The sequence below is a fragment of the Juglans microcarpa x Juglans regia genome, chromosome 1S (genome assembly GCF_004785595.1).
Source record: "Juglans microcarpa x Juglans regia isolate MS1-56 chromosome 1S, Jm3101_v1.0, whole genome shotgun sequence".
Taxonomy (NCBI): domain Eukaryota; kingdom Viridiplantae; phylum Streptophyta; class Magnoliopsida; order Fagales; family Juglandaceae; genus Juglans; species Juglans microcarpa x Juglans regia.
Genome location: NC_054595.1, coordinates 14437018 through 14509106, shown reverse-complemented (window position 1 = coordinate 14509106; position 72089 = coordinate 14437018). Strand labels below are relative to the sequence as shown.

At 34.4% G+C, this 72089-nt stretch overlaps 3 protein-coding genes across 3 annotated transcripts; 2 read left to right on the top strand and 1 right to left on the bottom strand.

Moving 5' to 3' along the window:
* Positions 1-42418: 42418 nt before the first annotated feature.
* LOC121244545 (oil body-associated protein 1A-like) lies at positions 42419-43635 on the bottom strand. The gene is made up of 3 exons (XM_041142664.1): positions 43319-43635; positions 42825-43228; positions 42419-42701 (listed from the first exon to the last, which is right to left on the bottom strand). Exons 1-3 carry the CDS (start codon positions 43441-43443, stop codon positions 42526-42528), a joined length of 705 nt encoding a protein of 234 aa, XP_040998598.1. The 5' UTR covers positions 43444-43635; the 3' UTR covers positions 42419-42525.
* Positions 43636-60522: 16887 nt separating this feature from the next.
* Positions 60523-64922, top strand: LOC121247332. The gene is made up of 4 exons (XM_041145699.1): positions 60523-60690; positions 60982-61074; positions 61174-61359; positions 64734-64922. Exons 1-4 carry the CDS (start codon positions 60523-60525, stop codon positions 64920-64922), a joined length of 636 nt encoding a protein of 211 aa, XP_041001633.1.
* A 4063-nt stretch (positions 64923-68985) lies between these two features.
* Positions 68986-70615, top strand: LOC121247135 (60S ribosomal protein L21-2-like). The gene is made up of 2 exons (XM_041145474.1): positions 68986-69317; positions 70232-70615. Exons 1-2 carry the CDS (start codon positions 69081-69083, stop codon positions 70490-70492), a joined length of 498 nt encoding a protein of 165 aa, XP_041001408.1. The 5' UTR covers positions 68986-69080; the 3' UTR covers positions 70493-70615.
* Positions 70616-72089: the final 1474 nt, after the last annotated feature.

The window sequence follows — 72089 nt, the reverse complement described above, 5'->3', positions numbered from 1 at the left end:
ACTAACTTGATGATATTCATTGCTGTTGTTCTTGATCCAAGATGCAAATTTAGTCTTTTATATTTTTGGTTCAAAAACAGATTTGGTGGTAATTTAGTTGAAGAAATGATTATAAAAATAAAAGAATTGATGATTGACATGTACGGGAGTATAATATTATGTATTGGAGTTCAAGTGGAGTTTTATATTCTGAGCCTCCTTCCTCAGTTGATCCTAGTATGATTGATTCTGATTCTCAACAAAGTTTTTGGGTTGAGTATGAGTAAGAAATTATTTAATGTAATTTGAAGAACAAATTAGAGATTGATCAATACTTGGAACATGTTGTGAGGCACGAGTTCCAAATTTTGATATTTTGGATTGGTGAAAGATCAATGAAATAAAGTATCCTATTTTGGCAAGAGTTGCACGTGATGTGATGGTCATTCCTATTTCTACTGTTTCTTCTAAGTCAGCCTTCAGTGCATGGGGTCATGTGCTTGACCCATCTCGTTGTTCATTATCTCCAAAAACAGTTGAGGCACTCGTTTGTACTCATAATTGTTTACAAGATCCAGTACCTATTGATCTTCAGGCCTCCTTGGACAATGTTGAAAGTTTTGAGGCAGAATCAGGTAATGAACATATTTCTTACTTGTATATTTATTAAACTTTTTCACAATATTTATTTTTATATCATTTAATATTTTTTTTTCGGGAGTTTGATCCCAAATCACGCTTTGTTTATGTTGATGAGGCCGAGTGACTCAAGGCTTATGTTTTGCACATTCTATATTTGTTGTTAAAGATTCATGTTTGAGGACTTTTTTGGGTTGTACTCCTTTAAATTATTTTGTTTATTGTACTCCTTTATGTAGCAAAAAGAAAAAAAAAAAAAAATCTGTTATGATGCGTTAGGGGTTTACAATAATATAGATTGAGCGATTATATTATAATATGTACAAATGCTAGATAAAGGAAAAAAAAAAAAAACCTTGTTATATTTGGATGCGTTAGGGGTTTACAAATAATAGAGACTGGGCATCTATAATAATCTGTACCAAAAAAAAAAAAAAAATTCCCCCAACCCGAATGGTCCGGGTCGGGTCGGGTCGGGTTATTTTTTACTGGCCATGGTGCGGGCTATGACCGGTCGGGCCGAAAACTCTCTTGGGCGGGCAATTGCACTGGCCTATATATGTAGTTGAATTCTTTTTTCTTTTTGTCAGTAAAAAAATATGATGATCAATATTTGGATAAATGAGAAATAAAATAAAATAATTAGTATATGTCATGCAATGTAAAATTGATCTAGACGTACGTATATTAAAGTACTGATGTCTATTAGAAATAAATATATCATCACATCTCTAGAGAACAAGTTCCCTATTTTAGACGCCACGCATAAACGAAGAACAGCAGAATTTACATGCATATATCTTGCATGCATAAGCAAACGTTATATAAGCTATATGTATAGAGCTGGCAAAACACTGTGCCAAAAGGTATATTGGGACGAAAATCGTCCCAAGCTCATGCCAACAACACTGTGCCAAAAGGTATATTGGACGAAAATCACAATTTCATCCCAAAAAATATCTTTTGAGACGAAATTGAAGGAAACTGTTCGAACACGTTCGAACGGGAATTTCTTTCATCATGGTTGAAATTCGTCCCAGATTATCGTTCGAACGGAAATAATTTTACGTTCGAACAGTAGTAACGTATTTGAACGATAACAAAATATGTTCGAATAAACATGAATTCGTTCGAACGGCATGAATGTAGCTTTGCGTTCGAATGTTAAAGGGTCAGATCGAACGGTATATTGGTTCGAACGGTATAAGTTATGTTTGAACACTACAGAGATAAATGACGTTCGAACATTATGTGATCGCTCGAACTCGACGAAAATAAATTGCGTTCGAACATTATGTTCGTTCGAATGGTATTTGTTCATTCGAATGATAACTATTTTATTTAAAGTCAATAATAGAAACCCAAATAGACATTCATAATATTTGAAAAAATACATTAGAAACTGTTTAACACTCACAAAAGTTTTATAATAAGTGCGAACTAAATAAATAACCGCGAGACAGGTATTGTTCGTACATAAATAGATAATCCCAAAATCTGTACACAAAAACCATCAATTGCTTGGAGGCATGTACTGTTGCATAAGCTGCTGCATTTGGAGTTGCATCTGTCTTCTGAACTCTTCTTGTTGTTTTTCTTGTTGTTTGAGGCGCATCTTCATATCTGCTTGTTTTTCCAGTTGAGTCTCTAACTCATGCTGCCTTGCAGTCAATTTTTCGATTCTAGAATTCGCATTCTCTAACGCTATAGAAGTCATAGATGCATTCCCAGAAGAAAAGGAAGAGGGAGAAGGCTTTACACAACGACCCAAACCCCTCAAATATCCTGAACGTTGACCCAAGACTTGTGTAAAAATATCAATATCACTTGTTCAGGAATTTTGATCTGACGCAGATTCAGCACATAGGGCAACCATTTTATCCTATACATATATAAGATAAAGAATTAATATCGTCATAAATATTCTAATATATTTAATGAAAACAAGTTATAATACTTACATAATTTTCACGGGCATCAGGATGAGTCCACTCTCCATTATGATCAGTGTGCGATGTAGCATATAATTTTGTCAGATCATAATTGGTATCTGAATCTTGCTACAATAAATGTGTTAAGAAATAAAGTCATTATGATTCATCCAAATAATTAACTATAGAATTTAAATAATATTCTAAATTTAAGTAAAATATAGAAATTTATTCTACTAAATCAATGTTTTAAACATCACCAAACAACGCTTCTTGTTAAGCTCTTTAACATCTTGGGAGACTTTCTTCCATGAAGTCGTTGTCAAAGGTGTGTAAGTTCGTGTAAGAGCACTCACATACGATGCAAGCCAAGCTGCTGGTTGTCCTTCGCCCCCAGTATGTTCGTCAAGAATGTTAACCTTGATCTTACCTACCTTCCGATATTTTTCCAACGTCACTCCTCTAGTGGTGCCTCGACCTTGATGAGATTGTACTGTAGACTCTATAAAATATAACATTGTAATCAATTTCATTTATATGTCTATTATAGGACCTTAATTAATAACTTTTATGAGTATTAGATTTTTACCTTGTTCTGTAGAGTCAATCTCTAATGGTGAGTTTGAAGGAGAGCTAGGAACAGGTGGATATGGGTTGCAAACTTCCTTCCTCTTTGGCGGCATAATTTCAAACTACTGATACATTCAATAAGTAAAATATTTGTCATCAAGTGTAATGTTAACACATAATTGGTCAATCATAATCTGTATCAGTTTCATTTGACAATTCGCTCTCATCATCTGTAGATATTTCAGATGATTCATCATTTTCCTCAACTGTCGCATCAACAATTTCAGCCTCAATATCTTCTCTATTTAATGGAATCATCTCATACTGGCTCAAATCCACAAACAAATTTAAGGCAGGTTGACTCTCTTGGTATGCTTCTTGAGTAGAGGGTCATCTTCTTCTTCATCTTGTCCTTCCGCCTGAGGGATAACATCATATATATTTCTTGGAGAATATTTTTGTACTACTTGCCATTAATTTCCTAACTTTGGGTCATCTAAGTAGAATACTTGAGAGGCTTGGAAGCCAAAATAAAATGATCATCTTCATACCATTTTTTTGATGTATTAACACTCAAAATATTCATCATCATGGACTCCAGTACGAGGATTGCTTAAATCCCACCAATCACACTTGAACAAATACACCGCAAGCTCTCCCAAATATTTCATTCCAATTATATCGACAATAACCCATAGAAATCAATATTTTATTCATCATGACTTCCTTCGACTAGTACACCACTATTTTGGGTTTTCCTATAACAATCTCGATCCATTGTATGATACCTACTTCCTCGAGAAATATATGCAGAATATCGAGCAGCGTGTCTCGATGGGCCAAGCGCCAATGCATACAGTTCATCCGATATATCATTTGGATTATTCGCATGCATTTGTACAACCTCCATATTGAGTAAAGCATATATTATATCAAAATTTAAATCAATATTTTTTCATTGGTTATTGAGTAAAGCATGTGTAATGTCATTACCCTTTCTTCAAATCATCTCGGGAACTCCTCTTCATATTTCTGAATTATATCATTTACTCCCAGTTCCTTGAGCACGTTAATATGATCACTGAAACTGATGATTACCACAAATCTTTTATATTCTTGGACTTTTTTTAAAGTAAATGAGCGAATTTAAATTAAGAAAACGTTATAACTTACTTCAAGTAGTTCTCTATCTTAGGGCAATTGTTCAGCACGTACCACTGAGCTTTCTCGAACTCTCTTCCACACAAGTCATAACCACGCACTGCACCAATTGGATGAACTTGTTGGGAAAACACAGAAAACACATGTCGTTGCCTTGCTCAGTCAACGTCAAAGTTTCTTTTCGGCTGATCAAACCGAGTGTCAACTCCGTGGAAATATTTGGAACAGAAGGTATGCCACTCATCGTCAATATATGCTTCTGCAATTGATCCTTCTGGGCGGGGCTTGTTACCCACTGTACATTTCAACTTTCCAAGAAATCGTTCAATGGGATACATCCATCTATATTGAATGGTCCTGCAAGTTGAGCCTAACGTGACAAATGAACAGCTAGGTGAACCATGACGTCGAAGAATGATGGTAGGTAAATACTTTCTATCTTACACAATATTATGGCAATTTCTCGTTCCATTCGATCCAAAACTTCTACATTCAACGTCCTAGCACATAAGTCTTTAAAAAATGCACCCAACTCAATCAAAGCCACGCCCATATCTCTCATCAAGTACCCATGGATACCAATAGGCAAGATACACTGTAAGAAGACATGACAATCATGACTTTTTAATCCAGTTATTTTTCAATTATTTGTTCTCACACACCTTGTTAAATTCGAGCCATAACCGTCTGGTAATTTTATCTTCATTAGCCACTCACAAAATGTAACCTTTCGTTTCTTGACAATGTATACCACCCAATCGGCATGTAGATAGACGAACCATTTTCTTACAATTGCATTTCCCGTCTTATTCCCAACCGCTTCAAATCCTTCCTTGAGTTTATTGTATCCTTTGTTTTTCCTTCAATTGACATCAATGTTCCCAATACGGATTCGCATATATTTTTTTCAATATACATAACATCAAGACTATGCTGCAATTTTAACTTCGACCAGTACGAAAGTTTGAAAAATATACTCTTCTTTGTCCAATTCAACTCATTCGTAGCTCGTTTTCTCTTTTGTCGTTTTTTACCAAATTCATTACAACCAACATCTACAAATTGTGCAAGTACATCTTCGCCAGACAAACATGGTGGAGGTTGGCCCCATTCAACAGTTCCATCAAACATTCTAGAATTTTCACGCCATCTATAGTTAGCAGGTAAAAATCAACGATGACCCATGAAATATAATTTCCTCCCGTACGTAAGCCATTCAGATTTGGTATGTTTGTTACAAGTTGGACATGCTATTTTCCACTTAGTACTCCAACCTGACAAATTTCCATAAGCAAAAAAATCATTTATTGTCCACAACACCGCAACATGCATCTTGAATGACTTGCCTGTTGATGAATCAAATGTGACAACCCTATTCTCCTACAAATCTTTCAATTCTGCAATCAATGGCTGTAAGTGTATGTCTATATCATTTTCCCGTGACCTCGGACCTGGAATGAGCAAACTCATCATGAAATATGGATCTTTCATACACTTCCATAGTGGTAGATTATACGGCATAAGTACAACTGGCCAAGTACTATGACTAGTACTCATGTTCCCAAACGGATTAAATCCATCTGTTGCCAACCCAAGTCTTACATTACGCGGTTCTTCAGCAAACCATGGGTGTTCCTGATCAAATTCCTTCCACACCTGGGAGTCAGTAGGATGTGACAAAATATTATCGTTCCTTACTTTGTCTGATGAGTGCCATGTCATGTCTACAGCCGTTGCGCGTGACATAAATAATCGTTGTAATTTAGGTATCAATAGAAAGTGGCGTATGACCTTTTGTGGAACATTTTCCTTCTCCGATGTCCATCTTGACTCGTGGCATATGGGACACTCGTTCAACTGCTCATTCTCTCGCCAAAATAATATGCAGTCATTCTTACATGCATGTATTATGTTGTAATCAAATATGAGTCCTCGTTTCAACTTTTTTGCTTCATAGAAGTTACGAGGTAAAGTATTGTCTGTCAGCAGTGCCTCTTTAAACAGCTCAAGTAACATATTGACTGCCTTAATAGATAATCGACACATTGATTTGATATGAAGCAATCTTACAATATATGACAACTTACTGTGTCTTCTGCATCTTGGATATAGCTCACACTGTGAGTCATTCCACAATCGTGCAAAAGTGTTATGGCCCCCATCATTTGAGCTTGATGTGTCCGTGTCACCTTCATCCATAAACATTTCAGCACTGATCTCACCTAACATGTGCTCCATATCCTCATCGTATTCATCTTCAACAACCTCTGGTTGTACATCTTCATCGATCTCTTCTTCTTCATGTGGAGCCTCAAATGAAGTTAGATATGGTTCACCGTGTAAGACCCAATCAATACAACCCTTATCAATACATTTGACAAACATATGCTCTCTCACCACGTCTATCTTATGAGAACACAAATTCCTGCATTCTCTGCATGGGCATCTGATACGCCCATCACTATCGCATGTACCCAATGCGAACTCCAAGAATTTCTTAATACCTTCAACATATACATTGTAATTTTGACCCAATCGATCGCTAACTCTCATCCAACTCTTATCCATGCCGACTATATTCATTACAAACAATCACGTGTGCATCAGCAAACAAGCATGTATCATGTATCAATCAAGGAGTATGCCACCTTTCACAGGGTAGTTGGTCCTATCCTGTTTGGGATTGTAAGATCATAGTCGCCAACCTATGATCTATTATCTGTCACGTTCAACAAAATTTCGGCAGCATCTCTCCATAGTTCTCCAAATATACTCGTTTGGTTGTGTGCACTGATGATTAACACGTCATTGCACCATCACGGAAACTGCATATCCGGAGAACAAGGGATGAATCTACCAAAATCATAATATTGGACGACAACAGATATAGTTCGATAGTTTGCGAGAATGATCTTACAATCCCAAACTGTCCACTCTGGACAATTCAAGAGTTATCAATCAAGCATTCATCCGAATTGATAACTCTCGAATGGGTCTAAGGTTTATTTTGATGAACAAATAATGTAAGATATGCTAACATATGTCAAATAATAACAACATATTATTTATACAACAATACAACAAAAACATAATTAGTAGGTATTATTTAAAAAATTAATAGTATTTTAATTTAAATATTAATTTTATTAATTTAGAATTAACTATTTAAGTGTTATTAAATCCTAACTATATTTGTATTTTAATTTGAAGATTTAATAGTACATATAATTTAAATATTAATTTTATTAATTTAGAATTAAGTATTTAAGTATTATTAAATCTTAAAGATTTAATAGTATTTTAATTTAAATATTAATTTTATTAATTTAGAATTAACTATTTAAGTGTTATTAAATCCTAACTATATTTTTATTTTAATTTAAAGATTTAATAGTATTTTAATTTAAATATTAATTTAGAATTAAGTATTTAAGTATTATTAAATCTTAACTATTTTATTTTAATTTAAAGATTTAGTAGTACATATAATTTACAACTATATTAACTATATTTGTATTCTAATTGTAAATACATTGATATATAGTTTACATTCGAACGGTGATACACTATGTTCGAACATAATATACACGTTCGAACGGTAATCCTAACCCGTTCAAACGTGTTCATTCCAGATTTCAGTCGTCTTCAACAACCGAAGACTCCATTAATCCGAGAATACAAATTTCTCACAGTAACACAAACAACAATATCAATAGAATACAAATTTCTAACATTGGAAAATATTATATTCAAACCAAAATAAGAATATAAAAGACATACCTGAATTTTTGGAAATGAAAATGCAACGAGATTAGATTAGATGTTGTGCGAAGGAGCTCCCCAACAAGTAGTAATCCGAGAGTAATTGAGTGAGATGTTAATATTTTGAGTTTGGGGGCTAGTTTGAGGAAGAATGGCTCTGGTTCACGAAGGGACTAATCTGTTTCGTAAGAGACTGACAGTTGTGTGCGGGAGGAGAGCGAGATTGTGAGGTTCTGAAGTGTATTTGCAGAACATTTCCTGTTCGAATAAATAACCGTTCGAACGTGAAAATATTTAGCGAGAATAAATTCCCTCCTAACTTTTCACGTTAGAATGTACAAATAGTATGTTCGAACGTTAATGGATGCTTTCCCGCTCGATCATTAACCGTTCGAACGTTATTGTTAACAATTTGAACGGTTTGGTAAATGTTTATTAATATTTTTTTTAACACTATACCCTTCAAATAAAAGAACAACATTAATATATGTAGACATATTAGATGATACTATAGTTTAGTAACATAGTAATATCATATTATAATATATAATCGATAGTGTTATCTAATTAAACCATGACTAAAATATAATATGTTAATATATTAGACTATATAGATAACATATATATAGTGTCATCTAATTAGATTATAACTAAAATATATTATGTTAATATATATAGTATAATATTATGTTAATATTATCATGTTAACATGTTAATATTATGTTATATATATAGTATCATATATAATGTCATTTATAGTACTAGCATAGATAGTGTCATCTAATTAGACTATAAATACTTAATTAATATCTTAATATATTAGACTATAGATAACATATATATAGTATCATATATAGTGTCATCTAATTAGACTATAACTAAAATAATAATACATTAGTATATTAGTATAATATTTAAATGTATTGAAGTAGACCGTTCGAACGTATTTACTAACCGTTCGAACGGTATTGCATAAATAAGTTCTCGCGGACAGTCGTTTTCACGGACGTTCGAACAATTAACAAAACTTCGTTTTCTCCGAGTGAACCATCCATCTCCGCCGTCGCCACCACGAATAGTGCCCAATTGAAGCCACTTTCTCTAAACATCGGTATGCTATTTTTCTAACTATTTTACTGTTTAAATTTAGGTTTTTGATGGATTATTTGTTTAAATTAGGATAAAACAATTTATCCATCAATACTCACCATATATTTATTTAAATCCATTGTAGGAAGGTTTATTTAAGTCTCTTTCAATTTGTTTGTTGAAAAATTGATGGAATCGAAGGATTCATCGATTTCAATGGCTGAGTCGACTCAGCGAAGGCGCTGAGTTAAATTCGCATACCGTTCGAACGCCTATTAGTGCGTTCGAATGGTACAATCCAAACAGGTAGTAGACCGTTCGAACGTTGTTTTATATGTTCGAACGATATACAACCAAATAGGTTTGCATACCATTCGAACACTATTTTAAGCGTTCGAACGGAATAATTAATTTTAGTAACATTAGTGAATCGATGTTTTTATTCCATATTGTAGTTCTATTAAATCTTTACGAGAATAGATATTATATTATAATTAAATTAATATAGAAATTTATCACATTTTGTTTTATATTTAATTTCTATTAATTATTTAATCTAATTAATATTAAATAATGTGATATTATTTTTATAAAATTCTGTTATTCACAATGTCTCACTTTATTAAATTACTATTCGTATGTAATTTAGTGATTAGTTATTTATTATATTTTTATCATTAATGTATTGATAAACTCTTTAATTGTAAATTTCAGGTTGATTAAAATGTCTTCTTCTAGGGTGGGACGTAAGCGACGCAATCCAGCTGAGACTAGTATCAGCCAGGCAGGGAGAGGACTGTTTTAGTAAAGCGACAAGTGAAGCTTTTTGACTTCCAGAGTCTTGTCTGGGAAGGTCATTCCTTGCTATCAGTCTTTAGCGAACGTAGTTAGGTACCTATCTTAGAGGAGCGGGAGGAGTCATGGGGGAGCGTCTCCTATATTGATGTTGTTTCTAAGTTCTATAGAGAGCTCGATGGTGCCAGCCCAGATGACGAAGGGGCATACAGGATCTCTGTCCAATGAGTTTCAGTTGTATTTTCACGGGACGAACTCGCTGAGCATCTCGGTATTCCTAGGCTGCCAAATGCATATCCAAACGTGGTGCCTAGAGAGTCTGATCCTTCAGCTGAGGCGGAGATAACTGAAGAGGCACTAGTTTATACAGATGAGGTCGATACCCTTGCTGATCATGAGGTGAGGGATTTGGCTGTTCGTCCAGATGCTCCCTTGTATGACAGGACGAAGAGCATCAAGCAAGCAGATCTATCTTCTTTATTCAAGATCCTGAATTTGATAATCGCCAGTAATATAGACCCTCGGCAGCACAAGATAAAGGTTGGCATTGACCAGACGAAATTTATGATATGGGTCGCTCGTGGTATTCCTATCGACCTGGTGAGGTATATATTCGATAGGATTCGATCAGAGTCTCGGTACATTTCAACGGATATAATGTCATTCAGGATCCTAATCACCTGATTTCTGCTATTTGCCGGTGTCGTGCCTGATGCTGCCGAGCGTAAACGGGAGCCGATGGGACCAATCAACAGCACCACACTCTCACGCAGCACGGGACACTCGAGACTGCGTCTTTGTTGACATGTTCCAGACCCGGTTGATCCTCAAAGAGATACACAGCCGGGAGATCACGGAGTATCTGCCGCTGGGACATCTAGATAGACCGAGGCATCAGTACACATTGCTACTCGTGAGGACATGGCCGAGTTCGTGCGTGCAGCGATCAGCGGACAGACATCAGCGTTGATCGATGCAGTGCGTATGGAGGTCCGTTCTACTGTGTATGAGTTTCGTACAGAGATTACTGATACCTTCTTTGAGTTATGTATGAAGCTTGATGCCTTGTCTATGACTCAGGTCACCATCAGTACTCGACTGACATAGATAGAGGAACGCTTAGCTACAATCGAGGAAGTGTGCAAAGATTTGGCATCTTAGTACTTTCTATATTTTATTTATTTATTTATTTTATTTTTAGAATGGACAATATTTAGTGTTTTGTGAATTCAGTATTTAATTATGAATTAGTATTAGTTTATATTTTCTAAACTAATTATTGATTGATATTATTCATATAATTAAATTGATCAATTTTTTATAATTACTAGTTAATATAAATATAATTCTTAAAAAAAAAACATATGATCACAGTTTGAACCATTAAAATAACGTTCGAACAATATTGATTCAACATTCGAACGGTGAATACTGTACGTTCAAACGGTATATCAATTTCCCGCTATATTAATGTTACTTAACGCATCAAATTGCACGTTCGAACAATGCTGATTTATCATTCGAACGGTAATATTTTACGTTCGAATGTAATGTAGTTTCCCACAATAATAATTATACTTAACGCGCCAAAATGTACGTTCGATTAGTGCTGATTAATCATTCGAATGGTTAAAATTGAACGTTCGAACAATGGAATAATTTCCCGCTATCATAATATTACTTAACGCGCCACAATGTACGTTCGAACGGTTAAATTTAACCGTCCGAACTTTAAAACATTACATTTGAACGGTTTCATTATTAAGGACAAAATATTTCATCGCTAATCATACCGTTCGAACGTGTTCCAACGGTTTTGTTCTTCCGTCATTTTTTTGGGACGAAATCTGAAAATTGTCCCAAAATCTCACTTTTTGGGACGATTTTCATTTCGTTCCAAAAGAAAATCATCCCAAAAAGTCTTTTTTGTTCTAGTGATCTTTCTATCTCATCTCAGTTCATCTCAATATCCAAAGTACACCACAAATATAAATATTTTCAAATTCAAATTCAACTTTTTTATATAATCATTACCTAATTATTATAATTTTTTCAAGTTTCCAAACAAAAACACAAAACCAATTAAGCTTTTTTAAATTTCAAAATAATAATAATATTAAATTCTAATAATATTTTAACTTTGTAATATTTTTATTCAACTTTTTCTCTCTCATTCCTGAAATCTCATAAAATATTTTAATTCAAATCATTTCTAACTATTCTCATCTCAACTCAAATATTTTATTAGTACTATTCACAAACCATCTCAACTTACTATTAAAACTAGGTTTTAAACTAACCCCGTATCTCTAGTGCTAGTGCTCTTCGAATGTAGTATAAAGAGTCAATGAATGAAGTAGCTTCACGTAGCTACGCTGATCATAAATTAAGAAATTAACTTTAATTTTATTCAAAAAGATTAATTAGCAACCAATAATAATAAAAAGAAAGATAAAGATAAAAGATACAACCAATCCTTGTCTAAACTGAGACAATTGAACATCTTGGTAATTACCTTACAGTTCAGAACAATATTACTTGTGGGCGTTGTGAACAAATAAAACAATTCAACAATTTTACTCATTCAAATATGCATGAGTTCGACTCATGCACTACAAGAGATTATGTTTTTTTGAGACAAAAAATTTGTCTCAAAAACTTTTGTCCCAAAAAACACAATTTTCATCCAAAATTATATTTGGAACAAAGAAATTTTGTCTCGAAAAGACCGTCTCAAAAAGCTTTTGGAGACAAAAATCAAATTTCGTCTCAAAAAATCATTTTTAGAGATAAAATTGGACAGATCCAGTCGAAACCATTTGAATTGATAATTTTTTTAGACGAACAGATTTCGTCTCAATATATTGTTCGAATTGAATATTTCTCCGTTCACACCGAGACGTCCATTCGAATAATATGAAATATTCATTCGAACGAATATCCATATTTAATCCTGTTGGAACGAACAGAGTGTTCGAACAGATTTTATACGTTTGAACTAATAAATTTTTCAAACGACTTTTGTTCAAACAAATATGTCTATTCGAACCGAAATTTTATTTTCGTAAATTATATCCGTTTGAACGGGGTTTTGCACATAAATGTTGTTCGAACGTCTGTATTTCACGTTTGTCGTTCGAATGAGTTAGTTTTTGCACGAATAGATCTATTTTGGTTGGAATGTAATTACAAATGGTAATTTACCGTTCGAACTGTATTAATAATACAGATCATAATTTAATTAAAAATATTATACTAATATTACACAAATTGTAATTCAAACATCAATTGTTCAAATATTTTGGAACATCATAATATAAATGCAATTAAAGAAAAAATAAATTTGAAGACTATGGTGGTGGCATAGAGTTTTGGGACATCTTTGACTGGAATTGTTCAAACATTTTTTGGTTATTCAACTGCATCCTCTCTTCTAATATCACCTCCAAATCCGCTGATTGATCTAATCGGGTCAGCAACTCTTTTTCCTTGCACCTCAATCGTTCTATCTCAAGTTCTGCTTCCTCCAATTTCTTAGTCTTGTCGTCATTCGATCTGCCTCGGGAATAGGATGATGATGATGATGAGGATGGTTTTACGCAACATCTTAAGCCCCTCAAATATCCAGAACGTGATCCAAGAACTTGAGAAAGGATCTGAGTATCGTTGACAGATGATGCATCAGATGGATCCACAGCAGTTTCCTTAAGAGATATCATTTTGTCTTACAAAAACAGAAATATTAAAATTAGTATAAGTAACAAAAATATTATGTGACATTAATGGAATTAAAAAAAATTAAATTTACATACTTTGCCTCTGTTTCAAGACTGGTCCAAACAACATCACAATTTTTATGTATTTTAGCATACAATTGGGTCAAATCATAGTCAGCAAGACTTTCTTCTTTCTGCAAAAGGAAAATTTATATTAGAACTTAAATCGAAAAATGTGTATTATATGTTAATATTTAACAGGCACTAAAATAACTTACCATTTTGTTAAACAAACGATGAAATGATCGAAAACTTGCATGATGGTTTATCTTTAAATTTGATCTATTTGCTTTGTTCACAGTATTTCGTTGCTAAAAAAAATATTAGTCTATATATTTAATACATCTGTGATATACTATTAAAAAAAGATATCTGCGATATTACCTGATAAGCAGGATCTTCAAACATATGACAAATCTTCTCCCATTCATTTGGGGAATTGCGTGGAATGGATTTTGGTGCGCCTATATTGTAGTACTGAACTTCTTATAATGTGCATGGCATCAACCTTTGTACCCCCGAAATGCATTCGACATCAGTTCCTCAACCGTTAATCGATCCTCTCTTCGGCCAAAATTAAGCTCAAACTCATCCTTTCGAAAATTATAAACAATTAGTATAAATACAAAGTAACTTGAAACTAACATGTTATATATTTAGTTTCTATTACCAAACAATGGTTTTTTATGTGGTCTTTCACAACTTGGGAAACTTTAGACCAAGAGGATGTAGCAATCGGTGCATACGAGTGTGTAAGTGAACCAACATAAGAAACAAGCTACGCTACCAAATCTCTGGAGCCACCGGTTTGATCACCAGGAATATCAACCTTGATTTTACCAACTTTCCTTACTTTCTCTATGCAGACACTCCTCGTAGTGCCTTTACCTCGACGCTTGCTTACAACATCTATATATACAGTAATTAAAGCATAACTTTTTAATTAAATTAAATTAATTTATAGATATATTACTTAAATTGAGCATAAAATATGATATTTAATTTGATAAAAGACCTTGTTCTAGGTCTGGTGATGTTGGCTCACTATTCATGACAGGTGAACCACACGGAGAGTCAGTAATGGATGGGGATGACACACATGTTGCTTTGCGTTTGGGAGGAATATCTATTTAAAATTGTAACAAATTATTATTCAAATAAACGTTACAGATATTTATATGTTAATATTATTTACAAAAATTCATGTTTGAAATTCATTCACTATCCATTTTGCTGGACTAGTTGCCCTCATCCTCACTAGACACTTCAGTTGATTCATCTTCTTCCAATATTTCACTCTCAATTACTTTAGGTTGAACATCTTCTCTTTTCTTGATATGCTTCTTCATTTGTTGGACTATCAACTTCTTCATGTGGTTCGTCTGTCTCTAGAATGTAATCATATATATTTCTTGGAGCAAACTTCTCCACTACCAATCATGGGTTTCCATACTCCAGATCATCTAAATAAAAAACTTGATTCGCTTGGCAAGCGAGAACGAAAAGATCGTCCTCATACGATGTGCGAGATGTATTAGCACACACAAAATAATCATCATTACGCACTCACAATCTAGGATTTGAGACATCCCACCAATTACATTTACGTTTCGTTTGTTTTCGCAGATGAGATGAGATGAGTTGAAATTAAAGTTAAAAAGTTGAATAAAGTATTGTTAGAATATATTTTTTAATATTATTTTTCTTTTGGAATTTGAAAAAGTTGAATTGTTTATTTTATTTTGTATTGAAAATTGGGAAAATTGTAATGATTAGATGAGATGAGATGAGATGAAATTGGATGAAATGTTTTCTGAAAACAAACAAGGCACACAACCAGACCATATATCCCCCATGTACTTTAACGCTATGATATCTTCCACAATTCTGTAGTAATCAATGTTATTATTTCCATGGCTTCCTTCGACTATGACCCCACAATTTTGAGTCTTTCTATATCGTTCTCTATCAATTGTGTGAAATCTATATTCACGCACCAAACATCCTGAGTATTGGATGGCCCGCCTAGACGGACCACATGCTAAAGCATACAGTTCTGGTGAGATTTCTTCTGAATTTTCACCATATTTCAATGCAACCTATATCAATAAATATTATTATATAGAAAAAAAATAGAGTTTAGTGGTATGAAATTCGTATTATAAAATTAGGCTTAACAGTAATACCGTATGTTCAAACCACGAGGCAAATTCCTCTTTGTGCGTCTTTTCTACGTCAGTTACACTATTCGAGTGAAGTAGTTGTATATGTTCGCTGTGCATGTTCATGTTCATGTTTAATTTGTATGAAGTTATACCATATTATTATACATAAACTTAAAGATAATATTGATTTAGAGGATCATCATTAACCTCAAGTAGTGATCAATCTCTGCGCAGTTATTCAAGATATACTATTGAGCTCTTTCAAACTCTCACCCACATAGATTATAACCCCCTTGTGTGCCTATGAGACGCATGGTCTGGGGAAATATAGTAAATGTCGATGAGACTCCCATCTCTCGCCCACCTTCATAATTTCGGTCTGGTCTTGTAAATCTAGTATCAGTCCCACGAAAATACATTGAACTAAAGGTATGCCAGTCATTATCAATATATGACTTTACAATCGAACCTTCTGGACGAGCTTTATTCCCAATAGATCGCTTAAGTTTTCTCAAAAACTTTTCAATAAGATACATTCATCAATACTGAATTGGTCCAACGAATAAAGCCTCACGAGGTAGGTGCACAACCAAATGAACCATTACATCAAAAAATGAAGGCGGGTACAAACTCTCCAATTTGCACAATATTATTGCAATGTCTGCTTCCATTTTTAACAATGCATCAATTTTCAACGTTCTACAACAAATGTCTCTAAAAAATCCCCCTAATTCTGTGAAAGCTGTACGAATATCTCGAGTAAGCTTTCCACGCACACCAACCGGCAACAGATGCTGCAGAAATACATGACAATCGTGACTTTTAAGACCAGTTATCTTCCAATCATGTGTTCGAACACATCTTGTCATGTTTGAAGCATAGTCATCAGGTAATTTGACTTTCATAAACCATTCACAAAATTTTTTTCTCTTATTATTTGAAAGTATATACCATTTGATGGGCATATAAGCTGACGACCCATTATCTTGCAATTCAACTCCAGTCTTATCCCCAGGTCCTTTAAGCCTTTACGAGAGTTAGTTGTATTTTTTGTCTTCCCTTCTATTGACATTAGAGGGCCCAATATATTCACCCCTTGCACATACTCCTTATAGTCTCGCCCAAGTCTATCTCCTAGTAGCATCCAACTTTTATCCATTGTATTTCCATTACTTGTCAGATGTCTATCAAAAAACACCTAATTCATGGGGTAAACACTATAAAAAAAAATCTAACTTTTATAAGGTAGTTGATTATATCCCATTCAAGAGACTATCATCTATATCGCATATATACTTAGTGTTAAAATCTAATGTTAGTATAAATTTCAGTAGCATTTCCTACAATTCTCCAAGTATGCTAGTCACGATAAGTCATCAACCATATTAATGGGCCGAGAAACTTACAGACCAATACCCGAAGAATGTAAGAAATCGCTAAACTAAAATTTTAATTGACTAACACAACAGTTTAAAATGAATATATCTGCCGTATAGATGATAGGATCCCAAACAGTCTACTTTGGACAATTCAAGAGTTGTACCCAAACATTCTTTATGAGAATATTTGGCCTCAACTCTCGAACGGGTCTAAAGCTTAAGTACATATAAAAATAATCCTAAAATTCAAAACTATCCAACTCCTAATACAATTATACAACAAAATCACATTCCAAATCACAAATACATTGCAAAATTACATTCATAATCTATAATACTTATAAATATTTTACAAGTATTATACATTAATTTAAGTATTAACAATTACTATGTTATATTATATTTTAAGTTACTAATTTAATTTTATTGCATAATATTTTGTAATTATACTAAATTATTTTGTAATTAAATTTTTTATAAGTATTAAACATTAATTTAACTATGAACAATTGCTATGTCATATCTATATTTTAAGTTTATAATTTAATTTTAGTGTAGTATATTTTGTAATTATACTATATTATTTTTTAATTAAATTTTTATAAGTATTAAACATTAATTTAACTACTAACAATTGCTATGTTATATCTATATTTTAAGTTTCTAATTTAATTTTAGTGCATAATATTTTGTAATTATATCATATTATTTTGTAATTAAATTTTTTATAAGTATTATACATTAATTTAAGTATTAAAAATTGCTATGTTATATCCAATATTTTGAATACCGTACCGGAAGCTGTACCGGTCAAGGCATTGGAACGAAATATTTCGGTACCGGTACCGTTTCGTGCACCGTTTCTGAATAGTCGATATATGAAAAAATTATATATATATAAATATATATAAAAATTATATTCTAAAATAATAGTCTATATATGAATAAATTATATATAAATATATATATATAAATTATAAATAGTCTAGTCTGAATTGAGGGTAAAAAAATAAGCTTGTAGTTTGAAAAAAAAATTGAAGGCGGAAATATCGGCCGATATCGGTCGAAATATAGGCCGATACAAGTCGAAATTGAGGCCGGTATGACCAGTATTTGAGTCGGTACGAAACGTATATAGTATCTATATCGGCCCAGTGGCCAGTACGGCAAATATCGGCCATACCGGCCAGTACGGTATGAAGCTTAAAACAGTGTTTATATCTATATTTTAAGTTTCTATTTAATTTTGTTGCAAAATATTTTGTAATTATACTATATTATTTTGTAATTAAATATTTTTTAAGTATTATACAATAATTTAAGTATTAACAATTGCTATGTTATATCTATATTTTAAGAGTCTAATTTAATATTAGTGATAAATATTTGATAATTATATTATATTATTTGATAATTAAATATTTTATAAGCTTTATACTTCAATTTAAGCAATTACTATTTTTTTTAGTGCAAAATATTTTGTAATTATACTATATTATTTTATATTTTTATATCTTATAATTTTATAACTGTTGTGTTATATTAGGATTCCGTTCGAACAAGATTTTTATCGTATAGGATCTCGTTCGAACTAATATTATAGCGTTCAAACGAGACAAACCCAGATTCCAGACACAAAATAAAGACAAAACATTTGCCACAAAACACAATTTTTACAATCACAATCTCATAAGATATATATTAGCAGAGTGCCCATTTTAAATGAAATTGCACGTACACAAATATACCAAAAATCTTAACATAATTAATTAAAAAATATAAATTATTAAAAATCTAAAAATTATAAATATTACCTCGAATTTAAGCAATCTAAACAAAATATCAATCCACAATACCTACACAAGCATAAAACACATTATGAGAAAACCAAAATCATGTGCATTAAACTAACATTAACGAAACTTGAAATACAAAAAAACATATAACAAAAAAAATAATACCTTTTATAAACCTCTCCTCTCTCTCTCTCAAGAGTCCCTTCTCTCACTAAGTCTTTCCTCTCTCTCTCTCTCTCCACAACATTCTCTCACACACACAAAATCGCCTATCTTGCTCTACCTCTAAAGAAATTTTCATCAACTGTGAAAACGAACTAAAGGTTGAGGTATTTGAATTTGTGAAGTCTCATTTGAACTGGATATTTACACATTCGAACACAAAAATTTTAAATAGGCGCCAAATCTACCACGATTTATTTCACGTTTGAACATGTAATTTTGTTGTTCGAACTAACAAATCAGAATATTCCTTGGCATAGTCTTCAAATGAAGACAAGCTCAAAGGGTATTTTCGTAATACTATTCAACCAGTGTGTTCGAATGAAGAATTTTCACGTTCGAATAAAATAAAATTCAAAGTATTTGGCGCGAAATTTCCCTCCAAACACATTTCACGAGATAAAACCGTTCGAATAGGACGTTATTGGGTTCGAACCAATCACAAAATATTTCAATATTATATAGTATATAATATATATATATATATTATAGCGACTATTTTATATTATAATTGATAATATATAATGTACTACAAGTCTAATAGTTAATATAATACTTATACTATATACTAACTATTAATATATAGTACTTATTAATATATATACTTTTGGTCTTCGAATTTTGCACTATATATTTTGTAACTTATTAACTTGTAATATAAAATATAATAAGTATAGTTATAGTAACTTATAATAGTAACTAGTAACTATGGTAACTTACTATAGTTATCATAACTTATAATACTTGCACTATAGTAGCTATAGTAACTATAGTACTTATGATAACTTGTATAGTTGTCATAACTTATAATAGCTATAGCTATATAGTAACTATATAATACTTACACTATAGTAGTTATATAACTAAAAACTACTATATCTATATTTATATTAATTATATTAACTTGTATAGTTATCATATATAACCTATAATAACTATAGCTATGTAGTAACTATATATAATACTTACACTATAGTAGCTATATAACTACTAGCTACTATATCTATATTTATATTAATTATATTAACTTGTATAGTTATCATAACTTATAATAGCTATATCTATATAGTAACTATATATAATACTTACACTACAGTTATATAACTAGTAACTATAGTTAGTGTTATAATATTATATAAACTATATGAGTATAGTTATCATAACTTATATATAGTAGCTATATAATTAAGCCATTGTAATTATTCTAAGTACTTAGTATGTACTTAGTATAATAGAATAAATATATTTACAAATAATATACTAAATATATCAATTAAAATAATACTATTGTTAGTTTTATTTTTATACTTTTGTACTTTGTAATATTAGTATTATTATATATTACTATTAGTAATATAATTATAAATATATTAATATAATAACCGTCCAAATGGATATTTATCCAGTTCAAACAAGACGCCACAATCATTATAGATGTAGTTCGAATACAATGAAACAAAACTCTCTCATTCGAACTAGCAACCGCCGAGAGCCTCCGAGTTCACGCCTTTTCTCCGCCGTGAAAACCGCACTCAACCGCCGTAGCAACCCCACATTTGAACTTCTAAGAGGTATGGGTCAACTCTCCACCTCTATTGTTTAGTTTTTTGCACGAATGTGTTGTGTTTGGGGGGTATGGATTTCGAATCCGAAATCCACCCATTTTTGGTGTATTTCGTAGAAATAACATCAAAATAATCGGTATAAATGATTGGGCTTCACTCCTTAATCATTTTTACCGATTAAAACAAAGGATAACATCTAGATAGGAAGTTGTTCAGTTCGAGGCTGAGTCGACTCAGCCATGGTTGTTTGGCTTCTTCTCGTTCGAACTAACTCTAGTTCGTTCGAACGCTCAATTGCCAAACAACATTATTTATGTTCGAACAAAATAAATTTGTTCGAATGAACAAAGATTTCTAGTTTGAATGAGTAGAACAGTCCATTCGAATATATGTTACCAGTTCAAACAAAATATGTTCCGTTCGATCGAATTATTTCAATTCAGTTCAATATACTATAATTTTTCAATAATGTAATTTAAATATTATAGTTAATTATATTCTTACTTTCCTTATGGTTAAACAGTATATCAATGGCATCCAGCAGAAGAAAACGTGCGAGAAATCAGCTCAACCAAAGTAGTGGAGCAGCTCATGCTCAGGAGACGAGGCCTATACTTGTCGAGCGTCTAGTCATTTTGTCTAACTTCTCTGATCTTTCATGGGAGGGACGGAGATACAATCCATCTTCACCGAGTGGAGATGGATACCGATTTGTGAGCAGCGGGGGACTGCATATCCAGAGATGGTCGGTGAGTTCTATCGTGCCATGGGAGAACTTAGCATTGATGCTCTGTTCTACACCCTATCAGTCCAGGGAGTTAGTATTAATTTCTCTCCCCGCATTATTGCTGAGTTCCTTGACATCTTGCACATGGCTGACGCAAATCATGCAGTGGCTACACGGGGACTACCGGCTACACCATTTGATTCCGACTCACCGGCTGCATCCTCCATGCTAGCCCCGAATGTAGATTCGAATGTTAGTTCGAATGGTAGTGAGGATGAAGATCTACCTAATGATGGTCTCACAGACGATCAGGTGTGTCAGCTAGTGCGGGACCCATCTACTACTCTATATTATGGGAGTAAGGTGATCCGACAGGCCAATTGTATAACATTTTTCATAATGCTTAATTTGATTGTTGGCTATAGCATCGATTCGAAAAAACACAAAACTGATTTCGGGATCGATCGAGCCAGATTTTTGCTGCAGATAGCACGAGGGGATCCCATTTATTTGGCATTGTATTTATTCCTTCGCATTTGGTCGGACTCACGCTTTTCCAGTGGAGGTAATCTACTATTTGCACTGTTGATATCTAACCTCCTACTCCGATCGGGGGTTACAGTGTCGGCCACTGAGTGGAGGTCGCCACAGATAGGGCCCCTTAACAAGATCACATTCAGCAAGAGCAATGGGCACTTGCGGAAGACTAAATCAGAACAGCCTAGTGATCCCCCCATAGATCTAGCTTCTAGTAGTACTGCCGCTATTGAGAGACAGCCTCTTGGGGCTACTTTGGATCAGGTACAAGCTCTGTTTGTGGAGTTCGTTGAGCCCATCATGGAGATGCTTAGGGATCTAGAAGGATCTATTAAAATGTTGCAAGAGGATGTTGATTTACTAAGGACCCAATGATCGTTTTAGTTATTATTTTACTTTTTTATGCTGTATTGAACATTATATATTTGAGATGTAATTAACGTATGGTTTTTATTTTTCGTATTAACCATTTTGTTTATTTTTTTCATTTTACTTGCCATTCATGATAATATAAAAAATGATACTATCTTTAAAGTTATATTTATATAAATTTAACATAAAAGAAATCACTATAAAGTTTTGAAGTTAATTACATAAAATTAATTTACAAATTTATAAATATTTTAACTCACCGCAAATCATAATATATAATATATACACATTTTTATATTTTGAAAATGATAAAAAATTAATGGAAAAAATATATGCACAAATCCATACTAATAAAAAAATAATTGAAAAAAATGTCCGTTCGAACAAAGAAATTTAAGTTCGAATGGTTATTAACTTTCTCCGGAAAAAATAAATTAATTTCCCACCAATATTGTTATTCGAACAAATTATATATTGCTCAAACAGACATTAATTCCATGTTCAAATCTATTTTGTTCCGTTCGAACGGTTTTCTGTTTTTGAGACGATTTTGTTCGTCACAAAATATCTTGTTCGAATGGATATTTTTCTGTTCGAACGAATTTAGTAGCTCAGACATTTTTGGATTTCGTCTCCAAAAATTACTTTTAGGGATGAAATTTAATTCATCCCTAACAAATTTCATCCCTAAAAGTCAAATTTCTTGTAATGGATCAATTCATTAAATATTATATCTGATTGAATATTAAATTATATATCGAACAATTTCATATTTATTAATTTTTATTGTATTAGAATATATGTAAGTTGATATATAATTAAGATGATCTTAAGTACGTAATTAAAGAGATAAAGAGGAAATCTTGTTCGTAATACTATGCATGTTGTTTTCACGCTTATGACTATACTTATTGATATATATATATATAGTTATTTATATTACTCTATAAAAATATTTAGAAAATACAAATTTTGATAGTCAAAATTTGTAGACAAAGTCACAAGATACAATATTGGTAATCAATTTTACCTTAATTAATTTGCTCGAATAATAATGAACTATTCGTGAATGTAAAATGGAACTTGATCGTTGATAAGTTCAAGCTCAACCTATATATGTTCGGATAAAAAATAGATAAACAAGACTTGACCACCTACTATAATAATGTCGCACGTAGTACGTACACAAGTATTCCTTCAAACTGATCAATTCGTTTACCTCCCTAATTTTATAAACAAGCCTCTTGATGGTATCCTCCCATTCCAATGCGAATCTATTTTTCTATGGCTTCCATCCACGTAATTAAAAAACTAAATTGATTGGATATATACCGGAGCACAAACCTTGGTATCGTGTTTTCTTATCTATCGGGAGCCTTTCCATCAGTACTGGCGCCCGACTTGTTAGAAGTTTTCTACGTGCTTTTCTTCGTACTAGCAAATCAAGTTTGCCTAGTAAGGTGAACCTGTTTTTAATAAAATAATGTTTTCCTTAAAAAATTGATTAATGAAACATGTAATTATGGGTGTAACGTGTCCGGTCATTCCATTATTTGTTAATGAAGCTCCACAGAATAAAATTAAGTACCTAAAGAGAATAGATATTGACTTTTGTATAGAATTACAGCTGATTGCAAACTAAGGGAATTATTTGTTGAGACAACAGTATAATTTCGAAAGATATCTCATGACAATTAGCGACAAAGAAGTGTGTCTTGGATTGATAGCTTTTTGGATCTCTGGTTATTTTCTAATAAGAAGATAATGATATAATCATTATCTATATAATCATCATCCTCATTTTCTCAATTTTTGGTAGAAATTGAAAATCAGAAGAACTCTTGGTTGGAAAGAACTACATATTTATCAGCTTAATCCAAGATAGTTAGAAACATTAACCGATTGATTTATATGTAAATGTAATTCTAGACTGCACATCCCAAAAGAGTCATTGGGCTTCCATCCTTTGATTGTATCCCACTATTTTGCCATCCATTTAATACCACTGCAACCATTTGATCCATTTAATACTACTGCCATAGACATGCAAACATCAATCTACCAATTGTATATAAAATGCATCAGTATACACAATATGTTATAGATAAATCACATGTTCCTACCATTATTTCCCATAACAACAAATAACATTGGAATTTAATAAGTGACGTTCAATTATCACTTACGAATATACTGCATATATGACTTTATGCATTGAATAACATCAACTATCACATATACATTGACAAATGAAGTTTCTAATTTATCTTTCAACAAGTTTACATATAAATGGTAATGTCATGTACAATATGACATTACAAAGCTATTAGTCCAGTTTATATATTAAACTTTTTGGCATGGTTAATAAGCATTTAACATATGATTTTATTTACTTCTCTACTGGGGTTATTTGAGTTGTTTTTCAATCTGAATCTCTCTAAGAACTGATCATAGTGGACTATATGCTTGTCTGAAGGGAGCACAAAAACTCAACAAGCTTACATGCCTTACTTATGGTTTTAACCCTCTAATTTACAAGCTATATATATATATATATATATATATATATATATACACACACACACACACACACAAATAGCACAATGAAGAGAATGACATGACTCATTAGCTCTAATAGATTTCTGAGAGTAATCATTTACCTGCATGACACACATCCACTAAGGTCAGCTTCTATGTCTTTGACAATTCGGATGCATCTCTTGGTTATTTGTTTGATGGGATCCACTCTAGAAATCCTTCCAGCTGCAGCACCTTTTTTTAATGCTCCATATATTTTTCTCTTCAGTACATTTTTTGGCAATATGACCAGTACAGTACCACATTTTGCATAAGCAAATAGGTTGCACATCAAACTCTACCACACCAAACTTAACTTGTGTGTGGGGGTTGCACCATTGCAGTTATTAATAAAATCTTCTTACTTAAAAAATAAATAAAAGGAAACTCAATAATAGAATTTAGGCAAAACACACCATCATGGCTTGTTGCACCAAGAAAGACCCTCTCTCCAAAGACACGTCTTCATATATGACTGGTTTTTGATTGATGACAGTCTATTAAACTCTAAATTAATTTGGAAAGTGATTGTCAATAAAATTCATCTTGCAAAAGAGATGAATTTTAAGTTTGATGTCATAACCACAAACTCATATGGATTGGTTATACCAATGTAAACTAAAGACCATGGCATATGTACTTTTCTCTAAATTAAAACCATGGCATTTTCCCCTTTCATATTCGTGCTTCTTTTTGTTATTGATAAAAAAGAAATAGCACAGGATCAAGAATAAGACTCAAGTCTCATACCCATCATGTACTTTCTCCTGAAAACCTAAGACTTCTACAATTGCACCAAACAATGAAACTCCCTTTTATTGCAACCATTGAAAAATAAGCATATAATGAGTATCAAGTAAAGTATCATGTTCCTATATATATATGTATATATATATATATATATATAAAGTAAAGTGTCATGTAGGCTGCATGAATTCTTTCATCGAAAAGAAAACACAGAATGTTTATACCATCACAAAAGTACACCAAGACAAATGATTTTTTGTACTATCAGCAAAAAAACTAGAAAAAAAATAAGCAATATTTTCAGAAACAATCAGGTTCCTCAATAACTTACCCAAATAAAATAAAATAAAATAGAACTTAAAAATAGGCAGAATTATGGCCAGATCAATTGTTCAAGAATAGTCTTTCACAAACTGGATGTACTTTTTTCAAGTAGTTCATCTGCTGACATTGACTGTTGAGGACTAATTGATCAAGTTGTTTCACTATTTACTAATGTGGTTCCTTTTTTTTTATCCTTTGTATGCCTAGGTGCCAGTCAATATCACCAGAAGGAAACAAAAATGGATATTGAAGTGAATCATAGCAGCCAAAGTAATGTTGAACTATATGACTTCCACTAGTATGACTAAAACCAACAATGTCTCACCCTATCAACTGATCTGAATCATCATTTTTAATCCAAATTGCTGTAACTTGTGATGATGTAGAGGAATTAAATACAGTCTGATATAAATCAGGATCTGATCTTATATGAATCTTTTGAATTTCCAAGTTTTGTAAGTCACCAATAGGTCAAAAGAATATATAGTATGGATTCATGAAGAATATCCATGAGTTACGCAATAATTGATAAATCCAGCTTGACCAATTGATACCAGTCTGTTCAACCAAATAGGTATAAGGAAACATTCGAACAAACAATTTGATGGTCAAACAGTAAAATATATTTGAACATATTGAGTAAAACGTTTGTTCGGACTATGATAGGATATAACAATTTGTTAAGGGATGATTTCAAGCGTTTATTTAATGTTCGATGATTTCATTCGAAAGGTTTTAAGTATTGTTCGAATTTTTAATACCGATTATATTCGAATGTTCTGTATCAATATTCGAATGGTTTTACTTATTTTCTTTTAACGATTTTTGGTCGTTCGAACGGTAACTATTTTATTTTACTCAATAACGAAAAACCAAATAGACATACATAATATTTAAGAAAATACATTAGAACTTGTTTAATACCTATAAAAGTAGTCTAATAAGGGTGAACTAAATAAATAAAACAGTACTACCAGCGTTCTTCGTACAGAAATAGATTCCAAAATCTGTATGTATAATATAAGTCAGCTGCTTGGATGCCCGAACAGTTGCATAAGCATTTGCATTTGGAGTTGCACCTCTTTCTTGAACTCTTCTTGTTGTTATTTTTGTTGTTTCATGTGCATCTCCATGTTTGTTTGTTTTGCCAATTGAGCCACAACTCATGCTACCTTGTAATCAATTTTTCGATCTTGAAATTCGCTTTCACTAATGCTATAGAGGTGTTAAAGGCATACCTGGATGATAAGAAAAAGTTAGAAGGCTTTACATAGCGACCCAAACCCCTCATATCTAGAACGTTGGCTTAGAATTTGTGTAAAAATTTCAACATTAATTGTTGAGAAATTTTGATCTGACGCAAATTTAGCACGTAGCAAAACCATTTTATCCTACACACAAGAGAAAGAATCAATATAGTAAAAATACTCAAATATATTTAATTAAAAAAATTATAATACTTACATAATTTTCACGGACATCAGGATGAGTCCATTCTCCATTACGATTAGTTTGTAATACAACATATAATTTTGTTAGATCATAATTGGTATCTAACTCTTGCTACAAAAGACATTTGTTGAGATATAAAGTCATTAGAATACCTCCAAATAACAAACTATATACAATAAAAAAATAGCATTACATATTTCTTAGAGAGGTGATGGAAAGATCTTGAGCCTACATAATGATGAATCTTCAACTTCGATCTATTTGTTTTATTTATAGAACTTTGCTCCTACATAGAAGTTTTAAATATTAGAAAGCAAAAATTATAATAGGACACATAAAAAAATTCATTTAATTTATCTTATATGATGAATCTTCAAACATGTCACAACGGTTTTCTCAATCAGAAGGTCAGACATCCTGAAAAGGATGTTGGCGTGCATCTTCCTTATTCTCGAATTTATTATAATGCTCGTGACACATCACCTTATATTTGTGAAATGTATTACACATAAATTCATTGATAGTCTTACGCTCCTTTCTTCGACCAAAATTTAGTTCAAAGTCATTCTTGAAAAAATATATACACAACAATATTATCACTCAGAATATTCTAAATTTTGCATACATATTAAATAATATTAATATAAATCAATTATTTAAACATTATCAAACAATACTTTTTGATAAGCTCGTTCATATCTTGGGTGACTTTCTACCAGAACTCGTAGCCAAAGATGTATAAGTTCATGTAAGAGCATTCACATGCAATGCAAGCCAAGCAGCTTGTTGTCGTTCGCCTCCGGTATGTTTGTTAGGAATGTTAACCTTAATCTTACCCATTTTACAATATTCTTCCAACGTCACGCCTCTAATAATGCCTTGATTTTGACGAGATTATACTGTTAGCTCTATAAAATATAATATTCATTGTAGAAACAAAGTAAATCATGGTTAGAAACCATGTAATATGTATGAATGCCCATATTTGAAATAGAATGACTATTAGATTTTTACCTTGCTCTGTAAAGTCAATCTCTAGTGGTAAGTCCAACGGAGAGCTAGAAACAGGTAGAGATGGAATGCGAACTTTCATCCTCTTCGGTGGCATAATTTCGAAACACTAATATATTCATTACAGAAAATATTTTTCATAAAGTATAATGTGAACACAAAACCGGTCAATCATCTATATTAGTTTCATTTGGCCATTCACCCTCATCATATATAGATTCTTCAGATGACTCAACATTTTTCTAAATTGTCGCATCAACAATTTTAGCCTCAATATCTTCCCTATGTAATGGAATCATCTCATACTGGCTCAAATCCACAAACAAGTTAATGACAAGTTGACTCTCTTGGTATGCTTCTTGAATAAAAGGATCATCTTCTTCTTCATCTTATCCATTCGCCTCAACGATAACATCATATATATTTCTTGGAGAAATTTTTTGTACTACTCGCAATTGATTTTCTAACTTAGGATCATCTAAGTATAATATTTGAGATGCTTTGGAAGCCAAACTAAAAGGATCATCTTTATACCATTTTTTTTTTATGTATTAATACTCAAAAAATATCCATCATTGCGCACTCCCCTTCAAGGATTGTTTAAATCCAACCAATCACACTTAAACAGATACACCACAAGCTCATCCAAATATCTCATTCCAATTATATCGACAATGACCCCACAGAAATCAATGTTTTCCTGTCATGACTTTCTTCAACTAGAACACCACTATTTTATTTTTTTATTTTTATAGTATCTTCGATCTATTGTGTGATACATATTTCTCCAAGAAATACATGCAGAATATCGAGTAGCGCGTCTTGTGGGGCCACATGTCAATATATACAGTTCTTCCGGTATATCGTTTGGATTACTCTCATGCATTTACACAATCTATATATTGAATAAAGCATAAACATACAAAAATAAACAATCAATATATTTGTTTGGTAATTCAAACTTGCATCTGTAATGTCATTACCCGTTGTTCAAACCATTTCAAAAACTCCTCTTCATGTTTCTAGTTTATATCATTTACTCTCAGTCTTTTGAATATGTTAATATGATCACTGAAATTGAAGATTACCAAATAATTTATATTCTTATAATTTTCTTAAGTAAATTACAATATTAATTAACAAATAATGACAACTTACTTCAAGTGGCTCTTTATCTCAGGGTAATAGTTTAGCACGCACCACTGAGTTTTCTCAAACTCTCTTCCACACAAATCATAACCACGCACTGCACCAAGCGTACATACTTGTCGGGAAAACATAGAAAACCCATTTCGTTATCTTGTTTGGTCAACATCAAAGTTTCTTTTCGGCCGATCAAACCTCTTGTCAACTCTGTGGAAGTATTTAGAACAGAATGTATGCCACTTATCGTCAATATATGTTTCTGCAATTGATCCTTCTGGGTGAGTTTTGTTACCCACTGTGTGTTTTAACTTCCTAACGAACCATCCTATAGGTTACATCCATCTATACTAGACTGGTCCTACAAGTCGTGTCTCACATGGCAAATGAATGGCTAAATGAACTATGACATTGAAGAATGAAGGTGGGTAAATACTCTTCAGCATATATAATATTATAGCAATTTCTCGTTCCATACAATTCAAAATTTCTACATTCAACGTTCTAGGATATAAGTATTTAAAAAAAGCACCCAACTCAGTCAAAGTCATGTGCACATCTCTCGTCAAGTACCTATGGATACCAACAGGCAAAATAGGTTGTAAAAATAAATGACAATCATGACTTTTTAATCAAGTCATTTTTTAGTCATTTGTTCTCACACGCCTTTTTAGATTTGAGGCATAACCATATTGTTGCAGGTGCATTTCCGATCTTATTTCCAATGGCTTCAGTTTAACATATCATTCGTTTTACCTTCAATAGACATCAATTTTCTTAACATGGACTCACATATATTTTTCTCAATATGTATAACATCGAGTGTATGCCGCAATTTTAACATCAACTAGTATGAGAGTTCAAAAAATATACTCTTCTTTGTCCAATTCAACTCATTCACAGTTTATTTTATCATCCATTGCTTTTTACCAAATTCATTACAATCGACATCTATAAATTGCCCAAGTACATCATCGCCAAACAAATATGGTGGAGGGTGCCCCTATTCAATTGTGTCATCAAATATCTTCGAATTTTCACTCCATCTATGGTCATCTGGTAAAAATCGACGATGACTAATGAAGCATAGTTTCCTCTCATACGTAAGCCATTCAGATTGAGTATATTTGTTACAAGTTGGACATTCAATTTTTCCCTTAATAATCTAACTTGACAAGTTGCCATAAGCAAAAAAATCATTTATTGTCCATAATATGACAACATGCATCTTGAACGATTTGCATGTTGATGAATCAAATGTTAAGACCTCATTCTCCCACAAATCTTTCAATTATGCATTCAATAGTTGTAAGTGTATGTCTATATCACTTCCCGGTGATCTTGGACCTGGAATGAGCAAACTTATAATGAAATATGGATCTTTTATACACTTCCACGATGGTAGATTATACGGCATTAGTACAATTGGCCAAGTACTATTACTATTAATCATGTTTCTAAATGGATTAAATTCATCTATTACCAACCCTAGTCGCACATTATGAGGTTCTTCTGCAAACCATGGGTGTTCCAAATCAAATTCCTTCCAAACCTAAAAGTCAGCAGGATGTGTCAAGACACTATCATTCCTAACTCTGGATGATGAGTGTCATGTCATATTTATAGCCGTTATACATGATATAAATAACCGTTATAATCTAGGTATCAATGGAAAGTGGTGTACGACCTTTCGCGATACATTCTACTTCTCAAATGTCCATCTTGATTCATGGCAAATGGGACACTCATTCAATTACTCATTCTCTCTCTAAAATAATGCATAGTCATTCTTACATGCATGAATTATGCTGTAATCAAACCCGAGTCTTCGTTTCAACTATTTTGCTTCATAGAAGTTATAAGGTACAATATTGTCTGATGGAAGTGCTTCTTTAAACAACTTGAGTAACATATTGACAATCTTAATAGATAATCGACACATGAATTTTACGTGAAGCAGTCTAACTGTAAATGAAAACTTACTGTGAATTTGATTTGAATTTGATGTATCCGTGTCACCTTCATTCATAAACATTCGTGTGCCAATGTCACTCGATATATACTCCATATCCTCATTGTATTCATCACCAACAACTTCTGGTTGTACATCTTCATCGATGTCTTCTTCTTCATGTGGAGGCTCGAAAGAGATTGGATATGGTTTTCCATATAAGACTCAAACAGTATAACCCTAGTCAATACCTTTGACAAACAAATGCTCTATCACCAAGTCTATTTTATGAGAACGTAAATTATTGCATTCTTGGCATGGACATCTAATACGCTTGTCACTATCAACTATGCAGGATGCGAACTCTAAGAATTTCTTAACAGGTTCGGCATATACATTGTAATCCTTACCCAAGCGGTCTTTAACTCGCATCCAAATCTTATCCATGCCTAATACCCTATTACAAATAGTCACGTGGGCACCAATAAGCAAACACGTATCTAATATATTGTGCAATTTCTTCCTTTCACCGAGTAGTTGGTCCTATCCCATTTGGGATTGTAAGATCAGAGTCGCCAACCTATCAACTATTGTCTGTCTCGTCCAATGAAATTTCGGCAGCATCTCCCTATAATTCTCCAAATATGCTCATTTAGTCGTGTGCACCGACGAGTAAAACGTCAATGCACAATCACCGAAACTACATATCCGGAGAATAACAATGGATGACTCTACCAAAATCATAATGTCGAACGTAAACAAATACGATTGGTAGTTTGTGAGAATGATCTTACAATCCCAAACTATCCACTCTGGACAGTTAAAGAGTTATCGATTACCGTTCAATAGAATTGATAACTTTCGAACAGGTTTAAGATTTATTTTGATGTAACATACAAGATACAAGAGTAATGCACAACAACAATTCAAGATACAAGAATATATCAAATAATCGATAATTATATAATTTAGGTATTATTTTTTTGCTATATGACTTAATTGTCCTATATGATTTTCTTAAATCTAATTAGTTGTGCTATATGATTTTCTTAAATATAATCAATTGTGATATATGATTTTCTTAAATCTAATATATTGTGCTATATTATTCGTAACAATATTTTAAATTTTTCATAATTAGACGTTGTATATGTCTATTTTATATATTAAGTATTTTGTTAAGTATATTAATTAGAATTACTCTCATATGTTAACTACTTTTGACCGAGTATTTTTTATTATTATATTTATTCAATTGGGTGCATGTTTTTAAGTATTAATTATAATTTATTATTATGTTGTTTTGTTGTGTTATTTAACCTCCCATTGTCTATTATATTTTTAAATATTAATTATACTTTCATTATGTTTATTATTATGATATTCTATTGTGTGATAATTTAAAATACATTTTTGGAATTTAGTTAGTATCTTAATTAGAGAATTTTGTGTAATCTATAATGGAAATTCACGTTTGAACTTATATAGTGTACGTTTGAATGCATAATGACCATTCGAAAGGTAACAGATATTGTTCAAACAGTTGCAACCCAGTTTCCAGACTTGAACGCAAAACAACATCAACAAATACACTCTTCAAAATATAGTGATTACTCACAAACATAACCTCAGAAATCATGGACAATACAAATGAATAAACATAGATATAGATTCTAATGAGTAGAATTCAGAGATTTTATCTTAAATGCAATTCAATTAATACAAAAGACCTACACCACATTTACGGGCTACAATAAAATTAGTAAACATCTAAACTTTACAATGAAGAATATGAGTTAAGGTGCATAGATATTTACTAAAGATCTGATCTTAGAGAAATTCGTGTGCAACCCTTTCTCCAACTCTCCCTCAATCTTACTCACTCTATCTCTATCTCTCTCACTCTTTGTCTCTCTTTAAACCCAAGTGTGATTACCTCTATCTTAATTTTTGAAGAAAAAAGCCACTCAAATACATTAGCTCTCTTTACAAATCGAAGAAGAAATCTGAAATGAGGAGTGTGTGGTGCTATGAGTGGTCTGAGGTAATAACCCAGATTTAGCATTTTTGAACTTATTACGACGACAAAATGTCGTTGTAACAAGTTCGTTGAATTGAAACGACGTTGTTCGAATTAAAATAATGCTTATTACGGCGAAAAAAGTCATCACCTGTGTGACCTTTTAAAATCTATATCGTTCGAACCCCTCACATCACCTTAGTTTTTTAGCTGACAAGATTTTCGTGACACTATTCGAAAGGTAGTAAAGTATCGTTCAAACTTTAATCCGATGCTCATGGATTGGTGGGAGAAATTCCCACCACCATTTCAGCAGCACCAAAAGCCCTAACTGCAAGCCACCTTGTGGCCCTTGCCACCACTACACAACCCTGTAGCACCACCCTAAACCCTCCCACGATAGTCCAACAGCCACGGTAACCCCCCCTAAGCCACCAAACCCTAGCTACAAGCCATCCAAACAGCCTTGTTTTAAGGTCACAATAGTGATCACCAAGGGCGACCATTGCCAAACCAGTGGTTTTGATGCCATGAGACCTTGTCGGATAGCAAGCGACACAACAAGTCAGCCCCAACGCAAGGTATAATTCCTATTCCTTTCCCTCAATAGTTATTTTATTATGAAGCTTGATTGGTGTTGTTGTGATGTGTTGTGTCATGTGTTAGGAAGTGTGGGATGGTTGTGTAATTGTGGAGTGTTCTGTGGATGGTGATGTAAAGTGTTGGGAATTGTGAACAATGCTCTATGGAGTAGTTTGTATTGTGCTTGTGCATAGTATGAAGTGACGGGTGTTATTATGTAATTGTGTTATGGCTGTAAGTAGTGTGAAGTGGCAGAGTTATGCAGTTGTGACCTAGTGGTGGTATGGAATGATGTTGTGAAGTGTGGGGATTAAATGTAGAGTTGTGATGTGAGAAGAATGGGGTGATTGGGTAGTTGTGACGGGGTGGACGAGTTGATTAGTCCAATTGGCTCCCAGACACGCTCAACAATATCTGGCAAGACCTCAGCACGTAGCAGAAATCGTGTGATCAGGATACCAAAAGAAAATATATCTGGCATAACGTAGGAAGCCTCTGATTAAATTCTAGTGAATATTTAACCCACTAGGTCGATAGGCCACGAGCGACGCTTATCATCATGTTCACCCAATCTATGCCAACCTCTGTCTTGTACTGCCGATGATTAATGTTGTTTGCGATGATTAAGTTCACTTAAGAAACTTTTTTTAACTGTTCTTTATTATGTAATTTTGTTTTGAATTTGTTGAGATGTTCATTGAGAAATGAATGTTCAGTTTTGAAAACAAACACAACATGAATTAAAAAAATAAAAAAAGTTATGATTTGAAGAATATATTTCAACAAATGAATTATGTTGAGTGCTAGCTGTGTTGAATTTCAATAAAAGTTTACAATTGCTTTACTTATTGCAGTAACAAGACAAGAAATGCTAGAATATTCATTTTGTTCGCAAAGAGGAGGAAATAAATAAGGAAAAGAAACATCTATTTGCTCCTTTTTGTGGACAACATAAACATCATGGGCTTTTTTGTTGTAGTAAAACAGGAAAAACCTATAACATTCCTCTTGTCCCTAAAGAGGAGGAGATAAATGAGAAAAAAAAAAATCAATCTCCTCCTTTTTGGGGACCATAGAAACATCATGAGCATTTTTTTGTTAAACTATTACAATATTTTCTTTTTGTTTTAACAAAAGCCTTCTGTTTTCAAATACCAAAATTCTTCACAAAATAGAAGCATATGTTTATGTTTATTTTTAATAAAAGTCTTGAGGTTTAGTCAATCAAAACCCATAGTTTTTATTTTGATAGCTAAGGGACTTTTTTTTAAAATGTTCTTTATTTTGACAAGAAACACACCATGGATAAATAAACAATCAAAGAAGTTATGATTTGAAGAATATATGCCAACAAATGAATTATGTTGAAAGTGCTAGATGGGTGGAATTTCAATAAAATTTTGAAAATGCTTGACATTTTGATTCTTATTTGTTGACAGGTTCTTTTTCATTAAAAAAATGATTTACAATTTGAAATATTTATTGCATTCTCCATAAAGAAACAATACATATTATTACAACAAAACAAAAACGCCGTGAACATTCCTCTTGTATCCAAAGAAAATGAGATAATTGAAAAAGATTTGAGTACAAAAATTGAAAAATGTTATATTAAAATTTTTCATATTTGTTTATATTTATTAGGATTGATTATAACAACAGAAGATGAGTTCAAATATATAATTTGTTTCATAATTTGTATTAAGAAATTTACAATGTGAAATTTAGCATGCTTTAAATGGAAGGAATATGTGTAAGAAAGAAAAACTTTTCTAAATGAATTGATGTTCTTATAAGCATACTTTTTTTTTTATTATTATTTAAAGAGACGATAGCCACACACATAGCGACCTCATCCCAAGTTTATTAATCAACCTTCACTTATAGCGGAGGAATACTATAATAACATCATTATACTTAGGAGCTTACATGATAAACGCTATAAACTAACTCAAAACTAAGTGACAAAATAAACCAAACAACCAAAACAAAATCTAACAAGCCTAAGCCAAACAACCAACAAAACTCAAAAAAACTAAACAAGCCTGAAAAAAGAAATAACAAAAGCAAGAAAAAGATTAGCGACAACGTAACGAGGGAATACCCAGCTTGTCCAAGCGGATTAGACCTCTCAGAAACCTCGGCACTTCCCCAATCACTTGTTGCTCCATGTGATAACCAAGCAAACCATACTTAGCAAGCCAGTCAGCAGCTTTATTACCTTCTCTGAATACATGAAAATCGAGTAGACCATCAAATCCAAAAGACCAAGAATCTCCTCCCAAAAATCCTCAAGATACCAAACCCCACATCGTCATTGTTTCCACCACAAAACCACCAATAGTGAGTCAAGTTCAACTTCCACGTAGTCAATTCTAAGAGCTTTGAAAGCTTTAAGGCCATAAATAATTCTACTCTATTATTCGAACCAACTGCAAGAAGAAAGGCAAAAGCATGAAGTAAATTACCATGATCATCTCTGAGAATACCACCCGCCCTAGACGGCCCAGGATTCCCAAAGCTATTACCATCAGTGTTTAACTTAAAATGACCCTGAGAGGGTTTGCGCCAGGCCACCAACCTCGAGCATCGCCTTGGCGGAATAAGAGGCGAGGTAAGCAGGGATTGTAAAATATGAGAATCATGCCTAGAGCATTTCGAAACTTTGTGAATGCCCTGGCAGATTGTGCGAATCTCATGAACAATCGAGTGCCAAACCAAATTAAAAGGCTCAAGTTGACCTTCCATACGAGCAACACATCTACGACGCCAAAGACGCCAAGAAAGAAAAGAAGGAAGTTGGCCCACAATAGTACCAACCTGAGAAGAGAAATATGCTTACGAAACCAGAGGGACACTGTCTCTTTCCAATTACCACGAAGCGGTAACCCAAAGATAGCTCCACAATAGCGCCAAATCTGCGCAGCAAAATCCCGTCCAAACAACACATGATTTTGATCCTTATAATTACTAGCATCACAACAATCGCACTTAGAAACAATCGGCACCCCTACACAACGGAGACGATCATCCACACTGAAAGCATTATGCCAAGCCTTCCACATACAACCGAAACCTTCAAAGGGAGCAGATTATGCCACATCCAAGGATGCCCATTTATAGTAGAACCCCTAATATGGATACAATCCCACAACCACTCTCTTGTTTTATCCATACCTAAACATTCGATCCTCCCTTGCAAACTGCTAAAGATTCCAAAATATCATTCACATGACCATGGCCCACCAAACTAACCAAGAAGTCCACATCCCATGAATTAGATAGTTGACAGTCATTAACTTTAAGTAAATGATTACCTACCACTAGAAGATCTATAAACAAGGGACCCCAATCCCGCAACTTATCATACCAAAAGAAAATGTTGCCTTCCCTGAGCCTCCACTTAGAACTTTCGAGAACCGAAGGAATACTTTTAGCAATCATTTTCCAAAATCTCGTGCCGTTATTCGCATAAATAAGAACCCAAGGTTTAGAGCCCACATATTTATCCTTGAAAAACTGAGCCCATAACGAATTACCTTGGATTAAATTTCAAGCGAACCTCATATGCAAAGCCTTCTGCATATCATCTAGGTGATGCAAACCCAACCCACCTTCATTCACTGGAAGACACATGTTCTTCTGAGCTACCCATTTTTTCTTCCCTTTCCCACTAGCCTCTCCCCAAAAGAAATTGCTCATTAAGCTATGCAGCTCCTTGATAATAGATTTAAGGATCTGAAGGACAACAAACAAATGAAGAGCCATGCTAGAGAGCACATGCCTCAAAAGGATAAGATGACCTCCTGATGAAAGAAGCTTCATCTTCCAGCCATTGATTTTATTGCGGACTTTTATGACCATTTCCTCCAAGTGAACTTGCTTGAGCCTCCCCGAAATAATAGGCACTCCTGGATATTTAAAAGGGAAAGAGCCATTTGAATACCCAGTCATACGCTTAATAGCTCTCTTACGACTAGAAGGAATTTTTTGAGAAAAAAGAACCGCAAACTTATCTCTATTAATACTCTGGCCAGACCAAGTCTCATACTTCTAAAAAATAGACAAGAGTTCCTGAATAGATCTCATGCTACCATTTGTCAAGATCACCACATCATCAACATACATACAATGAGAAATTTGAAGCCTCTGGCTTGCGAAAATTTTCCAAATCTTTTTTCCACAACACTATTCTTAAGGAGTCTAGAAAGGACTTCTTGAAGAATAATGAATAGATAGGAGGAAAGAGGATCCCCCTGGCGTAAACCACGACCTCCCTGAAAAAAACCTTAGGGGTTCCATTCATCATAACAGAATACCAAATAGAGGAGATACAAGCCCGAAATATGTCACAAACCTGAGTAGAAAAACTGAAAGTGCGAAGGACCTTGAAACAAAAAAAAAAAAAAAAAAAAAAAAAAAAAACCAATCAACCCGATCATATGCTTTAGCCATATCCACTTTGAGAATAATATTACCACCATGAGCTTTCTTGTTTGTAGAATGCACCATTTCCTGTGTCAGGAAAATATTTTCAAATATACTGCATCCCGGAATGAAAGCACCTTGCTCTAGAGAGACCATGCTTGGGAGAAGACTTGTCAAACGATTAACCAGAATTTTCGACAAATTTTATAGAACACCGAACATAGGCTAATCAATCTAAACTTATCAAACCCAGTAGGCACATCAACCTTCGGGAGTAAAACAATGAAAGAGGCTGAATAGAACCGAGGCAACTTCTTAGGGAGGAAAAAATCTGAAATAGCTTCAAAGATGTCCACTTTAACAATATCCCAACAACTCTTAAAAAAACCTGCACCAAAACCATATGGACTCGGAGAACTGTTAGACGGAACAAAGGACAAAGCCTTAAAGATTTCATCCATAGACGGAATACAAACAATATGACCATTATCATCATCTGAAATAACAGGCTAGATAAGATAAGACAGGTTTGGCAAAACACGGGGAGGATCCGCTTGAAGAAAACCAAAGAAGTACTCAACCGCTCCTTGATGGATGGCTTCTGGCAACTCTAACATGATCCCATTCGTAGCTCTCATGCCAGATATGCACTTGCGCTTCTTATTAGCCAAACAAGCATGAACAAATTTAGAGTTTCTATCACTTTCCACCTTCCATTTTAACTTTGCCATCTAAGCCAAACGAATATCCTCCCTACATCTCCAAGAAGACAATTCCTGAGATGTAAAGACTAACTCCCTGTCATTGATGGCATTCCATTCATGTTGAAGCTGGCTTTCAAGCCTTTCCACCTACCCCTCAAGATGGGCAATATGAGAGGTAGTTTGACCAAAAACCTTCTTATTCCATTCTTGGAGAATGACTTGAACCTATTTAAGTTTACTAGCAAGCTTCCATAAACCCCCACCAACCACAGGAACCATCCAAGCCCTCTGTACACATTCAAAAAAATCTGGAGGATCAACCCACATTTGCTGAAAACGAAATGGAGAAGGACCATAAGAGAAAGGATCAGCAAATAATTCAATGTGCATGGGACAATGATCTGAGGTGGACCGAGGAAGATAAGAACAAATTGCGTTAGAGAAACGGGACAATAAAGTAGCATCAATAAACACCCTATCAAGTTTCGCCCAACTCTCATATCAATCAAACCACTCTGATCTATCCAATTATTAAAATCATCCATAGCAACCTGAAGCCTAGGCTGACCTCCCCTCCAATCCTAGTCGGAACAAATAATGTTAAAATCACCTGCAAAAAAACAAGACTCGACTCCAGTACAATTCAAACACAAATCAACCCATAACTCCTACCTATCACTCCGAGAAAATTTAGCATAAATGAAATGACATAAAAAAACCTAATTGCTAGCTTCAACACGAGCCGAAATAAATTGAGACGTCATTCCAGTAATACGAACCACAACAGCATCATTCCAAAATAACCACACTTTCCCACCAACAGCTTCATTAGACGTGCCATTCTCAAAATTCAAACACCTCATCAAACTGTGAGTTTGATCAAAACTAGTAAAAGGTTCCATTAAAATAACGATAACAGGTTTGAGGGACCCAATCAACTTCTTTAACCAACCTTTAGAGGTGCGAATCCCTCTAATATTCCATATAAAGATGGAGCCAATCATAGAGAAAATTTAGTGATTCGGGTTTGGACTCGAGTAGAACTCTTGACATTCACAAACCGTTTTTTGGAATAAGTTCTTTTGGTAGCGAAAACACCCTCTAACTCCATATGGTAGTCCTTCTCCTGAGGCAAAACATCCAAACCAAGATCAGGTTCAAGGAGCCGAGGTCTCTTAAAAAATAACTTCATTTGTATTTTTTGGACTCTCATGCACTTGTGCCTCTACGACATTTGGAAAATCCCATTCTTCAAGGCATACTTCCTCTATTTCAGTAATTGTCTTAGGGACTTGGTGTACAAGAGCAATAGAATACACCTGCGGACAAACATCAAACGGCAACTCATTAGCATGGTACGAGTCCGACGTAAGAGGGTCTCCAATCATCTTAGAAACCTACCTTTGCGTTTGAACCAATGAAGAAGATTGCACCCTCTGCTGGGTACACATCTGCAACTCAGACGAGGATGACTGCACCAACTAGAACTCATCAAGAATTTTCCCAGAACTTGTCTGGCCAGCCACATCAAAAAACACCACCAAACTCTTATCCTGTTGTATATTCGACGGGCCCCCTACCTCTAGTTCCTTCCCAGATTCATTTTGAATCACAACCTGCTAAACCACATCATTCTCAGGGGCCTTATAGTCTTCGGATCCTCTTCAGTAGGAACATGTTTTTTCCGAACCCAAGTCTTCTCCCCATTCACAGCCTTCCCAACCCGACATGTACGGGAGTTATGTCCCTGCACTTTGCATCTACAACAGAAAGCAGGAAGAGTTTCATAAATAATTTCTTGTTTGCGACTTGAGGGCATACCAGGGACTCCAATCCAGAAAAATAGAATGGGTTGAACCGCCACATCCATCTCCATGTATAAACTAGCTCCATCCGTGCTAGTTACACATCAGGTAGAATTGTCTCTTCTAAGGAACTTGCCAATAAGAGCAGTGAAAATACGTAAAAACAACTCATGATAGAAGTTTGGAGGTAAACTTGGGAGCACAATCCAAACCGGAACCATGGAGGGTTCCTTTTCCACACTGAAGTCAAGATTCTAGTGGAACGCGCGATAGAAAAGTCCATCTATATCGCAGGCTTCATGCGACAAACCTTTTAGGAAATCATCCTTAGACGATAAACAAACAAGACGTTGCGAGAACGCCACATAGCAAAGACCACTAGCGTACCTTCTAGGCCTCAACGGCAACGTATGAAAGCTCTAATGGCATCCAGAGAGGGACGGTTCCTGAGAAACTTCAGGACTATAGAATATTTGAAAGGCTCAGCCGAACGTGATATCTCCTCTTTCGAAAACTGAAAATATAAAACACCATCTGCACTCTTAGGCAAACGTGGAGGGACAGCAACCTCTGGGAGAGGCTGGGGCATAGCCATAGCGAGTTCTGCAAAGGAACGTCGCCCAGCCACGGTTGCCATGCAACCCCATGTAAACAAGACCGTATGATAAAAAAGAACGAAACTCTAGCAGAGTTCTAGAGACGGCCTTTTCAATTAACGTGTTCTTATAAGCATACTTGAGCAATGTAAAAAAATTAAAAAGATTTCCATAGTTTTTTTCTTTTATTTTATCAAAATGTGTTTCTTTTATGGGCTCATTAATTTCTAGGGACAAGAGGAATATCCTGGGTGTTTTTCGTTTTATTATTACAATATATATATATATATATATATCTTTTTTATTTTTTTGTGAATAATGCAATAAATTTATCAAATCATAAAATCTTCAGCCTTTTACGAGAAAGAATTTACCTGAGTAATCAAATAAAATCGAAAATAGAGACAAGTAATTACATGAATGAAATCCACTAAATGTTAGCTTTCTATTGGAATGATTATAAATTACAAGAGAGAAAGAAAAAAGAGACATTTAAGCACCGGATAATTAAGGGCACATGAAGTATGGTATTTATACGTACATGATGGAACTTCCAAGTCCAAACACATTACTGCCACCATATACACTGATGGTTTAAAAAACAAAAAAAAAAAAAAAAACCATATAAATTACTACATATAGATTCCTATATATACATACATATTGACCGTTGTTGATATTACAGCTAGTCTTATTTAATTTGTAAATATTAATTAATACTCAAGCAAAGACCCTGGGCACGGAATCTGGGGGCTTGCAGTCTACCTCCCTCAGCTCAGTCTTGAGTCCCTTTCCTCCACCATTTGCCAGTGGGTGTATTCCATGCGTTGGCCCCGATATGTAAGCTCGATTCTCCCTCTCCTTCGCCACTGATATCCCATATCGGTTCTCAACACCTGCATCCGTTGGATCAAATATAGCTTAATTAGATGAGTGCATGCAGTATTTATATATATAGCATGAACAAATAGTTCATATATAAGATTTCTTCGTTAGATAATTAATTAGGTAGCACGTACCTTTGACAAGGTCTTCGTAGATCTGGCCATCCCGAGTGAAGGCCATCATCACCTGCGGGATCCCAAGAGGAAGATTGTCCTTCCTGTCAACCTGCCAGAAGTGGAACACCTTACCATACGTCTTGGCAAGCTTCTCCATGTCCTGCCTCTCTATCGGACCCGGAACACCCGGCATGAACAGCAACCCACTCGTTACCTCGTACTCGTGGGAATGCCATAGGCGCTTCTCGTCGTCCGGCAGCGTCAGGAACAGGGGCTCTGATATGACATACTCCAGCCCGATAAGCCGAGCGTCGGCGTCGGGGCTGTCGTAAATGAGGCACTGGCGCATCTCCTCGTTTTGATGTGCGCAGTAGTGATGCGCCTCGACTTGGCGAGTCATGTCATAGGAATAAAAATGGAACCTGAAAGAGCCAGAGTGAAAAGCTCACGAAGATTAGTTCAAGAACAAAGAAATGAAATAACAAAGGAGCTAGAGGGGAGATTAATCATACGCGCAGAGATGCTGGTGGATCTGGTTGATAGGAGCAAAGCTTTGGATGGTGGCAGTGGAAGTCTCAAGGAAGGCCGTGCCAGTCTTGGTTGGCTCGCCTGGAACCTCTGGGTGAGTACTCGACATTGTTTGTTGCTTCAGTTCTGTAATTGTTTGCTTAATTCTCAAACGAAGGAAGGGGGATGGATGGATGAGCTAGCTGTGCTTCTTCAGTAATATTATTGGCAGGACAGGGCAGTGCAACATAGGAGGCAGGACTCGGGATGCAGAGACCAGTGAGGCTGTTGCATGAAGTGTCACGCGTGTCATAGGATCTGCTAGATGTGCCCCGTAGCAGTTGTCACGTGCCTAATGACGTGGCTTCTTTACAGGAACTCATTCCAAGTCTCCTTGCCAAATGGCAGCTTTTCAGGTCCAATCGGTCCAGATGGCCACGCACTAGCAGCCTGCCTAAGGCGCAATTAACTTGTGTATCCGACCCGGCCGAGATTTCCGATCCGGGAAATGGCCGCCCCAAACAAAACGGGTTGGTAGGGATGAAAAAAAAAATAATGATAGGATTACTATCTATCTAATACTCTTTTTATATTTGATTTTTTTAATTTTTTATTTTACTTAATGATTAAGGAAGTGACTATTAGTAAAATTATATATTTTTTTAATTTTTTAGTGATTAAAGATGTTAAAAAAATACTTAAAAGAAAATGATAAAAAAATAGAAAAATTTAAAATATACTTGAGTAGTAGATGGGTAGTAATAGGATAGTAACTCTATCACTACCCTGAAAAAAAACCGTGAGATTAGATATGGAAAAAGTGGTTAAACAATGAGATCATAATTAATTGAGTTATGTTATTCATCATCTTCTACCATACATCATACATATTTTAATTTTATTCATACTAAACTAATTAAATTGTTCTACTTATCATTCATACAACACATATCTGTTATGAGAAAAAGAAAAAAAAATTAAAAAAAGTATAATGTGTGATGTGTAGCATGTTCAATAGAATTATTCTAGTTACTTGTGGAAATAGCGAGGAATGCATGTAAGCAAAACATGCTTTGAGGTACAACATCCTTTCCTTTATTTTTAGAGTGGCGCTACTCTGTCGCCCGAGTAGCACCGCTCGGTGGTACCGCTAGTTGCAAAAGTAACTTTTTTTTCATTTTTCTATTCACATTTTTTTAATGTATTTAAATATTTTTACAAAATAAAAAAAATACACCAATACACTTAAAATCACTTCTATCATCATTTGGTAAAAAAAAAAATACCGAGCAGTACATTTGGGACGGCAGAGTAGCGTTTTTCTTATTTTTATTGGTTGTCAGAGATCCAGAATCAATACAAAAGTAGGTTCAAGCAAAAAATCTAGCAATTGTACGTTGATATGTCACAAATCAAAGAGAGAGTTAAAATTAGAAATTCCACTAGACCGCCGGTGTTAGTAACCATGGAAAATCAGAATTGTGGAAAAATCTGATTTTTTGAAACTATATTCGGGTTTGGAAATTCGGTTAATATGTTTGGTATGAAAGTTTACTTTTTCAGGTTGGGTCGACAGAGAGGTTTTTCAAGTCAAATCGGTTCGAGTGAAAAGCCCTAGTCCTGCAATCGATGTGACCAATCCGAGCTGTGATGAACCAAACTTGTCTTGTGATCATAAGATACACTATTAACAAGTCTATTGGGCAAAGTATAGCCCATATTGAAAATGCGAGGATTTTTTAGAAGCTGTTGGGAAGAAATTCACCAAGTTTGAAAAGGCGAAAAATGGGACTTACATGAAGCTGCTTGCTACCACAACTTATGATGGCCTTGGTGGAGTTCCAGAGCACATTATGAAGCTCACTCATTTTTGTAATAAGTTGAAGGAAATGAAGATTGAATTGGTAGACAATTTTCTTGCATTGCAAATGCTTGAGTGTTTACCATCTCAATTTGATAGACTTAAGACAATATGTAATGCTGAGAAGGGAAAATAGAGCTTGAGCGAAATGATTACTATTGTCACTCAAGAGGAAGAGATGATGAATAAGAGAGTCTCATGTTGCTCTCATGGTGTCGCGAGATGGTGGAGACTCAAACAAGTAGTTCTCAATGGGGGACTCGAACAAGAAGTTATTCAAGGTAAAGAATTTTGGATCATAAGAACACTACTTAGGCCTAAGGTAGAAACCCTCAAAGGAAAGTACATCTTTTGTACTTTGTTTGGGCACAAGAAGGCGGATTGCGAAAAGTTTAAGTCATGGTTAGACAAGAAAGGTACACCTTTGATGCTAGCATGCTTTGAGTCTAATCTAATTGATGTGTCTTTTGATACTCGGTGGTTAGATACTAGTGCAACTATTCACATTACAAATTTTAATTTGCAAGACTTAAGTAACAATAGAAAGCCGAATGAGAGAGAATTATTGGTAAACATAGGAGATGGAGTAAAGGTTAAAGTTGAACCCATTGGCACTGTTAACATTTTTTTGACATCTAATCATATTTTGACTTTGGTAGACATTGCTTATATACATACCTTCCATTAGGAGAAATCTTGTCACTATAGCTAGTTTAGACAAATGAGGATACACTTTTTGTTTTGGAAATTAATGGAAAGGTTACTATACATTATGACTCTATTATGGATGGTTCTTATATATTATTTGATGGCATGTATAAAATTCACTTAATTCCTGTTTTAACTCATTGCACTTCTGATGTTCCTGTTGTGGACTAGCATAGATTTTATATTGGTCTTGAACTCATAATGGGATGAGTAAAAAATATTAACACATGATGAAGTCCATTCTCTTACCTAGAGTGACAATGGAGATGGGTTCTTCAAGTCATTCAGATAATTTCTTAACCCTTTTAGTTGCACAAGCTATGAATCAAATAAGATAGCTTGAATTGAAATCTTCTAATATATCAATGACCCATGGATTAGAAATTAGAAAGCCAAAAGAGATAGATGATGTGAATGAGATACCTTGGCGCAGCAATAATTGAAAAAAAAAAAAAAAAAACTCAAATCTCCCATCCAAAAATATAATATTAATGAAAAAATGATTGAAAAGAGAAGGCACATGCATATATCAATAAGAAACGAATGCAATAAGCTATAGTGTCTTCGATTATTGAGGAAACCCATGGGTCTCCATTTCTTAAGAGAAGACCGGCCCACGTTACTCTCTTTCTCAAAGGAGAGGACTCATGGGTATCCTTCTCAAAGTAAACCATGTGGGTTTCCTTCATAAAAGATCCACAAAGTCTTCTTGTTAGTGTAGGTCTCTCGAGAGACCTATGGGTCTCATTGAGAAGAATGGGTACTCCTTGTGGGTCTTTCTCAAAGAGACCCATCTCTGAAAAATGAAGGTTGTGAGTTATTATCTTATAAAAAAAACCTTCTTTTCAAAATGTGAGGACTTTCACAAAGAGCAATGTGAAAATCGTGATCTCAAGGCTTTTATTTATAGTGATTCTTTCTCATTATAAGTGTGATTTATTAAAAATTCTTTTATGGCCTTTACATTCTCCGCCCCAAATGATGTTGCATGTAGCCTACAATAACTATTTTATGTGATATTCTTTGTTGAAAATATCTTCGAAATAATTATATATTATATTTATTATTAATAATATTTAGGGATTTATTTTAAAAGTTATGAATTATTTTTAAAAGAAAGAATTTAATAAAAGTTTATAAGCTATGACTTATGATTTTAATAAATTGGGTCTATACATATAACATTAAGCATTCAATGGCTTAGTAGTATTGGGCACTACCATTGGCCCCGATAGGGTTTGAACCACCCCTATGTTAAGAGCATTCTCAATAGATTAGTCAAACTTAAAGAACATTTTTTATGAATGTAAGAAGAATTTGACTTTTGGCTATTTCATTCACATAAGTCTCCACATTAGAATAGCTATTTTTTCATTATATAACAATAAAATAATATAAGATGAATTTGACTTTAACTATTCACATCAAATCTTCATATTGAATTATCAATTTATTCATTATATAGTAATGAGTAATTAATAATTAAAAAAATTAAAATTTTTAATTTTTAATTTATTTTATTTTATTATATTTTACTATTTTACTAATTATATGTTAATTAGTAATGATATTCTAATTAAATTATGGTTTAAAAAAATTATATTCTAAAACCATCAAACCTGGAACCCAACCACCCAGCCCCCCATGGCACATGAACCCAGCCAACACATTAAGATGGACGTTGATAGAAAGAAATGGAGAGACATAATTGATAAAAAAATGTATTTGATGTATCAATAGTAACTTTTAAATTTGGAAAAGCTTTTGAAAGTCACTGTAGTTAAATTCTAAATATTTAGAATTTAGTTAATCTATTGTAAGCATATTTTGTTCTCTAATAACTAAATACTCAACAAATTTAACTTTTAACTAATCTATTAAAAATACTCTTAATAAGGGGTTTTGATGCTTTATCGAGAAGATTGGCCTCCACACGAGTTTGACTTGCGGCCGAGCCAGCCCAAGGGCGCACAACAACTATAAAAATTAAATCCTCAAGGTGGAGGATGGGGATTGTACCGGTACCAACTGGTTAAAAGGGAAGCATGCTAACCAAGTCCAATCTATGTGTCATTTGGTAAAAGATGTAACATATATACCAATTCATAACCAATTTTAGCGAAACATTGCTTATAACTTTTCATTGGCATCATTTGGTGTCTATAAATAGATTCATTAGCTTACAAATTTAATAGATCTCATAAGCCAATTTCGAAATTCTTTCTCTCAAAAGTTTTTTATTACATCAAAACTATTTATTATAATCTGTTCATTTTGCAGAGAACATATTTATAATCTCTTGGTTGAATAGTAAAATCGATATTCTGGTCTAATTTTATTTGTGCATAATGCAATTAGATAAACAAACTTGTTGTACGTTTTATTATATCTTAGAGGTAAATTTACTTGTAACCCGTGTGCATACCATTACTGGTGGAAAAAAATATTGTTTTAAAGAAAAAGCGATATTATAATACGTCTTGAAGTAAACTATTTTTCTTAACTAATTTTTTTTTTTCTTTTTTCTTGTTTTTTGTTTTGGACCAATATTCTTTTGAGACAATCATATGCTCGCCGAAATTAAATCCATTTTGGTGGCGATGTCTTTTATTGATGAAAGCTATTCATTATGACGAATTCTAATTTGCCGCAAATAACTTGGTCGTAAAGGGCAAAAGTGGTCCCATGATTCAATGATGATAAGAAATAAAACTAATTAGAGGGGATAAAATCTCTGGCCCATATGAAGCCCCAAGCCCAGCCCATGAGATACCATCAAGAAGGGACAAGAAAAGGACAAAGGGAGGACAAAAGCTAAGGAATGAAAAAGGTGTTAGAGGAAAAAGAAAGGATTTGAAAGAGAAAATGGGTCAGTCATGCGAGAGAGAACGACGAAGTGATATAAAGCTGAGCTCTTCACCAATCATTGACAGGGGCAAATAAAAAGGATTTGAAATCAAAGACATTGGCGCTGCTTCTTCTTCTTCCAAACTTCTCCTAGGCAACGAAAGTTAGAGAGCTTCTTCAACCTCCAGACGGGAAACTCCAAGTTTATCATTTATACAGTGAGTTATGAGAGAACTTGAGGGATTGTAAAATACTCCTATTTATAGTGGATTTGTACCCCAAACGACATGTGGACATAGGCCTTGTGCTGAATCACATAAATCTACGTGTCTTGTTCTCCGTTTATATTTGTTGTATTTATTTTCTATTTACTGCAATGGACGTACATATGGACATTGCACCACTGCTCTAGACTGCCATCGTGGATCCCAAACCACACCGATCGAGGTTCGAATATTCACCGTGGATCGAAGATGACTACTTTTCCCTCTTCATCCTGTTGTTACAAAACAAGCCTTAACACTAATAAAAATTAAAATGTTAACAAGCAATAAATCTACTGCATCCGTTTGATTGTTGCCCTGTAGTTTTTTAGCTATGGAAGTTCCTTATTAGATAAGGCAAAAGTAACTCTTATTAGAATTAGAATTTGATTAAAATGGCCCTATGCTTATATCTTCCTCCTCGAGTGCTGCTCATATTGAATGTGACACCCCCAACCTCCGCTGTGATGGAACGAAGACTTAAAGTGTCGAAACATGTAATACAATGTTACATAACCCCGTTCATGATACTTAATATGCAATATATCATATTAGGTAACTAGCAGTATGCAATAACCGTAGTAGATAGAAGTGTGAAAATAGAACTTATGCTAGAATAACTAAAACATCTTAATGCATTATTAATCATCATAAGTTCAAAATTAAATCGTAGCATAACTTAATACAACTAGATATTAAAGTCTTCAAAGTTAAATTAATCGTTTCATGCGTTCTAGAGCATGAAGGACTAGGGCTATAAACATGATAATCAAATCTAGTCTCCTCTCGACGTCAGGCTCCTCCTTAATCAGTCGGATTCATTACTTCATCTAATCTGTCCTTCTTGTATCCTGATATAACTTCTATCATTTCAAGTGGGTCCATAAGGGATGAGATTTACATGAAATCTCAGTAAGTTAACAACCAACTTGCCCAAAAATAAATTATGCATGAAGAATGATAAATATAAATTGCATGAAATGCAGAAAAATATGCGTGTCTCACATCCAGATTCTTCAACATTTTTAGAAAAATAGAGACACATATTTTCGTTCAGAGAACATTTACTTTAATTGTCAAAAAATAATATTTTCATCATAACATTTCATCATTTTTACTAATTCATAAATTAATCGTAACGTGTGGTATCGTCATAGTTCCCGATGTGCATTGTGAGTACCTGCTAGTGACCGTAGTACAACTCACATTGAAACTACGTTGCCTACAGACTTGTTCTCAATATATTGTTAATATAACATAACATCATAACATATACACCCACCAGCCTTAGGTATCATAAAAATTTTGACTTCGCTCAGATGTTTTTTAAAAAAAATCCATTCGAAACCCGTTGATTGTTTTTTGTTAACTCAAAAGTTACCACTCTATTCTTAAACACTCCAGAGTGAACAGAGGAGTTCCACTAGGATAATTTCTCATCCTAGCCTTTATGGTCGTGACAAAAATTATTTTTATGCTAAGTTGAAAAACGTGTTTCATGACATGTGCATACGTAGCAACCCTTTTATGTGAAAATTACATTTATCGATACAATATGCTAAAATGGTAGAAATATCACGTGTCATGTAAATATGCAATCAATGTATCATATAACATGATATTTTATGCTTAAAGTGATAATTGAAACATGAATAAGACATTTATCAATAAATCATAAATAATCTGTCAAAGTATAAGATAGAGGCCAACTTACAAACTTCTTGAATTTTCGATAAAGGCCATAGCGGTTGAAATCAAATTAGTACTAAGTTAGAATTAATACTACTATGGCTGAGGTTCATAAACAAAGGCTTAAAAAATGAGTATTTACAAAAATACCCCTAAATTTTTCAAAGTTGCCATTAAAGCCCTAAATTTGCACTATTTGCAAACAAACTTCAAATTCAACCAAACCTCGTGGACCTTATATTCTTGATATTCTAAAATCATCTGAACTCTTAGATTTGTAAAATTCGAAGTGGAACTATCTCAAATACTCCAAACCCATGGCATGCACTCTAGTTAATGTCTTCATGTGTTTTCAACTATTGATTCCTATAACTGCATGCTTAAGCAACTTTCTTTAATCATAAACAATCACTAAAGTCTATAATGATATAATAAAGGCTAATTCTTGGATAATCAAGTTCATCCCAACACTTAATCATGGCTAAGAACTTTAATCTTCAATAATCTTCCATCAATCAAGTTTGATATTCTTAGTGCAAATCATCAAGGTATGCTTTCAAAATTCATTCAAATCATGCAAATTTCATTCTTATCCCAATTAGAAGGTTCCTATATGCTTAATCATCAAGCTTAGGTGGGACAAATTAAGCTTCATGCCTTAATCACAAACTTACTAGAACCTATGCATGCTTTGATTATCAAAATAAGATAGAATTAAAAACCTACTCGGTTTCAAAGCTTTCAAGACAACCTTGCTCAAGAACACTAAAAAACTCACCAAAAACCTACTCGATTTCACTCTATTGTTCTCTAAGGGGGAGAAATGCTCTCATGACTCAAGAGAAAGCTTGGAGCTGAGGTGTAGACGAAATGAGCGTGGTGAAGGGGCCTTTTACAGGCAGCCAAAGGGAGGGGGCGTTGGCCTTGGTTCAAGATGATTGGTGGAAGGTAGTGTAAGAAGCTGAAATTTCTAGATTTGCACTCCATCACTTGTGTCATCTTGTACAGACCAAAACAGTGCCCTAAAACACCATGATTTCACTTCTATAGTTGCTACACTACTTCTATGGGGGTTGGTCAGGTCGTGGTATAGAAGAAATAAAAGGAAAACCAACAAAACCAACCATGGGGCTGATAGGTCAAAGTGATTTTCTTTAGACAGTTTTGTTCATTGTCTTGACTCAGTTTTTTGACTTGTCATCATGGCTGATTTGTGCGGTTGCGAGGTCACTTCTTGAAGGCATTTTCTAGTTGCAGAAGGTGGAGGGTTGGCTGCCAAGTGATCATGGAGGTGCAGTTCAAAAAAGATGATGTAATGGAGGGTGGTTGCTGAAATTTCAGATTGTTTTCATCAACTTGTGTCCCCCTGTACAGGGGGAATAGTGGCCTAAAACCACCATGATTTCTTACTTACTGTGGCTACAATGGTCCTATAGTGGTGGCCAGGTCATGGGACATGATTTAGTTGACAAAAAGTCAAGCAAACCACCTATGCTAACCGGCGAGTTCAGGTGGTTTTTACTTAGCAAATTTGAGCTTCGGTTTTGGATGGGAAAATCTAAGTCAAATTTTTCATGATGGTCATGGGGCTTCTTGGGGACTAAGTGGTGATGGAGGTGAAGTGGGGTGGTGGCTCAACCAAGTTAGATGGTTGGTTAAATCTCAACCCAACTGGTTCTCGCTCAAACTAGACTAAGGTGCAATCGGTTTGGCTTCTTGATTTGGTTTATGAAACCAATTTCATCCAAGATTTAATCTGGGTCTGAAGGGGTCTCATGAGGTGTCTAAGGACCATATTACCCTTGAGTAAATGACACAAAATTATTGGGCTTAAGGGCAAAATAGTCCATGCACACAAAGGGGATACACATGAGCCGATTGATGGAAGTTGGAGGTTTGATATGTCATTTTCCTTAATGAAATGTGGGGAGATTTATCTAGGATATTAGTAATGTCTAATTATGATAAAATCGAATAATAAATCAAGAAAATTTCGGATTAAAAGGTTAATAAAAGATTAAGATGAAATTAAGTCTTAAAGCATGGCTTAAAGATCACTAATCTCATGTATGTTGATCACTAATCTCATGTATGTTGATTAATGGTCTTAGCCAACTTTCAAAACTTAATTTGGGCATTTAGGGTATGATATGAACTTAAAAAAACCCATGGTATGGTACTTTGGGCTTTCAATTGGAAGTGAAAAGATAGAAGCCAAGGCTTTTAGGCCTTGATGGGCTTAAAAGGACCACGAGTATGGGTCAATGGCTCATGGGCTTGAGTGAGAGGGGCCTCATTTCCAGATTTTTAGGGTTGAAAAGAAACCTTAAGATCCACTAAGATGGGCTTTAAAAGATTTGACTTGGCCTAATTGGGTCATGGGTCCATTCTATACCAAGTTTGGCCCAAAGGCCTTATGCCTTCCTTAAGGTTGGGCCAAGACTAGCTACCAAGTCTTGAACTCCCTATGAGCTTGGATTCAAGGCCTCTTGGGCTAGGCCCATGAATGCTCTAAGGTCCTAAAAGCCTCACTAATGGGCTTACTTCTCTAATCCTTAGCTTAATGGTACTAAGTGCCAAGATTAAGGCTAACTTCACTATCAACCTTAATGTAAGTAATAACCCAAAATTTAAAACCTAATCTAGAATGCTTAAGGGTTGATCTAATGGTTAATTAAGCGGGATGTTACATTGAAAGAGCAAAATATTTTTATGAACATTGAGTTTATACAACAATGGTAGGAAGAAGCAAAATTTCTCAAAGTAAAAGGTCTTACGAGTGAAAAGTCTTTGTACAAAAAGGTTCGAATTCAATTGCTCTGAATGGGCTTTTGAGACATCAAGATCGTTACCCCCTAAGCCCTCCTCGGGGGATTAGACAACAGAAACTATAGGTCCAACTTTCAGCTACTTCAGTTATTTTGAGCTAAAACTATAGGTCCAACTTTCAGCTACTTCAGTTATTTTGAGCTATCTTAAGGGTACGATCAACTTTGACATCGACGAGATTTTGAAGGAGAAGTACTATTTAGAGTGTTCATGGGAACTCTTCATGCGTGGATCTTATTTTTTATAATAGGTTTCATCCTATTTTCACTTAAACTTCAAGTAAGAAGGTGTCCCAGTTGTCTATTAGGGTTGTTTATCTGCAAGACAAGATTATAAACCCTATCAAATATATATTTTTATTCATGCTTATATGATAATTCGAAAATTTTATAATGATAAATATTTTAACTATAAAGAGATCACACAAAAGTAAATCCATAAACTGATATGGCATAATATGTCACATTAGATTATGAAGTTAGTTTTATTGTAAAATATCTCTAACGTACCACATTATACCATACTATTTTGTGAGTTTACTTTTGTGAAATCTTTTTATATCTGTAATAATTCTCATAATTCATGTTGAATTTCAGCTTCCACGAGATGGATCAAATAGAGAAAGAGCAATGATATAAAGACAACCAAACTACAACTATTTTACTACTACATAATAAAATAATATTTGAGAAATAATATTTCTAGTCCTAGGTGTGTAAATTCCACACAATCATTTTAAAAAAAAAATGAAATAAATATGAGACCCACATAAAAAATTTATTTTTTAATAATAGATCTCACTATTTTTCAAAAGGAGTACATGAGACTTGCATACCGTAAAATTGTATTTAACATTGCTCATAATATTTTTAAGATTTAAACATATTAAAGTAAAAGAAAAAGTCAAAAAATTTTAAAAGAATTAATATTTTATTAATAAGTTGTAGAGAAGTTATCAACCAGTAGTAAGTCTATTATTTCTAAATAGAAAAATCTAATTTAGTTGTGTTACTAAAAATTAAGTTATTAATTAATATATGGAGTGTATTTATAAAATATATAAAAAAATATTAAAATATATAATATTCTATTATTATTTTGACTTTGGAATGACTAGTCCAATATGGATTAACTTTTTCAAAAGTTTTGATTTTAGCCAAATACTCAAGTTTTAGTCAAAACCTCAATTTCGCATTGGCCTAGGCATAACTCTAAACAATGCAAAATATGATTTTTTATCTCTTTAAACATGCTGCATTGGAATAGGTAAAAGGTGGGAGTTTAAGTTCTGAGCTACAGAATATCTAAACATATTTCCATTTTTGGCGAGTTCCTATTTATAACCAAATGAGTATTTTATTCTAAATTCTAGTGTCTTGTTCTGAGCTACAACAAAATATTTCCTTTTCTTCGTCTTGTTCTTATTAGAGTATTCTCTCAATTCCAGTGTGTATATTATATTGAGGGTGAGAGAATATATACACACTGGAAGGGTTTGCTATATTATTAATTAATATGTAAAGTGCATTTGTAAAATATTGAAAAATAATTTATAAAATATTATTAAAATATATAATATTATATTATTATTTTAACTTTAAGATGACTAGTCCAATATGAATTCACTTAACCAAAGATTAATGTTATAACCAAAACTTGAAGTTCTAGCCAAAATTTGGACTTGGCAATGGTTAGGCCATTATTAAGGGTGTGAAACGGTCAGTCTGGACTGGAGGAATCAACTGGACCGAACTGAAAAAATACATGGTTGATTTCGGTCCAGAACGTAGGGGAATTTCGGTCTTCGATCCGGTCCAGGGGTGGGGTTTCTTGGACCGGACCGGACCTGACCGACCAAATTCAAAAATGATTTTTTTTATAAATATATTATTTTATATAATAATTGTATAATAAATTATGTAATTTTCATCTAACCTATCCTCATTTACAATATAAAATTTTAAATATGTAATTACAAATTAATATTATATTAATCGTATATTATCAATTAACCTATCAATTCACAATTAACTAATGTATGACATCTATGAGACTATGACCTAAGTTGCAACTTGCAAGTAAATATAAAGCATGTATGGATATATGAAATCATGGATAATTAAATTATTTATGCTTATTGCTTCATATACAAAATGTAAAAATTTGTAAATAGCTCATTATGAATTAACTTAGAATTATCATAAATTATAATACATTCACATACTCTAAGTTAGTAACAAAGTAACAACTAACATCATCAATATAATTATATAATTATAAATTGATAACTAAACTAAATCACTATAACTATAGTCTATAATTATAAAGAAATCACTAAAAGTCTATAAGACTATAACTATATATAGTATTAAATTATTAATATCACTATGACTAATGACTATATCACTGTGAGTATATATTATTATATAGTATTAAGAATTAATATCAATATTAGTATAGTATAGTAATAATTTAGTATTGGTATCACTGTATCATTATAAATATATATATACACACTATATGTAGTAGTAAGTTAGTAACACTATAAAGGTATAGTATATAGTATTAGTATACATTATTAGAGTTATCATTAATTATTTTTTTAATGAGTTAATTAAATACTCCACATTAAATAGTTTACTTTATTTTAATTTTACAAATTTTAATAATTTATTTAATTAATTTATGTGCCAAAGAATCATAAAAAATATTTAATCTGCCAATCAGAGGAAACAGCGTCGTTTAGTACCAAATTGGACCTAAATGGCATTGTTTAAGTCCTTAGTTGAATACTAAAACTAGGTTGCATTAAACGGCGCCATTTCGCACACACCCCCTTTAGATCCCTTCCCCCCCCCCCCCACCCCCCCTCTTGAGATTCCCATTTTCATTTCTTCTTCCTTTTCAAAACCCTAGCAGCCGTTGCCCCCCTTCTCCAGCAGCAGTGCCCCCGTCGCATCCCCTGAAATCTGAAGCCAGCAGCCCCTCCGTCGCGACGCGCATGGTACCCACTCTCTCTCTCTCTCTCAACATTAACTTGACCCTTGAAAAAATTAAGAGATGTGCATTGATAGACTTTGTCTTTAGAATTTGTTGGGCATTCTGGATCTTTAGGTTCTTCAGTGCTTCACAATTAAATTTGTGCATTGATAGACTTTGTCTTTAGAATTGATTTCGCATCTCTCCATTTCTACATCAATGGTGTAACCATGTAATGTGGCTATTAGAAGTGGCAGTACTAATTTATAAATTAATTCTAGAAGTCTTCACGTCTATGGTTTAGGTTTTTATTTAATTCCCTTTCTTTCTTTACTATTTAACCCCACCTAAGTCTCGGTTGAACTTTTCATTTAATTCCCTTTCTTTCTTTTCTAGATGGACTCTATTCCAGAATTCATTCCACAAGATTCTACTACAGATGATGTAGAGTCAACACAGGCTACACATGGGCAAGATATTCCTCCACTCCCACCCAATGTAAGTGCTAATACTAAACCGAGTACTTGTGGTAGACCTAGGTCAATGGTTTGGGATCACTTTACAAAAATACCAAAAGGTGATCCAAGTAAACTTAGGGTTGCATGTAATTACTGTGGTGCTTCATATGCTGTGATACGAAGACCAACGGTACAAAGTCCATGAAGTATCACATTGAAAAATAATGTAGGAAATGTCCGTTGAACAAGACAGAGAAGTCTCAAATTACTCTTGGTTGGAAGGCGGGTGTAGGAAGTGGTAGTGGGGGATTTGTACCCATAGCATTTAGTGTTGAGGCTTGCAAACAAGCCTTAGCAGAAATGATTATTCTTGATGAGTTGCCCTTTAAGTTTGTTGAAGGGAGGTTTCAAGAAATTTATGCTCGTTGTTTGCCCTTGTTATGGAGATATGATTTGGGAAATATTTGTTGTATTTTTGGTGATAATTTCCTTTCTAGCTAGATTAGATATTGCTATAAATACTTACCTTGTATAGCATATTAGACGCATAGAATCTGGCAATAATCTTGTATATTCTCTTCTATATAATGAAAGCAAACCCTCAGTAAAGGGTATTCAGACCAAATTGACATGGTACCAGAGCCCCTATTCTAATATTCATCTGTGGTCTTAATCACTCGTGTACGACGGGAATATTTTTTTTTCTTTTCTATTTTTTGCAAGTTTTCCTTACTTTTTGGTTGTTCTCGGTGCTGTCTGTGGTGTTTCATTGTGTGAGTTCGCATGGGTTTGACATTTGGTGTTTGTCAGCATCTTCTGTGGCCGTCGGAGTTGTCTGTGGGTGGCTATGTGGCTATCGACGTCTTCTATGGGTGTTCTTGGTTTGGCAAGTTCACTGTTCTATGTTGCGGCTATGTCTGTCAGTGACTTTTTGTGGTGGTTGTGCCTCTGAGTCTCTCGACAGTTTTTGGTGGTGATTGTGTGGTGGTCGACCACTTCTAGTGTGGTTGACGATGGTGCTGGGTTTGAAGTTCCCTTTGTGTGCTATCAGAGCACGTTAGTCTGCTGAATACTTTCTAGTCAAGTATCATACATTGGGCTTATTATTGTGGGCCGTTTAGTTTGACATTGATGAGGCCATCTATTAATTTTTTGGGCTAGTTATTATTGTGAGCTTATTATGCTTGGGCCATCTGTTTTTTTCTGCCGTGTCTGCCTTGGTTTTTTTGCTGTTATTTGGGCTATTTGCTACTATTTCACTACGTGCCCTTCATTATATCTATTGAGAATACTATTGTTCATTTTACTGGGAAGAATTTTCCTACTTGGGAATTTCAGTTTAAAATGTTTTTGAAAGGCAAAAAATTATCAAATCATATTGATAGTTCTACTAAAATTCCTACTGATGAAAAGAAATTTGCCCAATGGGAGGTCAAGGTGCTAAGGTGATCTCTTGGCTATTGGGAACGATTGAGCCCCATCCTGTCACCAATCTTTGGTGTTTCACTACGGCTCAAGCTATGTGGGCCTATCTACATCATATTTATCACCAAGACTACAGAGCTCGGGAATTCCAATTGGAATTGGAAATTAGCAATTACACTCAAGGTAATTTGATCATTGAGCCATTTTATTCTTGTTTTATTAATATTTGGAGCGCGTATTCTGCTATTGCTCATGCTAAGGTTTCCACTGCGGCCCTTGCAGCTCTTCAAGTGGTTCATGTTGAGAGTCAACGCGATCAATTTTTTATGAAACTTAGACCTGAATTTAAGCCCATTCGAGTTGGTTTATTGAACCGTAATCCGGTTCCTTCCTTGGATATTTGCTTAGGAGATTTATTGCATGAAGAATATCGATTATCCACTCAGATGGGTATGACTTCTGAGAAGGTCTTTTCTGAGACTTTGAATGTCGCTTATGCAGCACAAAGGAAAGGGAGGAACAAGTTGCAGTGTTTCAGTTGCAAAAAGTTCAGTCACTTTGCTCGCAACTGTCCGAAGAAAGTTTGTAAACTACTACATCAAAGACTGTCGCATGCAGCCTCAGAATCACCAATCCCAAGCCTTTCAAGCTACTTTTCAATCCTCGTCTTCTTCTGCACCCCCCACTGTAAGTTTTGATTCATCTGTTCTCACACCTACCATGGTCCAACAGATGATTGCATCTACTTTTAAGGCTTTGGGCCTACAAAGTACTGATCCTACCTCCACTTCTTCTTGGATTGTTGATTCGGGCGCCTCTAGTCATATGACTAGTAGTATGACCGGTCTCCATGGTATTCGTAAGTATGGAGGCACACAAACTATTCAGATTGCTGATGACAGTAAACTTCCCATTACTGCTATTGGTACTTTCGGCTCTTCATTTGGAAATGTTTTTGTCTCTCCTGGATTATCTACCAATTTGATTTTTGTTGGACAATTGGTGGATAATAACTGTAATGTTCATTTCTCTTGTGGTGGTTATCTTATGCAGGATCAGGTGTCGAGGACGGTGATCACGAAGGGGCCTAAAGTAGGACGTCTATTTCCTTTACAGTTTTTTATTCCTAATGTTGTTTCTTTTGCTTGTACGGCTACTGCCAATAATAATGAAGTATGGCATAAGAAATTGGGCCATCTCAATTCTGTTGTCTTGACTCATCTTTTGAAACATGGTCTTTTGATTATGCTACTTGTAGTCTTGGTAAAAGTAAAACATTACATTTTCCTACGTATGGTAGTCATGCTTCTACTTGCTTTGAGATTGTGCATACTGATGTTTGAGGTGTTAGTCCTATTATTTCTCACGGTCAGTATTGTTATTTTGTGACGTTTATCGATGATTATAGGTGATTTACTTGGATCTATTTTCTCCGTTCTAAAGCTGACGTGTTCTTTGTTTTTCAAAAATTTGTTATACTTGTCGAGACACAATTCAGTACCTGTATCAAAATTGTACGCTCCGACTCAGGGGGAATACATGTCTCATTCCTTTCAGACTTATCTTTAACAAAAATTGATTATTTCTCAACGTTCCTTTAACAAAAATTGATTATTTCTCAACGTTCTTGTCCTTATACCCCTCAACAAAATGGAGTCGCTGAGCATAAGAATTGTCATCTCTTAGTTGTCATCCATACTTTACTGTGGTTCATATATCCCTTCTATGTTTTGAGTAGAAGCTTTATCTACAGCAGCTTATATCATCAATTGTTTGCCTACTGCTACTCTAAATTATGATTCTCCCTATTTTTTATTATTTGGCATATCTCCTAAGTATCAATCATTTCATACTTTTGGATGTGTTTGTTTTGTTCATCTGCCACCTGTTGATCGTCACAAGTATACTGCTTAGTCTGTCATGTGTGCTTTTATGGGATATAACCCTACTCAGAAAGGATTTGTTTGTTATAATGCTCGTGCAAACAAATTCCAGATCTCCCGAAATGTGATCTTCTTTGAAAATCAATATTTCTTTCAGTCTCAGTTATTTCAAATTCTTCTATTACTCTTTTACCCGTTTTTGATGATGTACATTCTTCTATTGATTAATTTAAACCAAGTGTGGTGTATCATAGACGTCCTCCTTCAATGCCTCTTCCAAATACTGATTCGTCATCTGATTCTATGCTTCCTATACCTAGGCGCTTCACTCGAGTTACACATCCACCAGATAGGTATGGTTTTTCTCATACCTCGCTTACTGCCACTCTCAACACTGTTTTTGTTCCTCACTCTTATACTCAGGCAGCCACCCAAGTATGTTGGCAGCAGGTCATGCAAGAAGAAATCCAAGCTCTTCAAGACAATCACAGTTGGGATCTTGTGACTTGCCCCTTTGGTGTCAAAACTATTGGTTGTAAATGAGTGTATTCAGTCATGTTTCAATCTAATGGCTCACTGGATCGATATAAGGTCCGTCTTGTAGCCTTTGGGAACCGGTAGAAGTATGGTATTGATTATGAAGTGATATTTGCACCTGTTGCCAAAATGACTACTATACGGACTATCTTGGCACTTGCTGCATCACATGGATGGTCTCTTTGGTAGATGGACGTGAAGAATGCATTTCTACATGGGGATTTGAATGAAGAAATGTATATGTCTCCACCTCCCAGCATGTTTACTACACCTTCCTCAGAGGTTTGTTGGCTACACCAATCTTTATATGGATTGAAACAGGCTCTGCTTGCATGGTTTGATAAATTTCGCTCTACTTTGCTTGCTTTTCACTTTACTTAGAGTCAGTTTGATTTCTTTCTGTTACTTCGCAAGACTTCTACAAGAATTATATTACTTCTGGTATATGTTGATGATATTGTCACTACTGGCTCTGATACTGAGTTAATTAAGCAATTACAACAACATCTCAAGGCCTCTTTTCACATGAAAGATCTTGGTCCCTTGCAGTACTTTCTTGGCCTTGAGGTGCAAATTACTCCGATTGGTACATTGTTACACTAGCACAAATACACACAGAAAGTGATTTCATTGGCTGGTCTCCAATTAGGTAACTCTATTCTTACTCCCTTGGAGGTAAATCTTAAGCTTCATTAGGAGGAAGGTGAACTTCGCTCAGATCCATCCTTGTATCGGCAACTAGTTGGGAGTTTGAACTACTTGACTATTACTCATCCTGACATTTATTTTGCTATGCAGCAAGTCAGTCAATTTATGCAGGCCCCGTGACATCTTTACTTAGCCGCTGTCTGCCGTATTATCCGATATCTGAAGGGCACCTCAATATGCGGGTTGTTCTTTCTTAAGGAATCTTCCTTACAATTAGTATGGTATAGTGTAACGCTAAGGTCCCCGAGAGTCCAGAGAGTTAACTCATGTCGCTAAAAATATCCTCAATAACACTTTTAAAATAAACCAGAGTCTCCATAACATATTAATCTATTTGTTCAATACAAATATGCATGTTCCTACATAATGGCACATCAGTGGTGTATCATTAATAAACTTAAACTTTCCCACAAGGACTGAGAATATCCATTACTCAAAATACCAAAGCCACATACAATATTCACACTACCAAAAGACTCTCCAACAGTCATTGTACCCTAAGGCACTTAGTTTTCTATGATCAACAAACTTGCAAGTACTCCATATTCTTGATTTCCAGTTGTTGCATAAAAAAGTATTTGAAACATATTATGGAGATAGGGGTGAGTTATCAACAACTCAGTAAGCAGAGAACATATACTAATATACAAACATGAGCACTTACAGGTTTCAGAATGCAGAACAAAACACTTTTTATTTTCAGAATGTAAAGTCAAAACATGTTATCAAAAATATCAGAGCGAAAGTTCACAATATTCTTATTGAAAATTTCCTTGGCACAGCATAACTAAAACATCATATCAATACAGAATTTCGTGTTTAACCCCCGTGGTAGGGTTGTGCAAACCCTGACGGCCAACCGAGCAGAAACAGAGTGTGAATCTTCCCCTTATCATTCGCGGAGCCCCGAGTGTGCACATAGGAAAGACCACGCAGAAAACCACTTTGTTTCCAAAGTGGATGCACCAGAAACAGAAAAGTTGGTACCAACCCAAACAGAGGCCACAATTTTACTCCCGTGGTAAGGTCAGAACAGAAACAGAATGTCATGCCGGATGTTTCAAAAATCATATCTTATCATATCAGAGTACAAAACATTTTCAGAACAGAACAAAATCAGATCACAAAATTATAATTATGCACAAATTTCATATTCACTCTCTTTTGCACAGTTCAGAAACAAAATGTTAAAAATAAGCTCATGTCTACACTAGTCATGTCAGAAAATATTTCCTCGTTATACAGAATTTCATAAGTAATGCAGAACAAATAATTGAGATCGTTTTCAAAATTTCTTTTCATAACAAAAACATGCATATTTTCTAAAATCAATCTCAAATCATTTTATCTTATGCAAAGTGTAGCATAGAAACACCGCTTACCTGGACTCCTTAGTCTTTTAAAAAAATTTATTCAACAAAGCCGAATAAATATTAATCGTCACCTATAAAAATCAAGTAATTTTCGTAAATTTTCAATCAATCACGTATTTCGATATTCAAACCTAAATTGCTAAAGAAACCTATTTTAAACCCTCAAAACCTAAAATTCTCATAATTCCTAAAATACCATCATTTTCTAAACTCATCAATATCCAACATAATAACTCCAACTAAAACATTAAATTCCAACTTATTCACAATTGAGATCTTACTATAATTTATAAAACTAAAATAACATAACTATATTGAGATCCTCATAAGTAAAAATCATACTTTTGTTTAAATAAAAAAAATTCTTTTAAAAGGATTCAAAATAGTATTTTGCACTTACTGATCATTCCAAAATTTATCAGTATTTACTTAATAAATATTTCGATAAAAATATCAGTCTAAAAAAAAAACCCAATTTAACAAAATAAACCCACACGTGTCTAAATCCAAATAAATAAATAAATCACATACAACCCACGCTTCACACACAAAATACACAGTCTGTTGGTGTATTCACACAAAAAGAGGGCAAAAGGGTAATAACACCCTTCATCTACATGGTTACCTGTGACCCAACATTTCCTTTTTAAGCAACTGCTATCAACAACAAAAATAAAAACCAGTGGAAGCAAAATGTGAGCGACGACAGGGACTCACCCACGGGAAACCGAAGCAGGCGTAGAGGGGTAAGGCACGACGGGGTTGGCTGGAGGGACAGTTGAGGCATGGCTAATGAGCAGGAGTGCGGCGGAGATGCTGTCGGGTTGGGCTGAGCACGAGAGAAAAATAGGGTGAGGTGAGCGAGCGAGGGGCGGAGAGAAAAGAGTGAGTAGACCGAGAGAGACACTCACCGTGAAGGGTTGTTATGACTGAGGTGGGTTGTGGGTGTCCAGCGCCCTTTTTCCGTGGGGGTGGCGATGGCTTGGAGTGGCTGGTGCGGTGTGGTGCAGTGCAGTGGTTCAGTGGGTGGATCTCTATTTTGGGTGGCCAAAAACAGGGGAATAAACGGCTGGGTTATCCGTGAGAGGGGTGGCTCACGGTGGTGTTAACCGTGGTGGTTTTTGTGAGGTGGGGTCACAACGTGGTGGAGCTCTCGGAGGAGGGTGAGTGCAGCATCATATGGTGGCTGAACTGCTCTGTTTTCGGATGTCATAAATAGTGGAAGACAAGGCTTGAAACAGAGGCTTCAAGGGCACTGGGTGGCAGCTTCGTGTGGCTGGGCATGGTTGGGGTGGTGAACTCAGAGTGGCTGAGGTACCGGCACGGACTGGGTATGGTGGAGTCGCGGCACGTGAATCGGTTTTGCAGGTGGCAGTTCACTGGTTGCAAACCGAGCACTTCGGTTTGGTGTTTTGTAGAGGAAACGATGGCCTTCTATGAAGAGGGGAAAGAGCGGCACATATCCTAGGGTTGAGGATGTTTAACATATATATAAGATAAAAATAGTAAAGAGAAAACCTAGAGGAAGGGAATGAAAAGGGCATGCATGAAAATGGCAAACGGGTGCGAAACCATGCGACGTGTTCTGGACGCTTACATGGGACGGGCTCTTTAAGTCTACAAGGAAAAGAAAAGAAAAGAAAAGAAAATAACATAAAATAAAAAAATATACTTAGGTCCATGCTCTCTTCTAAAAAATTTTACTAATAATCCCAAACGATTTTTTTTTTTTTTTCATAACTAAAAACCCAAAATTTTGTAATGCCATTTGACTAGGTTCGGGTGTTACATATAATGATGCTGATTGTGCTGGATGTGTGGATACTTGTTGCTCTGTTATTGGCTGGTGCATGTTTTTAGGCAATACACTCATTTCTTGGGAGAGTAAGAAGCAAGACAGATTTTCTAAGTCCACAACTGAGTCTGAGTATCGTGCTATATCTTCTGCATGCTCTGAGATCACATGGGCTTTGTGGGTTATTGGGTGAACTTGGTTTTCCTCAGCTTCAGTCCACTCCTCTTCATGCTGATAATGCCAGTGCTATTTAGATCACTGCTAATCATGTCTTCCATGAGTGCATGAAACATATTGAAGTCGATTGCTATTCCATACATGAATCATCTGACAAACATGTGATTACTTTTCCTCACATTTCCACCAAACATCAAACTGCCGACATATTCACTAAAGCTCCTTCTCGGCACTAGCATCAGTTCTTGATTGAAAAATTGATACTTTTTGGTCTACTAGCATCAATTTGAGAGGGGATGTTACGAAGATATGATTTGGAAAATATTTATTGTATTTTTTGTGATAATTTCCTTTCTAGCTAAATTAGATATTGCTGTAAATACTTACCTTGTATAGCATATTAGACGCATAGAATTTGGCAACAATCATGTATATTCTCTTTTATATAATGAAAGCTAACCCTTGGTAAAGGGTGTTCAGACCAAATTGACAGCCCTAAGTGTGTAGAGATTCCATCCCGTACTACGGTTGCAAAGGACTGCTTTAGTGTGTATGTAAGGGAAAAAAATAAGTTGAGAAGTGATCTTCAAGGGCAACGAGTTGCCCTCACCACGAATATATGGACATTTGTGTAAAATCTTAACTATATGTATCTCATTGCACACTTATTGATGATAATTTGAAACTACACAAAAGAATTCTTTCTTTTTATTTGGTTGAGAATCACACGGATGATACACTTGGTTGGGCTATAGAGATGTGCTGGCATGATTTGGGGAGATCGAAAGTACTTGCAATTACACATGATAATGCAAGTTCTAATAAAGGAGCAGTTTCTTATTTGAAGAAAAAAAATCAAGTATAGGAATGACACTGTTTTGGAACATGAATTCTTACATGTTTGGTGTTGTGCCCACATTCTAAACTTAATCATCCGTGAAAGGTTGAGGGAATTTGATGAGTCTATTATGAAGGTGGGAGGTGTTGTGAAATGTGCTAAGTCCTCACCTCGAAGGTGGAATACATTTAAGAAGTGTATTGGGTTGGAAGAAATTGCAAACAAAAGTTGCATTTGTTTAGATGTACCGACTAGGTGGAACTCCACCTATCTTATGTTGGAATGGGTTTTAAAATTTTGAAAAACTTTTGAAAGGATGGAAGAAGAAGATTTGAGGTTTCTTACTAGTGTTGGAGACGATGATGACGAAATAGGTGATGTGGTGAATAGGAAAACATCAAATAAGTTAGGGCCTCCCAATAATAACGATTGAGAGAATGTAAGGTTGTTTGTATGGTTTTTTCAACTATTTCATGATGCAACTTTATCTTTTTCGGGGGGTCAATATGTAATTTGCAACTTCTTTTTTTGGAGTTAGTTAGAATAGTTGATACAATTGAAGTGGAGCGTGAAGTAGGAAGCCCCGTGGTGGGATTAATGGCCACGAATATGAAGAAAAATTTGACAAATATTGGTGTACAAGATATGATATTTTGACTTCACATTGGAAGAGATGTATGACAATGATCCCACAAAAGTAGTTGATTTGAATTAGAAGGTGAAAATGCTTTAACGCGGAGGCATACATTGATAATGAGGAAGGTAACAATTATGATCTACAACAACAGCGCACAAATTCCCGACGTGAAGAAGTAAATACTACATATGGTAGTGGTAGTGGTAGAGTTAAGGATAGGATGACAGAAATAATGGCCCTATTTAAGCAATGATTACAGTCGGAAAACTCTTTGGGCAACAAGAATGAGGTTGATAGATACCTAGCTGAAAGTTGTGAGGAGGCATTTCCAAGTTTTGACATTCTTATTTGGTGGAGGGTTAATTCAATTAGATATCGTGTACTTTCAAAAGTTGCACGAGATGTACTTACAATATCGGTATCTATAGTGGCCTCTGAATCTACATTTAGCATGACGAGTTGTGTCCTTGATCCTTTCTGAAGTATTTTATCTCCGATGATGGTTGAGGGTCTCATTTGTACACAAAATTGATTTCGTTCTTCTTCTACTCCAATCAACCTTTAGACTTTGATGGATGAGGTGTAGGATTTTGAGAGGTAGTTGGTTTTGTTTCTTATTTACTTCTTTTTATAACTTTTATGATCTATAATACTATATGTTATGCAAATTTATATAATTTGTTTTGTTTATTTATTGTATAGAACTTGTTTAGGACGGTGAAAATTCTATGGAGACATCAAATACAATGTCTACAACCAATGCAAGTTAATAAGGTGAATCTGTTTTAGTTGTTAGTTTTCAATTTTCACTTTTGCTAATAATTCATTTGTTTACACTTTACAACATATTGTGAAAACTAAAAAGTATGCCAAGCCAAAAGATGTAGGAGGCTAGGACTTAGGAAATACCAGGAGAATAATTATATAATTTGTATTGATGTAAATTGTAATTTGTATTGAGAGGCGAGAGTTATGTTTTTTTAGAGCTTTTGATGTAAATTACTAAATATGACTTATAGTCTTGAGTCTCTACTCTTCTCTATTTTAATTTTTTTAGGCCTTTTAATTTTTTGAGACCTGTATGATTTTTAGTTTTCATTATCTATGCTTGGGAATGGTTTCTTTTTTCTTTCTTTTAAAAGCTAAATTTGCTTGGTAATGCTATTTCAGTTTTCTTTTATTATCTAGTATAATTTTTAGTTTTAACATGGTTTAAATTGTTTGGATGGATTAGTAGTAAGAAAATCAAGTAGCGAATCTATCCACTTGAGTTCTTTGACTGTTTCAGTTTATGCTTACTTTAGCCTTAAATTCCTGTATATTGTCATAAGGGAATCAGAGATTATTTCATTTAAAAGTGAAGGAAAAACTTTGCAGTGGTAGCAGTAAGGGAAGGAGGGTTGCAGTCTAGGGTTTTAAATCTAAAGTTTATGATATGGACAAACACATGAAGGTCCCATTCAGCAGCTATTTCTTTTTTGAAGTTTTCGATAGATATAGACATTTTATTTTCTGTAGTAAAACCTTTTATTCAAATTTATTGTATATAGACAATTTTTTTTTTATGATTATTTTTATTTCCTTTCAAGTTCTTTTTTGATATTTTTTGTCTTAAAATTGGATAAAATGTTAATGGGCTTTCACTGTTGGGCCGAAAAAAACATAGGAATCTGATTACGCTATTGGCCCATTAGGTATAGGGTTAGACCGAATAGGACCGACCGGACCGGATTGGTCCTTATGCCTATTTAGTCCGATCCAGGGTGAGAAAACCGTAGACTGAATTGATCCAATACGGTCCACAAAACCTCCTCGGGACCAATCGGACAGGACCAGATTCACCCTTAGCCATTACCAATGCTCTAAAGAGCATTGTCATTGGATTGATTATCCTAATTTTCAAAATTTGAAGAATATACAATTTTTTAACTGTTAACTAATCCAATAATCTCATACGCATAGATGGTAAAATCTTATTTGTAAATAAAAATCCAATATATACAATCTATAAAAATCTCATATCTATAATATAATAATTTCAAAATCTAACAAAATAACATATGAGAAAATCACTTGATCACAAGCATATAACAAAATAACAACCCAACAGACCTACATGTGGTAATAGTTGTTGCCCAAAATAACAGCCCAACAGAACAAAGGCCGCAGGAGAGAGAAAAAAAAAGAAGAGAAAGAAGGAAGAAGGAGAACACGAGAAGGGTGCCGAAATATAATAAAAAAATATATTTAGCCTTGCTACAATACATTTCATATTTAAAAAGAATGATAGAATTACTGTAATTCATATTTTAGATAAAATCAATTTGAATAATTTAATATGGGGTAAATATAGATTATATTAACTAAATTTAAAGATAAAAAGACGTTCGGCTAAGCAATGCAAATGCTACAATCCATCTTGAAGAGTTTACTGGCAGCAAGGGCAATCATGAGCCGAGACCTATTTTTATATATTTAAAAGTTTTAATATTTTTATTTTTATTTTTACTTTTGTTTTTATAAATTTATGAAAAAGAGTTAAAAGCATACATGGGCTATCCAGCCCATAAAAAGAAACAAGGTGAGGCCCAGCCCATATTTCCCTCAAGCATAGCAATCAGTGAAACCCTAGAAGCAGGCTCAGCAGCAGCTGCAGCTATATATAAATCTACCTACCGTCTTCAACCTAAGGTTTTCAGCTGCGACGCCAGTATCCTTTTTTGTACCTCAGAGAGACAGAGCGAGAGGGATTAAGCAAAAATGCCGGCTGGTCACGGTCTTCGTTCCCGGACCCGAGATTTGTTCGCTAGACCCTTCAGGAAGAAGGGTTACATACCCCTCACGACCTACCTCAGGACCTACAAGATCGGTGACTACGTCGACATTAAAGTGAACGGCGCGGTCCATAAGGGTATGCCTCACAAGTTCTACCACGGCCGCACCGGCAGAGTCTGGAACGTTACAAAGCGAGCCATCGGCGTCGAGATCAACAAGCAGGTACTTACATTCATAATTCCTAGTAGCTTCTGGGTCTTTAGGAAATGGTAGAAATGGTTTTTATTTTTTGGGTTTGCAGGACTTGGCTAGTTTTGAGTTTTTTAATGTTTTAGGGAGATGCCGTGGAAGGATTGCTTTTAGATTAACTCTGTTCTTTTCTCTCTAGGTTTTTTTTATTTTCACTTGCTTGCTTGTGTGGCTGATTTGCTTACTTTCTTTCCTCTTTTGGGTCTCTGATCTTCCGTTTGCGACATTTTGTGTTTGAATGTTATGGTCATTATTTTTCATGCTTTAGGTTGTATACTTGATATGCTTGACGATTTACGTCTGTTAGTTTGGCGTGTAATCGGTGCGGTTGGTCTAAAATCTTTTCTATTATTGACTGAATGTTTACGTTCACAAACCTCGTATTGAGTGCATAATGTGGCTCGTTGAAGCCATTCCTTTTTTGACGCACAACGCAATACTCCAGGGATGGAGTTAATTATTTGTTATCGATGACAAGCGCTATGGTAGGAGCTAAGCGCCATTTTCTTGTCTCCATATATTATGATTAATTGTTATCGTAATTCATCAAATGAAGACTGATAGGGAGAGATTTTTTAACGTTTGGTTGTGTTGCTCGGCTTGTCACCGGTGGTTACCATTTGGATGTTGCATGCTGAAAAACATAATATCTCTTGCTCCATTTCGGGCCATATAATTTTGGATGGATCTGGCTACCATTTGGATGTTACAAGTGTATAACTGTTGTCAACAATGATTTTCAATGGAGCAGTAGATCCTTGTTTATTGATGGCTTTCAGCCACTTTGTTAGACATTTCAAAATTTGTTGTTTTTGAGTAGTGTGGACCATATGTCTGTGTAAATAGAGGATCTTCCATCTAATTGTGATGCATGTATGTGAATGCAGGTGGGTAACAGAATAATCAGAAAGAGAATCCATGTTCGTGTGGAGCACGTGCTGCCTTCAAGGTGCACGGAGGACTTCCGTCTCAGGAAGCTCAAGAATGATAAACTGAAGGCTGAGGCAAAGTCAAGAGGTGAGGTTATCAGCACAAAGAGGCAGCCGGAGGGCCCTAAACCAGGTTTCATGGTCGAGGAGGGTGCAACATTGGAAACTGTGACTCCTATTCCTTACGATGTTGTTAATGATCTTAAGGGTGGTTATTAGGTCTTTGCTATTGCTACTTAGGGCTTATCTGATCAAAATGTGTCCTTTGTTAGTTTCTTCATTTTGGAAATGGTATTATTTCTGCATCAGAACAGTTTTATTTTTATAATATATGGATATTTCTGTATGGAATATTACAGTTTTGGTTGAATGTTGCAATTTTATTCAAGGCCTTTTATTTTCCTATATAGAAATCTACTTCCAGCTATATGGCTTGAGCTATTCTGGTGTTCTGGTTAGTCCTGTCCTAAATTTTTACCATTTCTAAGCAGGAGAAACGTAAAAGGTGAAATATAGGGTAAAAAAGAAGTATTTGCTCCCCTCGTGGTTTTTGGAAGTGTAGATAAACGAGTTCTCTTTCAGTTTCCAAGTGCTTAAAGTTTCTAGAATTCCTTTGTTATGATCACTGTAGAGTGGAGGTAATTAGTGTCTTTCTTATGAGTTGTTTTCTGAGTTGTAGAAAGTGTTTGGGTTATAAATTATAGTTTTTGATCTATGAAAAGGTTTGCCTTCAGATGAGTAAGGAGAAGGCCCAGAAGGTGGTGGGAAAGGAGGAGAGGAGAGGGATGGTGGACCTCCTTCCTCTCTGGTGTTGTTTTTGGAGGGAAAGGTGTTGCATAGAGGAATAGTTTATCTAATATAGATTATTGACATGATAACACTGTAGTCTTTAATAAAGAGATATTGACACCTGTCTTGCCTTAGATTCGAAATGAGAGAACATTGTGCTTTCAATTGGAGATAAGTTGCCCCGATTGTTAAATGGCTGTTGGGATGAAAGAAATAAAGTATGTTTTTAAATCTTCTAAGGCAGTAAAGAGGGAAAAGGGCTTTTTAACAGGATGTCAATACAATGCTTTTAAATTTTCCTCCATCGTGACATTTTTGGTTCTTTTGCTCAAAATTTTTAGGACGGAAGATTGTGGGAATTCACGGCGGTTTGCTCATTCGGGATTGTTGAGGATGTATATCGATGGGCATTTGTAGGTGTTTATGGTCTTAATCTAGATCAAGCAAGAAGTTTATTATGAAGTGAGTGGATAGGGTTATGTGGTCAGATGAGACTTGCTATGGTGCATTGGTGGTGATTACAACCTCACTCGATTGTAAAGTGAAAGATTGAGGTTTCAAGCTTCTCAAACTTCATCCATGAGCAAGATTTATTAGATATTCCTTCTGCATGTATGTGACACTATTATTTGTTTGGAATGTGTATCTAATAATATTTTAAATGATTTTTGAAGAGTCCCACGTGGGAAAAGGGGGAAGAAAAGTGGCCATTTATTAATGCTTATACGGCACATGCTATTTACTTTAAAAATATAAAAAGTTCTATACATCACATTCATATATTATTTTTATCATATTATGTAAGATGTGACATATTTATCTTGTTTAAGCGTATGTTTGGGTGTAGACAAGCACATGGCGTGTGCTTTTGCAACAGTACGTATATTCGTGTGAAGTTTCCACAATAATTTGGTAAGCACCGAGTCTAGCTATATCGAGACTACTGTTGAGGATCTCCACTCGCACATCCTATGCACTCTTGAAGGGGGTAGGTTTGTAAAAATAACTTCCAGACAAAAGAAAAGAT

Bases quoted from the DNA above. Each gene is read 5' to 3' on its own strand.
- LOC121247332 (XM_041145699.1), top strand. From the start codon at position 60,523: ATGCCTCTTCCAAATACTGATTCGTCATCTGATTCTATGCTTCCTATA. The intron at 60,691-60,981 runs GTATGTTGGCAG...TCTCTTTGGTAG, and splicing joins ATACTCAGGCAGCCACCCAA to ATGGACGTGAAGAATGCATT. The intron at 61,075-61,173 runs GTTTGTTGGCTA...CACTTTACTTAG, and splicing joins TTACTACACCTTCCTCAGAG to AGTCAGTTTGATTTCTTTCT.
- LOC121247135 (XM_041145474.1), top strand. From the start codon at position 69,081: ATGCCGGCTGGTCACGGTCTTCGTTCCCGGACCCGAGATTTGTTCGCT. The intron at 69,318-70,231 runs GTACTTACATTC...ATGTGAATGCAG, and splicing joins GCGTCGAGATCAACAAGCAG to GTGGGTAACAGAATAATCAG.
- LOC121244545 (XM_041142664.1), bottom strand. From the start codon at position 43,443: ATGTCGAGTACTCACCCAGAGGTTCCAGGCGAGCCAACCAAGACTGGC. The intron at 43,229-43,318 runs GTATGATTAATC...TGGCTCTTTCAG, and splicing joins ATCCACCAGCATCTCTGCGC to GTTCCATTTTTATTCCTATG. The intron at 42,702-42,824 runs GTACGTGCTACC...CAACGGATGCAG, and splicing joins CTACGAAGACCTTGTCAAAG to GTGTTGAGAACCGATATGGG.